General features: G+C 36.7%; 2 protein-coding genes across 2 annotated transcripts; both read right to left on the reverse strand.

Annotated features, from left to right (window-relative positions):
• Positions 1–48,607: 48,607 nt before the first annotated feature.
• On the reverse strand, positions 48,608–49,102 carry LOC141689198 (uncharacterized). Its single transcript, XM_074493407.1, has one exon. The coding sequence runs from the start codon at positions 49,100–49,102 to the stop codon at positions 48,608–48,610; it is 495 nt and encodes a 164-aa protein (XP_074349508.1).
• A 10,177-nt stretch (positions 49,103–59,279) lies between these two features.
• On the reverse strand, positions 59,280–60,506 carry LOC141689207 (wall-associated receptor kinase 5-like). Its single transcript, XM_074493418.1, has one exon. It carries the CDS (start codon positions 60,381–60,383, stop codon positions 59,280–59,282), a length of 1,104 nt encoding a protein of 367 aa, XP_074349519.1. The 5' UTR covers positions 60,384–60,506.
• Between the last annotated feature and the right edge of the window lie 442 nt (positions 60,507–60,948).

The following is a 60,948-nucleotide window of genomic DNA, read 5'->3' on the forward strand; positions in this document are numbered from 1 at the left end:
CTTCTTCAGTACCAATCTTCTTGCAGTAACATTGAACCCAAAGTTCTTCTTAAAAGATGAGTAAACCTTAATCAGTACAGCTTGGCTTTCTTGAAGGATCCTGTGAAGTGGCCACTGAATCTCCTTTCCTCCCTTGTACTTGAACACTAACCTTTCAGGTAGGTTTCTGTATTGATCAATTCCTCTCACTTCATCTAGTTCATCTAGATAGAGGTTTAGATCATAAAACTCCTTGATGTCACACAAGTACATATAATCTCCTTTGTTGACTTTAGATTGAGCTTGGACTAGAGATTTGGATTTGAGAGGTGACAACTTCACTTTCTTGACTGCTCTTGACTTTGTTCTCTTTGGCTTGTTAAGGATTGGCAGATTGAAGTCAGGAATTGGTATGTTCTCCCATTCTATTAGCTCATCCTTAGGCACAATAGGTTCACCATGAATGTTCCTGTAAGGATCCACCACCTTGATATCTTCAAATACCACAAAGGGTTTTGATGTTTGAGTTGTAGTTGGAGTGGACTCCTTGGGAAACTGATTCTCCAATTCCTTATCAACAATGTCCATTTTCCCTTTGGTTCTTTTAGCCAATTCCTTGATTCTTGGAGACTTCTTCTGTTGTTCAACTTGCTTCTTTGGATCTTGAGATTCAATGATTTCAGATGGCTGAGCAGGAATTTGTTGTGATGAATTTACAGCATGTAGCTTGGCCAAGATAGCAATTTGCTCTTTCTTTTGTTTAGCCTTTTTAGCATCTAGAGCAGCTTGCTTCTTTTCCTGCTTTAATCTAGCCTTTTCTGCTCTCTTTGCTTGAGCAAATTGAGGATGTTCAGCCACCACACAAATTTCTTTCCCATTCCTGAAAATTTTAGCAATTCTCTTTTTGGAAGCTGAATCAGCTGGATCTTTGTAGAAAGCAATTGACCTTGACAGAAGCTTCTTTTCATCAGGCTTGGGTGTCTCATACACAGTATCCAAAGGGTTCTTCAATGATAATTTTGGATAGTTCACCCTTGGTTTCAGAATTATTTCAGCCTTTGGAGATTTGATGGAGGATGACTGTCCCCTTTCCAGATAGTTCATGCTCATCTCATCCACAAAAATTTGCTTGACTTGAGAGTGATGGATGGCTGACTTTACTAGCTCCTTGACTAGTCCAAACTTCTTTTGTATATCCTCATCAATCTTCTCCCAGTTGATTGGCTTCAACTGCTTCATTTCAGCTACTCTTATATTGGTTGCTGCTGCATTTATCAGATCTATAATATTTGTAACTGGTGGCTTTGAGATAGTAATTGAAGGCACAATTACTTTAATGATTTGAATTTGAAGCTTTTCCCCTCACTTGGTCCTTTCTCCCCCTTTTTGTTATCATCAAGTTGAGCAGAGGAGGGGGTTTGAGCAGCCACCAGTTTTTAAAGTAAATCTGTATGTTGCGCTTGATGAAGATGAATGGCTGTTAAAGATGCTTCCATGGCTGACATTCTTGTATCCAAAGCATCTATCTTGGTTGCAAGATCAGAATTTTTTCTTAATTGTCTCTTGATGTCAAGCATTGTGGTTTCTGGAAGCTTAGAATCCATCTTGTCTGAAATGGCTTTCTTCATCTCCTCAATATCACCCTTGATGGTGTTTACATCCCTAGCATGTTGGAAGCCTTGAATTTGTTAAAGTTGCAGAGAGGCTAGATGTGCCCGAAGGAGCTTCTTGGTGCTGGCATTTGAAGTGGTTTGAAGAGCAGTATTTGTTTGATTGATTAGTTGGATCAGGGTTGTCTTGAAGTAGTGCTCATCATAATGCTTTGAAAATGCCCATGATAGCATACCTGATCTTGAACTGGAACCTACTTCTCCCCCTATGTCCATTGCTTCATCTTCACTATCCCCACTTTCATCACCAAAGAAATCACTGAGCCACCAGTCTCATAATCCACATCACCAGTTGTAGAGGGCAAAGCTGTGATGGCATACTTAGCTCTTAGCATAGACTGTGTGGTATGCACCAGATTGAACATCCTTTTTGCATTGTCATTGCCCTGTTCAGCTATAAGTTTATAAGCTGGAACAGGGTGAGTAAATGCCTCAGCATCAAGGGAGGTGGAATCTATAACAGCTTTAGGTTGCTGAGATAGTCCCTCCCTGTCTGCATCCTGGACATTCATTGACTCACTAGCAATGACATCCATCCTTATAGCTCCAGTACCTGCATTTCTCTCGTTTTCTCTCTTTTGTTATATCAGGGTCTTACCCTGGCTCCCCACCCTCACACCCTCACCTTCACCATCTAAGGTGGGACTCCTCTCACTTTTTTTTGCCAATCCTGAAGAAATGGATTGCATAATTCACTCATTTCCTCTCCTTTTTCCTGGGAACAACCCAGACTCTCACTCAAAACATTCTTCTCTTTCAATCTTAATAGTGACTCTACAACCACTAATTCTTCTGCACTTGAAATAAATGAAGTTTAAAGCTGTGCAGAGATACTCGATGGATGAGTGATATCCATCGGGTGAGTGATTTTGCTATCCGACAGATAACTGTTGTTAAGCTTATCCGTCGGGATACAATCACTACTCGACGGATGAGCAATATCCATCGAGAGAGTAGAAATGAATGAACTAGGAATGGAAACTATTGTGGACTCTGTGCTGATTGAAGATATTTTGGGCACAGATGATTCAACAGTTCCTGAAAGAATGGGCAAGTGAGCCAACAAATCATCTAAAAGATGATGCTCACTTGCACTAGATTTTGGCTTCCCCAACAAAGTTAAAGAAGGGGAATCAGGAATTGATGTGTTTATCATATCCACATCCAGTGAGTTTGTGGGTGAGTTTGGTGTTTGAGGTGCTTCTATTACTAGAGATTTTGGCTGTGACTCCACATTTATTGGAGTCACATCAAACTGAATTTGTGAAGGTGCAGTGACTGTGTCTTTAGCACCAGTTTGCACAGTGTGTGTACCCTGTGCATCCCCAAGGGTTTTAGATTTCTTCTTTCTGGCATAAGTTTGGGGTGAGCTTGTTTCCCTAACCCTCTTGGCCTGCGCTCTTGGTTGAGAGCTTTGTTCAATAACTACATCATTTTGGGAGGGTGCAGCTAGAAATGAGCTTTTATCCTTTTTAAGCACTGCAGTTTGTTGGGAAACTGCAGTGTGGCTAGGTTGGGAACAACTCAACTTTCCATCCTTATCCTTAGGGTTTCTTTTATATTCACCCTTTCCCTCACCTGTCTTACCCACCCGCACACTCCCCTATTTGGTTTTGGTGGATTTTGCAACTGGCATCTTTTGAGAGATACCAGAGAGGGCTTTCTTTGATTTAGATTTTGAAATATTTGCAGGTTTGGTAGCATGGGTAAGCAACTATTGGGTCATTGACATAGTTGTCATAGCTACACTGGAACTCAAAGAAATTTGTGAGGTTGGAATAGTGGTATGAATAAATGAACTTACCTCACTTACCTGAGGTGCTTCCATTACAGGGAAATAGAACAGTGGCGCCTCCTTGTGATGATTAGCCTTGTTCAAATATGCAATGAGCCTTCTCTCTTGAACCCAACAATCTAATTTGTTGTTAGGGTTCTCAAGCACAATACCCTCAGAGAGATGGTTAGCTAACATCATAAAGAATCTAGCATAATACACATTCTTACCTCTCTTATTTAACTCTCCTAGTTTGAAACCCAACTCAAACAAAACAAGGTCACTGAAATTATAGAACTTATCTATAACTAGCATGTAGAGCATGTTAAGCATGGAGATATTGACTGAATCAAAAGTACTGACTTTACCTAAAAATACCTTTATCACTACATCTACATAAAACTCCATTCCTTCCTAAGACCCAATCTCCTAATGTCACTTAACTTAGAAGTAGAAAAAGCATAGTTCATGGAATTTAGCATATTGATTATATCAGTGTCAGTGTGTGGTGAGGTCACAGTGTTATCAGGAATCTTGAAATATGCTTTTATAATATCACTATTAATACAGAATTCTTTACCTTTAATGGTTAGAGTGATGGTCTTATCTGTTGAGTTGTATGTAGCAGTGGTCCACATCTCTTCAACAACTTCATAAAAGATTGTGGGAGATTCCAGCATGGCATAGATAAGCTTGCAATTCTTCACAAAGTCCATCATCTTGTGATAGTCACCAGATTGTTGAATACCCTTGTTTACTAGTGCAGTGAAATTGTTCTTCTCATAAATAAACCCAGTTTGAGACAATCTTGACAACGGGCGCCATTGTTAGAGAATGAGAGCTTGAAGAGAAAGAGTAAGTGCTTTGAAAGAGAAAGAAATTTGAGCAGTTAATTTGAGAATGGTAAAAGAAAAGCAATTGAAATGAAATAAGCTTTTATACTATCTCAAAAATAACTGCTAAAAATAATAAAGTAAAATAAAGTAACCAATGATAATTGCCTAAAATAGCCGTTTAAAAAATAAACTGTAAAAATTCCACCCATTATCCGTCGTGTTATGCTTACAAACTGTAAGTATACTCGATGGATAATGTTTAGGGAATTAACGGCTAAGATTAAGACAATTCGACGGATGAGGATAAACTGTTATCCGTCGAGTCATAAAATATTCCAGAAAATTAAATTGATTTTTATTAGCAAATAGTATACCAACGGATGATCAACCTCGATAGATAAGGATCATCCGTCGAGATGTAAATTTTGACTTAGCCAAAACTTCATCCAAGACTTGAAAAATCAATTAAATTTCTGGCTGCATTTCAACTTGCAAAAATATCTCATATAGATTTAAGAGTAATTAAGCATACCTAACTCACTTACCAACCTTGAAAAGGTGGATTCATCCAGTGGCTTGGTAAAAATATCTGCAAGCTGCTTCTCACTTGGAATAAAATGTAGTTCCACAGTACCATTCATTACATGTTCCCTTATGAAGTGGTACTTGATGTCTATGTGCTTTGTCCTTGAATGTTGTAATGGATTTTCAGTGATGGCAATTGCACTTGTGTTATCAAAGAAAATAGGAATCCTCTCAACTTGCAAACCATAGCCTAGCAATTGATTTTTCATCCATAAAATCTGTGCACAACAACTGCCAGCAGCAATATATTCAGCTTCAGCTGTAGAAGTAGAAACTGAATTTTGCTTTTTACTGAACCAGGACACAAGCTTGTTTCCTAGAAATTGACAGGTTCCTGTTGTACTTTTTCTATCAATTCTACAACCTGCATAATCTGCATCTGAATAACCAGTTAGATCAAAACCAGAATCTCTAGGGTACCAAATGCCGAGTTTTGGTGTTCCCTTGAGATATCTGAAAATTCTCTTAATAGCTATTAAGTGAGATTCTCTAGGATCAGCCTGAAATCTAGCACATAAACATGTAGCAAACATTATACCTGGCCTACTAGCTGTTAAGTAAAGAAGTGATCCAACCATGCCCCTGTAACTTGAAATATCCACAGACTTTTCAGTAGTGTTTAATTCAAGCTTAGTTGCAGTAGCCATGAGAGTTTTTGCAGATGTGCAATCCATTAGATCAAACTTCTTTAAAAGATCAAAAATATATTTAGTTTGAGTAATGAATATTCCATCACTAACTTGCTTAACTTGCAAGCCAAGAAAGTAAGTTAGTTCTCCCATCATACTCATTTCATACTTACTTTGCATCAATTTGGCAAACTTTTTGCAAAGTTTTTCATCTGTAGAGCCAAAAATAATATCATCTACATAAATTTGAAAAAGTATGCTAGAGCCATTAACATTTCTAAAGAATAAAGTTTTATCTACAGTACCTCATGTGAAATGATTTTCCAAAAGAAACTTGATAAAGTGTCATACCAGGCTCTAGGTGCTTGCTTCAATCCATAAAGTGCTTTCAAAAGATAATAGACTTCTGGAAATTTGGATCTTCAAAACCAGGAGGTTGATTGACATAGACTTCCTCCTCCAAATCTCCATTTAGAAAGGCACTTTTGACATCTATTTGATAGACCTTGAAATTGGCATGGGCTGCATAGGCTAAGAAGATTCTGATGGCTTCAAGTCTTGTAACAGGAGCAAATGTTTCATCAAAATCTATTCCTTCTTGTTGATAATAGCCCTTAGCAACCAATCTAGCTTTGTTCCTGACTACAATGCCATTTTCATCCATCTTGTTTCTGAATACCCATTTGGTGTCTATTGGGTTCTTTCCTTTAGGCTTGGGCACCAGCTTCCATACATTATTCCTTTCAAATTGATTTAACTCCTCTTGCATAGCTAAAATCCAATCAGGATCCAACAAAGCTTCTTCTACCTTCTTTGGTTCTTCCTTGGAAAGAAAGCTGTTGTATAGACATTCTTCTTGAGTTGCTCTCCTGGTTTGAACTCTAGAAGAAACATCACCAATTATGAGCTCAAAGGGGTGATCTTTTGTCTATTTTCTTTGTTGAGGTAGATTAGCTCAAGAATGAAGAGGCCTCATTGTTGTCTTGATGTGTGATTGAGTTTTGATTGTTAGAAACTCCCCCTGAGTTTGTTGATCTTTGATTTGAGAAAGGGGAACTTTCTATAGGTGATCTATCCTGACTTCCTGCTCCTTTTGATAACCCGACTGATGGTGAATTTTGAGTACCGACGGATGAAGCTGGTTGTCTCCCGACGGATAACGCAGATTGCCTCCCGACGGATGAAGCATTATGCAACTCGATAGATGTTGAGTTTTGTGCTTCATTGGTAGTAGATTTTTCTGCATTATCCTTTGATACTGTTTCTTGATCACTATCATCATCACTGTCATCACTAAACATCTCCATATTGTCGAATTTGAGGCTCTCATGGTAATCTCTATCTTGAAGTCTTTCAATATTTTTATCATCAAACAAAATATGTATTGATTCCACAACAATGTTGGTTCTTAGATTGTAGACTCTATATGCTTTACCAACAGCATATCCAACAAAAATTGCTTCATCTGCTTTAGCATCAAACTTCCCATTTTGATCAGTTTGATTTCTCAGAATATAACATTTGCAGCCAAAGACATGAAGAAAATTTAGAGTTGGCTTCTTGTTCTTGAATAATTGATAGGGAGTCATGCATCTTGCTTGATTAACCAGGAAAATATTCTGAGTGTAGCATGCAATATTTACAGCTTCAGCCCAGAAATATGTTGGCAATTTAGATTCTTCAAGCATTGTCCTTGCAGCTTTAATAAGTGATCTGTTCTTCCTTTCCACTACTTCATTCTGTTGTGGAGTTCTTGTTGCTGAAAAATCATACAAAATCCCATTTTCCTCACAAAATGCTCTCATGACAGAATTCTTGAACTCAGTTCCATTGTCACTCCTGGTTCTTCTAACTTAGAAATCAGGATGATTATTGACCTGCCTTATGTGATTGATGATGATTTCACTAGCCCCATCTTTAGACTTTAGGAAATATGTCCAAGAGAACTTTGAGAAATCATCTACAATTACTAGGAAAAATCTTTTCCTTGATATGGATAACACATTGACTGGTCCAAACAAATCCATATGTAGCAGTTGCAAAGGTTCTTCAATTATTGAATCAAGTTTCTTCCTGAATGATGCTTTAATCTGCTTCCCTTTTTGACAGGCATCACACAATCCATCCTTAGAAAACTCCACTAGAGGAATGCCTCTAACCAGTTCTTTCTTTACTAGCTCATTCATGGTCTTGAAGTTTAAATGGGATAGTTTCTTGTGCCATAGCCAACTTTCATCCTGACTTGCTTTACTGAGAAGACAAGTAACAGATTCTGCAATAGATGAGTTGAAATCAGCTAGGTACACATTTCCTTTTCTCACACCAGTGAGAACCACTTTGTTGCTTCTTTTGTTAGTCACAACACAGGCTTCTGAGTTGAAGGTTACTGAGTTGCCTTTATCACAAAGCTGGATGATACTCAACAAGTTGTGTTTGAGACTATCCACTAAGGCAACTTCCTCAATGATGACATTGTCCTTTGAAATCAAGCCATATCCCACAGTATAACCCTTACTGTCATCTCCAAAAGTAATACTTGGGCCAGCTCTCTCCTTGAACTCTGTGAGCAGGGTAGAATCACCAGTCATGTGTCTTGAACAACCACTATCCAAGTACCAAAGATTCTTTCTGTTTCCCTGCACACATCAAAATCAAATCAAGTTGATTTTGGTACCCAAGTTTCCTTGGGTCCTGCCTTGTTAGCTTTCTTTTTCTGTTTCTTAGGCTTTATCTCATTTGACTTGGGGATATCAGATTCATCCTTGGTCATTTGAGTTGGGCCTTTGAAACCATTCATTGTAACAGAATTATCATGCATATTATAATCAACAGGGAACGACATGCTAATAGTGAACATGTTATTCCATTAAGGCATGCTAAATGGCATTTGTGGCACACTAAATGCAACATAATAATGATTAGGTGCAAATGGCATATTAGCAAACTGTGCATTCATATTCTGTATAGACATAACATTCATAGGCATGGGTGGCATGGCATTCATGTTGGGAAAGTGAGGTGGCACAGACATGGGAGTAGGCATGGCAGATTTGCAATTAACAAACAAATGATTTACACTACCACACTTGACACAGATTTTTCTAGGAGCATATTTATCAGGTGTGTAGTTATTGTGTTTGTTAATCCCTACTTTACCATTTCTATTATTTTTCTTTTTAGCCTTTATTTTCACCTCAATCTTTTCAAGTCTGTCACTTAACTGTTTGACAGTCATGTGACCAACATTAGCCTTTTTCCCTTTCTTAACTTGACTCGATTCTCCTGGAACAAAGTTCTTGGAAACAGATCCATACTTTTCATTCAACTTAACAAGTTTGGCTTTACTGATAGGCTTGCTTACAGCCGACAGATGAGGATTTTCATTAGTCGGCGGATAACCCTTTTTGTTATCCGACGGATGACCCTCATCATCCGTCGAGTCTACATCTGTTAGCACTCCATCTACCAAATTTGGTTCTAATTTCTCCTTGTTCTTTTTCCAGGCTGCATCACAGAAGGACTCAATTCCTTGAATCTTGGTGATTTGAGCATGGACATCCCTAGATGTTTTTCATGCCTTAATCACCTCCTATTCACGCTCGAGCAGCTTCTTCAAAATTTCTTATTTCTTCAAGGACTCAGTTAATTCCTCCTTGGCAATCTTACACTCAATTCTTAATTTTTCAAAATCAATGAACTGAGACTCTAGCACATTATTTCTCTCACTCAAAAACAAATTGTTTTCTTTAATTTTAGCATTTTCTTTAGTAAGAGACTTAAGTGTAACACGCAAATGATATAACTCTGTAGACATATCATTTATAGCATCATTACACTCAGCTATAGATAAATGTGCAAGGTTTGTAATAATTACCTGATTACTTGAAGAACTTGTTTCTGTTTAATCAGACTTCTTTATTAGGGCTAGATTGACATAGCTGACATCTTCATCTTCATCCAGACCATCTGCTGCCCAGTTGTTTTTTGTGTAATGAAAGCCCTTTCCTTTTGTTTGAGCAGCTCAAAGTATTTTTGCTTATAATCCACAGGCTCAAACTTTTTCTTAATGGAATCTGACTTTCTACACTCACTGGCAAAGTGCCCTGCCAAGCCACATTTGAAACATTTGAATTTTGATTTATCCACCATGTTTCTATTTGGCTTGGCTGCTCCAAAGTTCTTTTTGAACTTGAGCTTGGCAAATCTTCTGGAAAGAAATGCTAAATGTTCATCAATGTCTTCCATGTCATCTTGGCTCAAAGTTCCTTGCCCTTGCTTTCACAAACCATTGAAGTTGACTCAACAACTTCCATCTTCATCTCCTTCTCTTTCTCTAACTCAGCAACTAGTGCAATGGACCCTCCTTTCTTCTTTCCTCTCTCCATCCTCTCATCTTGCTCTATTTCAAGCTCATAAGTTTTCAGGATGCCATATAGTCTCTCCAAAGTAAAGTCCTTATAATCTTGTGAGTTTCTCAATGAGACTGTCATTGGTTTCCATTCCTTTGGAAGAGATCTAAGGAATTTCATATTGGAGTCTTTTGTCTGATAGACCCTTCCATGCAACTTTAGAGCATTTAGCAGTTTTTGAAACCTACTAAAAATGTCAGTGAGAGACTCACTTTCTTCATTATGAAAATGCTCATATTACTAAATCAGTAGCTGCATCTTGTTTTCTCTAACTTGCTCAGTGCCATCACAGATGATCTGCATTGTATCCCAAACATCCTTGGCAGTTTTGCAGTTGATAATGTTGTCAAACATATCACCATCAACTCCATTAAACATGATATTCATGGTCTTTTTATCCTTCCTGACTTGTTTAATATCAGGATCAGATCATTCATGCCTTGGCTTGGGGACAGATGGCTCATTTCCAGTTGCAGCTCTCATTGGAACATGAGGGCCTCTTTTTATGCAGTCCACATAGGCCTCATCTTGAGAAAGTAAATGAAGATGCATCTTTACCTTCCAATGATGGTAATTATCTTTATCCAGAAAAGGAATCTTGACTCCAACATCCTTCTTGTTCATCTTGTTGTATTGTTTTGATCTTTAAACTCTTTGTTCCTCAAGAGCTTGCTCTGATACCAATTATTAGTCCCTTAACAATGTAACAAGAATTACACAAGGGGGGTTGAATGGAATTCTTGAAAATTTTTCTTGAATAAAAATGTTCTAACTCAAATATATATATATATATGTGTGTGAATTGATTAGCAGAATGCGGAATAGTCACTTGAAATGAATCAAAACACAAGTAATTAAAAATAAGAGTCTTAAAAAACTTTCTGGTGGATTTGAATGATTCCACCAGAGATATATAATATATATCGAGAGAACTCTGTGTGCAAAAAGCTCACAGCTGCTTACAAAATGATAACAACTAAGGATGAGAGAAATGCTAAGAATACAGCTTACAAATGTTTCTCTCTTGGTTGCTTAGTTCCTTAGTTACTATTCTATTGCTGCTTCTTGGTTTATATATCACCAAGATTACAAAGTAATAAGACAGGATAATAAAATAAAAACTATCAAGTCTAATACAATGCTACTTCATTACTCTATTCCAGCATCTTTGAATATCTTTATAATAGCATGGAAATGGCAATGCTTCTTTGTTCTCAAAAACCCAGTTGAATAGGCTACCACATTCCATTTGCATACACTCGATGTATGTGACTGTCTTGTCACTGTCAACAGGTATTTGAATTCTTTATCCGTCGGGTTTATGATCATCCGTCGAGTTAATGATCATCCGTCGGGTTGTTGATCATCCGTTGAATTCATTATTGTTTATCCGTCGGGTAGCAATCAAGAACTTGACTTCATTTCATTTATGCAGTTTTACAAGACATCATCTATGTACAATTAATCAACCTATTCTGCATATCTAGTTAAATTCAACATGCCTTAAGTACTACTACAGATTCTAAACAATGTGTATGCAGAAATGTGCTACAAACTTATTATTACATAAACTACTCACTCGATGGATAATAAGTCATCATCCGTCGGGACCAAAAATGACTTATCCGTCGGGACTATAATCCTTATCCGTCGAGTGCTACATTTTCACTAAGTAAATTTTACCAAGGTGTTTTGTTCATGAAATCATCAAGTACACAACATATACACAACACTTTCCTTGAACTCATTGAGCAGGGTAGAATCTCTAGTCATGTGCCTTGAGCAACCACTATCTAGATACTAAAGATTCTTTTTGTTTCTCTGCACACATCAAAATCAAATCAAGTTGATTTTGGTACCCAAGTTTCCTTGGGTCCAGCCTTGTTAGCCTTTTTCTTTGGTTTCTTAGGTTTGACCTCATTTGACTTAGGTATTTCAGATTCATCCTTAGTCATTTGAGTTGGCCCTTTGAAACTGTTCATTGAAGCAGAATTATCATGCACATTTTGGTTTACATGAAAAGGCATCTTGTTTGCAAATATGTTATTCCAGTAAGGTATGCTAAATGGCATTTGAGGCATACTAAATGCAGCATAATAAGGATTAGGTGCAAATGGCATATTAGTAAACTGTGCATTCATATTATGTGCAGGCAAAACATTCATAGGCATTGCAGACATGGCAGTCATGTTGGGAAAAGAATAAGGTGCAGACGTGGGAGTAGGCATAGCATGTTTGTAATTAACACTACCACACTTAACACAGATTTTTCTTGGAGCATATTTTTCAATTGTGCAGTTGTTATGTTTGTTAATCCCTACCTTCCCATTTCTATTGTTTTTCCTTTTTGATTCTGTTATAACCTTAGTCTTTTCTAATCTGTCATTCAATTGCTTGATAGACAGATGCCCAACATTAACTCTCTTTTTTTCGTCATTTGACTTGATTCTCCTGGAACAAAGTGTTTAGAAACTGATCCATATTTATCATTCAACTTAGCTAGCTTAGCTTTGCTAACTGGCTTACTGACATTCGACGGATGTGGCTCTTTGTCTTTCGACGGATAATTCTTCTGATTATTCGACGGATAATTTCCATCATCCGTCGAGTCCACATATGTTGAAAGTCCTTCAACCAAGTTGGAATCAAGCTTCTCTTTATTCTTTTTCCAGGATGCATCACAAAAAGACTCTATACCTTGAACTTTAGTGATTTGAGCATGGACATCTCTAGATGATTTCCATGCCTTAATCACTTCTTGTTCTCGTTCAAGTTGCTTTCTTTAAATCTCCTCTTTCTTTAAGGATTCTGTTAGTTCATCCTTAGCAACCTTGCATTCTAATTTCAATTTTTCAAACTCAATGAATTGAGTCTCTAGCACATTATTCCTCTCACTTAAAAACACATTGTTCTCCTTAATTTCACTATTTACTTTGGTGAGAGACTTAAGAGTAACACACAGGTGATATAGTTCAGTAGACATGTCATTTATTGTATCATTACACTCATCTTTAGATGAATGTGCTAGGTTAGTTGTGTTTACCTGATTGCTTGATGAACTGGTCTCTGTTTCATCTGATTTGGCCTTAGGGCTAGGTTGACATAGCTTGTTTTTTCATCTTCATCCAATTCATCTGCAGGCCAGTCATTCTCCCGTGTGATGAAAGCCCTTTTCCTTTTATTTGAGCAGCTCAAAATATTTTTTCTTGTAATCAACAGGCTCAAACTTCTTTTTACCAGAATCAGACTTTCTACATTCACTGGAAAAATGACGTGCCAAGCCACATTTGAAACACTTGAATTTAGACTTATCAACCATGTTTTCGTTTGGCTTAGCTGCTCCAAAATTCTTCTTGAATTTGAGCTTGGAAAATCTCCTGGATAAGAATGCTAGATGCTCATCTATATCATTCATGTCATCTTGGCTCAACTTTTCTTTATTTTCAGCTACAAGCCCTTTACCCTTGCTTTCACAGACATTTGAGTTTGATGTAGATTCAACAGCTTCAACCTTCATCTCATTTTCCTTCTCTTGCTCAAAAACAAGTGCAATGGATCCTTCTTTCTTCCTTCCTTTCTCTATTCTTTAATCTTTCTCTATTTTAAGCTCATAGGTTTTCAGGATACCATACAGTCTCTCCAAGGTGAACTCCTTGTAATCTTGAGAATTTCTTAATGAGACTGTCATTGGCTTCCATTCCTTGGGAAGAGATCTAAGGAACTTGAGGTTTGAGTCTTTGGTTTGGTAGACCCTTCCATGAAACTTGAGAGCATTCAATAGTTTTTGAAATCTACTGAAAATGTCAGTGAGTGATTCACTTTCTTCATAGTGAAAATGCTCATATTGCTGAATCAGGAGTTGCATCTTGTTCTCCCTGACTTGCTTAGTACCATCACAAATAATTTAAATTGTGTCCCAAACCTCTTTAGCTGTTTTACAGTTTATCATGTTGTCAAACATATCACCAACAACACCATTAAACAATATGTTCATGGCCTTCTTATCTTTGCTGACTTGTTCAATGTCTGGATCAGACCATTCATGCCTAGGCTTTGGAACTGATGGTTCATTCCCTGTAGCAGCTCTCATAGGGACATGAGGACATCTTTCAATGCAGTCCACGTAAGCTTCATCTTGAGAGAGAAGATGTAGGTGCATCTTCACCTTCCACTGGTGATAGTTGTCTTTGTCCAGAAATGGAATCTTTACTCCAACATCCTTTTTGTTCATCTTGTTGATTGTTGTGATCTTTACACTCTTTGTACTTCAAGAGCTTGCTCTGATACCAATTGTTATTCCCAAACAATGCAACAAGAATTACAGAAGGGGGGTTGAATGTAATTCTGGATCCTTTTTCAAACTTTAAGACTGTTCTTACTTAATATATATAACAGTGTTTGATTTTACAAGAAGTGCGGAATGAAACTTGAATGAAATCAAAACACAAATTAATAAAACACAAAGCTTTAAAACTTTTTGGTGGATTTGAACTTATCCACCAGATATATATATTAGTATGAGAACTTTGTGATACTTGAATAGCACACAACTGCTTACAAGTGAACTAACAAACTTACAGAGAAATTCTCAACAGATACAGCTTTTTCTATCTCTCTGAAAAATAATACTTACTCAATTCTAACTTCTACTTGCTACACTTGGTTTATATATTACCAAGTTACATGACAGTAAGACAAGATAATAAGACAAACTATATCTAGTCTAACTCCATGCTGTTTCACTACTCTATTCCAGCATCTTTGAATATCTTCATAATTGCATGGAAATGGTAATGCTTCTTTGTTTTCTAAAACCTGTAATTAGGCTGCCACATTCCATTTGCAAACACCCGACGCATGCAAAAGTTATCAGTTCCGGTACGTAGACCAAATAATACAATGCAAGCAAAAGTTCCTAGATTCATGGAGATATAGAACAGCATATAAGTTATCGTGACTGTGTTGTCACTGTCAACTGCTTTTTTTGAATTATGATCATCCGCCAGGACTATGTTAATCATTCATCGGGAGCCTTGTTGATTATCCGTCGGTAGTCTTTGTAGATCATCGGTTGGAAGCCTTTCTGTCACTTGACTCCATTTCACTTATACAGAATTACAAGACATCTCATATTTACAATTAGCCAACCTATTCTGTATATCAATCTAGTAGTCAACATGACTTAGAGAATCCTACATAATCTACTAGACTAAAACATTGTTGTTTGCAGAAATGTGTTGCAATACTTATTGTTAGATAAGCTACACCCTCGATGGATGTTCAGTTGTAATCCATCAGGACTAAAAAGATCATCCGTCGGGACTATAATTAAACATCCATCGAGAGCTACAAAAACACTAAGTTAAATCTACTAAGGTGTTTTATTTAACTTATCATCAAGTTCACAATATATTCCTAACACTCATCTTCACTTTCTTCTCTGTCATTTAAAATAAAAGCACTTGAACCATCAACAACATGTCCATGATGTGCTTTCAATGACTTTCTTTACAGCATCTCAAGTTCATAGGTTTTCAAGATTTCATACAAAACTTCCAAAGTCATTCTGCTTAAATCTCTTCCTTCTCTTATGGCTGATATATTTTGTTCAAGATGGTCATGAAGAGCTAGCAAAAACTTTAGGTTAACCTCCTCAGCTTCATAATATTTATCATGTAGCTGCAAATCATTTATTAGTTTGTTGAACCTTTCAAAAACTTCGGTAATTCCTTCTTTTGGTTTAGCCATAAACCCTTCATACTGAGAAACCAGAATCCTCATTTGGTTTGACCTAAATTCCTCTCTTCCTTCACATAATATCTCTATTTTCTCCCAGATTTATTTGGTTGTGTCATAGTTGACAATGTTATTGTACATTACATTGTCAATTGACTCTATCAAGATCAGCTGCAAGCCACTATCTAGAGATAGTTTTTCTTTCTCAGGCTCAGTGTATTCTTAAGGATCTTTAGGAGCATAATGTGTTGGAATGACCATGTCTCCATCTGTAGATTCCTCAACTCTTACCATGGGAGTGAAAGGCCCATTCTTAAGGATCTCAATGTATAATGGATTGGCCATCCTTATGAACATCACCATTTTCTTTTTCCATAATATGTAGTTAGATCTGTCAAAGGTAGGGATTTTAATATTGCTCAATTTCTGTGTATTCATTCTTCCAAGATCTTTAATATGTTTGCTTTCAGATTTTGCTCTGATACCACTTGTTGGGTAATGAATATAACACAGGGGGGTGAATGTGTTTTAAACAATTTTAATGGCTTTTTAAACTTTTTAGAATGGTGAACAAAGTAATCTGTATTGTAGAGATAATATGCTTTAATGGAATAATTAAAACATGCGCGCGAACACACTTATCTTTCAAAACTCACTTAATTTTAAATTAAAATCAAGCTAGCGTTTGCTACAAATTTTTGGGTTCTTAGTATGTTAAGAACTCAGCTTCTCTCTTGAGAGTTACAAGAAATTTCAGATCTATTTGTTACAACTAAAACAAAGCATCCAGTGTTTACTTTATAGAATAGTAAACACTGGTTTTTACACAGCATGCAATAGCATGTACTAAACCCTACTTTTGAACTAAATCTTTCTATTTCTGGATTAATGTATCTTTGCAAATTGTGCATATCCTGTGAATTTATTTTTTCATTTAATATTGGCCTTTGATCTTGTACTCTCCAAGCTGCTTTTGTAGACTTTTCAAATCAGTGATTGATTTGTTTGTTGATTGATAATCTTGGATATTAAACTGATCTGCATTCTGTACTTGAGTTTTACATCGAGATCTCCAGTTAGTCATATAGAGAACTCGACAACTCGATAAGTATAATGACTTATCGAGATCTCCAATTACTCTATAGTTGTTTGACTTATCGAGGTCTTTGAGTTCTCTATAAGAGAATTCGGCATATCGAGATCTCTAATCTTCATGTCTTCATTTTGCCCTCGAGTTTTCTAGTGAAGAAATGACTTATCGATATCTATGAGTTCTCTAGTGATATTTTGACTTGTCGATATTTCTGAGTTCTCTAGTGATATTTTGACTTGTCGATATCTCTGAGTTCTCTAGTGGAGAAATGACTTGTCGATATCTTCAATCTTCATGTCTTCAATTTGGCTTGTCGATATCTCTGAGACTTCTCTATAAGCTTTCCTTGACTTCTCGATAAGTCATTTTGGAGTTCTCGAATGACTTCTCTATAAAACATAATCTGTGAATTGTAGATTTCTTGACTTGGAATATTTTTCCTAAAACAGATTTATTCAACTCCAAGCTTCTTCACACTTTCTCTAAGGCATGATCTTCATGAACTTCTTCCAAAGTTTATTCTTAGGCTTGAAACTCTTTATAGAAAAATACTCAAGTCTAATGTAATTAAACTTTTACAGACTTAAGTGATACAATACAAAATGCAAACTTAGATTATCATACAACATACTTAGGATTGTCAATTTAACTTAGTCTTGTTATAGTACAGGCATGTCTTGCACAACACTTTGGCTTATTATGTGTATTTAATTGTATTATGATTTTCTTGTGTTTGTTAATATGTTATTGAGCGCTTTATACAATTAAAGGAGCATCTAACTTCTAACTAAATCTTTAAGAGTTATAATAAATCGGGAGAGGAGTTATAATTCTAGTACATGATATGACAGACACAATTTAAGTATTAGATCAGGAGATTGATATGAGAATTATGAAAATTTAAACCCTTAGCTTTTAATAGTCTATAATTGTATTTTGTATGGTCATGGGAGTGGCGTTCAAGGGATAGTTTTAGACACTATAATCTACGTTGGGAGAGGATTTTATAAACATTAGGAGGATTGTTTTTAGCTAATAAGAGACACAAATTAGACATTCATGATAGCCATTAAAAAACCCTGATTCTTGGATTATTTTCTCGCATATGTATTATATAATTTTTAATTATTTATTAGTTTAACTAGTTGATAATCACACCACAAATTTTTCTTCACACTTCGTAACTATAAGAAATAAAAGACTTGAGATTGGTGTTGATATTAGTCCTTTCCAGCGAACGAAACTCTTACAAATACACAACAACAAATTGGTGCCACTGCCGGGGAAGGCAGCAATATCGATTTTGAGTTAATTATTTCTTATAATTTGGATTTTATCTTTGTACATAGTTTTTTTCCTTCTTTTGTATTTTTTTTGTCCAGGTTTCTTGAAGGTAGACAATATACAGTTTTGAGTTTGGTAGACAACATGTATAACAATTTTGGATGGGATAACGCTCAAGATTTCATCAGCAATCAAGAACGATATCAAGATTTCAATTTTTTTCAGGATTTTAATGCGTATTAGGTGTACTCATTCGATTGTTATAACTCATATTATGCTCCTTACCCTTCTAACACATATTTTTCATAATCTTTTGAAAATCTATACAATGATGATTCATACTTATACAATGGTGTTTATGAGAGTTTGTGTGACAACCTCAACCCCGGGGTCAGGAGTTGACATCACTAAACACAACAAACAGAAATATAAACTACGAGATTATTATTATTATTATATACTAACACGACCCCAAACCAAGGTCCGATCTAGGTTCAAGTATGATTCAAGATACACATTATTACAAACCATTTATTCAAAAAGTATGACACACTAAACTTATTCAGCAACTCATCAGACCATATATGGTCTGATACTAACTACCTCTGAGGAGCCGGGTCCTGAAGGGGATGAGATATGGTTCTGCTAAGGTCTGACTGGTCTTCTAGGCATCTGCGATATATATATATATATATATATATATATATATATATAATAGGTTGCAAAGGTGAGCATAATCGCTCAGCAGTACCAACATATGAATATCAAGATAAAAATGGTTAAGTAAACAGTTATGGGAACAAAACTATAAATCAACATAAACTCCATAATCTGTAAATCATTTCGACAACAGTAAATAAAGAAACTGGATATCACTGACTAGCATGCTTTTAACAAAACAAACGTAGTTGTGTGTTGTGTAAGTACCATAGTCCAATTTTAGCATGCTATTCAAATTATTTAATCAACTGTTTCATTCACTTATTCCCTTACGGGAATCACAAAGCCAAATCATATACGTAACGGATATGTGAAAACAGATGATCAGACTAACAACACCAGATGGCTCCAACTGCCATCCTATAAACCTGTTCCGGAACTCAGAGACTAGCTAGGTCTCTGACCTGCTGGACCAATCGGTTATGTAATGCGCACAACCGATTTAGCCTCTTACGCAACCTCAATAGTCCAATCTAGCCCCTATGTATCCATTATCTGATCGTTTTATCCAGTTTTCAAAACACTTGTACCTATCTCATTTCAAAACCATTCATTTTAACAGCACACGTAAAAACTGGTTCACAAATCATTTTCATTCGAGATAGGTACCTTTCGAAATTACTTTCCTCAAAATAGGTTTAAAACAGTGATTTATAACTACAGGGGATATGTAACTTAAAACGTTTTTGTTCCTTTACGAGAATAAAACCACAGTCTATTCATACGTACTGAACCATAAAGGAATGGTCAGCGTACTTGCCTTGCAATGCTTTACAAAACCCTAGGTAGCTTTCACGCTGACTTTCATCCTTGCGAAACTCGATTGGGATCTACGGTAACAAAATAACCTAATTAGTTACACCGATATGCTTGATATCCTCGAATCCTAATAACCCAATCTGATAACCCGAATCGTATAACGATAATTCACACAATCACGTAATCTGTATTCACATAAGAGTAAAATGTTTTGTATTATAAAGTACGTTTCTCGTATTCAAAATAAATTTTAAGAAAATTTTGACAGCAACGTTTTTATTTATAAGCCTACCCGTCGATCATAATCATTTTACGAATCATTTTGATAGCACGACGTTCATAACAACAAGTCATTTCATTTTGAAAATTAGTTTTACGAATCATTTTATTTATTTTATAAAATTAGGACTCAGAATCAATTCATCACCGTCCACCGTCCGCTCGTAAAAATTCATCGCGGACGGCGGCAAAATTTTGCGGGTACCGGATTAAATTTTTGGGTTTTCAATGCGAAACTTCGCCGATTATCTATTAACAATTTCCCGCACAAATACAATAATCCATATCATGAAATTACTCAAGTAAAATCCTGCAGATTTTTTAAAAAAAAATTATTATACTATTCCAATTCACAATTTGCAAAAATAGGACAGGAACGAAACAAAAGCCACACAGCCTCAACACCCGCGGACGCACCGCCCACACACAGGCACGACCAACACACACGCACGCACACACAGAGACGCACACAACACACACACAATCGAGCACACACAATCAAACACGTAACCATATGAATATATATAAATCAATAGCCCAAGATTGAGCTAGCCAAGTTCGAAGTTAAGCGGCGGCTCACCGGAAAGTATGCCGGAAAATGAAGACGGCGGTGACCGGAGACACCAGGGAAGAAGAAGAGGAGAAGAAGAACACGAACCGAGGAGAAAAGGAGAGAAATAGAGAGGAATTTGACAGAGAAATAGAGAGAGATTATGAGAGAACGAGAGATGAGAGATGAGAGAGGAGAGTGAGACTGTGATGTGTTTGTGTGTGTTAATCAACTACCACGAAGCCCCCAACCAAGATACGTGGCAAAAAAATAATAACCTGGTTACTTACACGCATTTCTGACTCGAATAAAGTAAATTCTGACTCATTTTTATTAATTAAATACACCGAGGTGCACATAAAAATTCAGCAAAAAATCACAAATATAGTACCAAAATTCTCGGAATATTCGACAGTTAATAAAATGAAAGTTTGAAGATTTTTAAGCCATTTTGGAACGTGATTCTGTACCCGCATTTAACGATTAAACGAAACAACGCGCGGGTGAATTTAACTCCAAAAGTTTCAAAAAAAATTTTAAAATTTTCATAATATTATAAACTTCATAAAATATGAAATTTGTAATTTTTGAAGAATCCGGGAATTAAATACCGCTTTTACAATTAAATGCAATCAGAAAATTATTTAAAGATAAATAATTAATGAAATATTGATTTCTCAATTTTATAAAATCCTAAAAATCATTGTTGAAATTATAAAATCATAAAAATAATTTTAGAGACAATCCAAATTTTTATGATAATAAAATTGTAATAAAATCACTTTTAAAAGCGAAATAAAATAATATAACTCAATAATTAATTACACAATTCAACCCTATACACCAATAAATCACACATTAATAATAAAAATGATAGACCGCTGTCAAAACCAATACACGCATTTTATTTAATTAACTATTCAATAATTACACCTCTAAAATAATATAAAATATAAGAGTCGTTATATCCTTCCCCCTTAAAAAGATTTTGTCCCCAGAATTTGACTTAACTAAACAAATGAGGATATTTATCAAGCATGTATGACTCTAACTCCCAAGTAGACTATTCTACTCGAGGATTTCTCCAAAGTACTTTCAATATGGGGATTGACTTATTCCTAAGGACTCACTCTTTACGATCTAAAATTTGGATTGGTTGTTCCACATAGGACAAATCTGGCTAAAGCTCAATTGGTTCATATTCTATAACTTGATTCGAATCAGGAATATAAGGATTCAACATAGATACGTGGAACACATTATTGATATGCTGCAACCGCGGAGGCAACGCTATATCATAAGCTACTTTCCCAATTTTCTTCAAAACTTCAAATGGTCCTATAAATCTGGGGCTAAGCTTTCCTTTCTGACCAAATCGCACTAATCCTTTCCAGGGTGATACTTTTAGCAATACCAGTGACCCTACTTCGAAATTTATAACTTTTCAATGCAACTCTACATTCTTTCTCTGTCTATCCTGGGCTGCATCGTTAGTCTGTTGAACCAGCTCGGGACCTAACACTTTCTTCTCTCCTACTTCATCCCAGTACAATGATGATCTACACTTACGTCCATACAAAGCTTCGTAGGGCGACATTCCAATACCAGTATGATAGTTGATGTAGTACGAGAACTCAATCAAAGGTAAGTGTTCGTCCCAATTTCCCTTAAAATCCAAGGCACAAACTCTTAACATGTATTCTATGGTCTGGATTTTTCTCTCACTTTGACCGTCTATCTGAGGATGATAGGCGATAGTCATATTTAGCTTGGTTCCTAAACATTCTTAAAACTTGGTCCAGAATCTTGAATTGAATCTCGGGTCTCGATCTGACACAATGGACACAAGAACTCCATGCTTGGTCACTATTTCATCCAAATACAACTTAACTAGCTTTTCCAGAGAATACCTTTCGTTGATTGGGAGGAAATATGGTGACTTTGTCAATCTGTCAATGATTACCCAAATAGCGTCGTGATTAACTCTCGTCTTTGGCAATCCCACCATAAAATCCATTGCAATCTCTTCCCACTTCCACTGGGGAATCTCCAAAGGTTGTAACAATCCGCTTGGCCGTTGATGTTCCGCTTTTACCATCTGGCACACGTGATATTTACTAACCCAATTTGCAATATCTTTCTTCATTCCTGGCCACCGGAAGTTTTCCTTCAAATCTTGGTACATCTTAGTGCTACCAGGGTGGATAGAAAACCGAGAGTTGTGCGCTTCGTGTAACACTTCATTCTTCAGTTCCATCACATTAGGAATCCAAATTCTGGAAGAGAATCTAAATAAACCTTGGTTATCTTTTTGGCTACACAATTCTTCTCCTGTCAGAGTATCTAATTCTTGTTCCATCACTCCCTTTTGACATCTTTTCATCTTTTCCATCAATGCTGGCTGGAAGGTAATCTCGTACAGTTGCTCCTTACTTTCTCGTGGTACTCGAACTTCAATTTCCATCTTTTCCAAGTCTCGTTCTAGCTCTTCTGCAATCTGAACCATATTCAGTTTCTTTTTTCTGCTCAAGGCATCAGCCACCACATTGGCCATTCCTGGGTGATAGTTAATGGAACAGTCGTAATCCTTGAATAACTCTAGCCATCTTCTCTATCTCATGTTCAAATCCTTATGAGTGAATATATACTTTAAGCTCTTGTGATCTATGTAAATATCACACTTTTTTCCATACAAATAATGTATCCACAATTTCAATGCAAATACTATAGCTGCCAATTCAAGATCATGGACTGGATACTTATGTTCGTGAGGCTTTAGTTGTATGGAAGTATAGGCGATGACTTTATTATATTGCATCAATATACAACCTAAACCTTTCAAAGAAGCGTCGCTATAAATCACAAAGTTTCCCGTCTCATCTGGCAATGCTAGTACCGAAGCTGATACTAATCTTTTCTTCAGTTCCTGGAAGCTTTCTTCGTACTTTTCTGTCCAAATGAATTTATCTTTCTTCCTAGTTAGTTTGGTTAATGGAGATGCGATCTTAGAGAAATACTTTACAAATCTTCGGTAATATCCTGCTAGCCCAAGAAAACTTCTTTCTTCACTTGGAGTCTTTGGTTGCTCCCACTTGGATACGGCTTCAATCTTTACAGGGTCTACCTTGATACCTTCCTTGCTTACCATGTGTCCAAGAAACTGTACCTCTGTCAACCAAAGCTCACACTTGGAAAACTTCGCATACAGTTGTTTCTCTCTTAACCTTTGAAGGGAAATCCTTAGATGCGTTGTGTGATCTTCTGGAGTCTTTGAATATATGAGGATGTCATCAATAAATACAGTAACAAACTTATCTAAGTACTCCTTATACACCCGGTTAATTAAATCCATAAAAGTCGCTGGTGCATTGGTCAATTCAAATGATATCACTAAGAACTCATAATGGTCATGCCTTGTTCTAAATGCAGTCTTGGGGATATCTTCAAGCTTTATCTTCAATTGGTGGTAGCCAGATCTTAAGTCAATCTTTGAAAAATAACATGCTCCCTTAAGCTGATCAAACAAATCGTCAATCCTCGGAAAAGGATATTTATTCTTTATTTTCACCTTGTTCAGCTCCCTATAGTCAATGCATAACCTTATACTTCCATCCTTCTTCTTTATGAATAGTACTGGAGCACCCCACGGAGAAACGCTTGGTCGGATGACTCCTTTATCCAACAGTTCCTGAAGTTGCTTGGCCAATTCCTTCATTTCCGCTGGAGCCATTCGATATGGAGCTTTGGAAACTGGTTCGGCTCCTGGTATCAAACCAATGGAGAACTCTATTTCTCGATCAGGTGGTAATCCTGGCAATTCTTTTGGAAAGACGTCGGGATACTCTCTTACTATAGGGATCTCATCCAAAGTAGGGGTCTCTTTCTTAGTGTCCACTAAAGGAATTTACGGATGAGCGGAAGCGTGATATAACAATTATTCTGTAAAAACCATGTATCGCACATATAGAAAAACGTATAAATCAGAAAAATGGAGGAATCATAACCATACCTTGAAAATTAAAGCTTTATAATATGATCGCTAGCAGTTGCTCCTCAGTGTGTGAAGCACTCTACCGGTATCCACCAAAAATAATCCTCTTCAATGAAGCTTTTTATAAAACCAATCTTTTATAAAAATAGAGTTTTTGGGGGGGAGAGAGAGAGGAAGAAGATGGAGGCTAGCTCTTCTTAGGGTTTTCACAAAACCAAGTGTGTGATTAGAATGAGCCATCTCATTCGATTTATAGGGCTCTCCTAGGGTTTTATAATATATCATTATATATATATTAGCCCCACATTTTATCTTTATAAAATGCTTTAATAATAATTAAAACTATTTTAATCATTATTTCTTTTTCTAAACTATTTAGAAAATAATTCTCTCTCTCATTATTTCATCAAAGAAAATATTCTTTTATGGTGTGACCCTGTAGGTTCAATATTATGCCGGTAGTAAAAATAAATAATAATAAACTTTTATTAATTATTTACATGAATATTAAAATTTACTAAATATAATTAACTGATTAATTATATTTATTCTACATCGTGAGTGATGCTTCTCAACATATCGCGACTATCCGGATAATATGAATTCACTGCTTAGAATACCAAGAACCTGTCAGTGACTAGTTACCGTACAATGAATTCCTTCTACCCTTACAATATTCCGATTAAATACAAGGCATGGATCTCGTGTCAGGCCTATCAAATTTAATCATATGATTTTTTATTCATAATACAAAGTTCATATCAATGCAAATTAGAAACTCCTTTCTAATTTCATACACTCTGACCAGAGATTCCAGAACTCGCATACTAAGAATAACATTGGATATTCTCTTCCTATACTGGAAGGGGTAGATCCTCTATTGACATTAACTATCTCTATACACAAATTCCTATGCCCAGAATAGACCTAATGGATGTCCTTGAGACTAAGGACTAAACCAAAGCACAGTTCATTATATACAAGATAACTTTAACGATCTCAAGTCTAAGGACACTTGTACAATTATCACTCAGTATATAACTATTGACACGTGAGTAATCTTCATTAGTTGTTCAACTTATCGAGTCATGTTTAGTAAACTTATTCCCTAATAAGCACCTACAAACTAGCTATAGTGTCACCACACAAATGCCTATGAGAACAGACATCCTCCTGAAGGGAGCTAGCATAGTATGTACCAATCTTTGCGGATCCACTAACATCCGATTAGTTATCCTATGATCAGGAACTGTTTAAGTCTAGAATTATCATCTTCTAGATCTCACTATTATAATCTCATTATAATTCTAGAAGCTTTACTCTAAACTATGGAGCATCTTATTTAAAACACTTTAAATAGATAGCCCATAATAAAACCAAAACAAGTCTTTTATTAATATCAATGAAATCAAATAGGAATATAAGAAAGTTCTTCCTAACTCATCATACATGATTGGATTTAGGACAAACACTTTCAATCTCCCACTTGAACTAAAGCCAATCACCTTGGTATCTAATACCCATCTTCTCTTTATGACGATCAAATTGAATCTGAGACAATGACTTTGTGAGTGGGTCTGATACGTTGTTATGTGTGTCAACTCTCTCAATCTTGACATCTCCTCTTTCAATGATTTCCCTAATCAAATGAAAGCGTCACAAAACATGTTTGGAATTTTTATGAGACCTAGGTTCCTTGGCTTGTGTTATTGCTGCGTTATTATCACAATACAACACAATAGGCTCCTCAATGTTAGGAACAACTCCCAACTCAGAAACAAATTTCCTCATCCAAACGGCTTCTTTTGCAGGCTCACTTGCAGCTATATATTCTGCTTCTACTGTGGAGTCAGCCGTTGTAGACTGTTTGGAACTCTTCCAACTAATCGCACCACCATTCAGAGTAAACACGTACCCTGATATGGATTTGATATCATCACTTTCTGATTGAAAACTAGAGTCAGTATAACCCTCTATTTTCAACTCATATCCACCACCAAAAACAAGAAAAATATTCTTAGTCCTTCGCAAGTACTTAAGGATGTTCTTCACTGCTTTCCAGTGGTCTTCACCTGGATTGGACTGATATCTGCTCGTCACACTAATTGAATAAGCAACATCAGGCCTAGTACATAACATCACGTACATGATAGATCATATTGCTAAAGTGTAATAACCCCAAAAATTTTGAACTTTTTGTAACCCTTATGAATAGTGATTTTGTTGATTATGCTGAATAAGAAAACTTTTCATGCCTCACTTTGTAGAGGTTCTTTTATTGTTATTCTGAGATCTTATTAGTACTCTATATGGTATATAAGTGTATGTAAAGATCGTCAGAATCCAAATTCGAACACTTTGATTTTTCCCGAAAATCCACTAGATACCGAAAGAATTGAGTATAAGGTAACAGGATAAAAAGGATTTAAATTCAAGAATTATTAGAGGGGATCATAAAAGGAATATAATGTATTGAGAAAGGTTAAGGGAACCCAAGTAATAAGATCCCGGGTATGATCCCTCAAACGATAAACGAGAACGAAAGTTAAGCGAACCGTATAACAGATCAGCGATCATTAGCCAAGTAATTAGGAGTTAATCAAAGAGGTTAATGATGATGATGTCATCACACCAACAAGAAGAAGACAAGTGTGGGAAGATGACATAAGTGGATGACATGAGCATGACCAAATGGGAAGGATTTGTTGGTTGATTATAAGCCACACAATTTTTACCATGGTAACAATTTAATTAAACAAACAAAAGGAAGCAACCAAGCAAACACATTCCTTTCTCCCCCCCATTTCCTTGCTCACGGTTTTTTGAAGAAAAACAAGAAGAAAAATTTCCAAACCCAAGCTCCACTCAATCATAATTCAAGAGGTTTGTTTCCTTGAATTCTATATTTCATAACTAAGAAGAGCAAGTAGTTTGAGTGCTTGAATCCAAGGTTTGCTAGCTCAAATAAATCATTTTAGTTTAGGGTGAATAGTAACTTTCAAGAACAAATTTTTTGATTCTTGATTTTATTTGTAAGGTCAAGGTAGCTTAAGCATAGATCAAGGCTTCCATGGGCATTCCAAGGATCTTTCATGGATTAAAAGCTTCAAGAAAGGTATACAACTTCAAACCCTAGTTTTACTTTGAATATTTAGGAGGGGTTTTAATTAATATAGTTCATGAGAAGCATGATGCTTGTGTGTTTAAAGTTTGGTTGGGTTTGTAGTGATTGGATTTTAATTGAGGTGTTGATGATTGTTAATGGAGGAGTAGTAGTTTAAATGTTTAAGCATGAATTGAACCTTGTTTATTTTAGTAGTTTGGTTGAATTTGAAGATAGTATGATATTGGATTAAATTGAGATTCTTGGGCTTATTATGACTGAAATCAGTAGCATTGATGTGTATCTTGAATTGTTGTTGATTGGCAGTTGGATTGATATGATTTGGAATGGTAAAATTTGGGAAATCGCGTAAACATAGCCGTCGTAATGCCCGATTTACCTTAGACTGTTTTGTTCTTAACTTCAGGACCCGTGAACTCACTGTTAGATTCTGACCATTGTAATGGTTAGATAGTTCATGTTACGATCCTCATTTTGATATGTGGTTCTCTTGAATCCGATGTACGGTTTAGGAGAAACGACCGTTTTAAGTAACGGCGTTTCGCGAACGAACCATTACCCCTCGCCTTACTTTAAATCCTTGGTTAAGGCCCTTAAATGACTAATTGGAGTATGAAATAATTATTTAAAGTGGATTAGGCAGTTGTTATGGTACTCGCGAAAGAATCGCCTTAAAATTCTTAATGGTTAATTTATTAAAAATGGTGGAGCCGAGGGTACTCGAATGACTTATGTGATTCGTTAAGCGTAGATGTGACCATAAGTGAACGTTAGGGTTCAATTGGTTAAAGTCTAGTTTCTTAAGCGACCGGGGTTTAATTTCGACTTATGTTGTTGTTCATAGGTTATCGGACCCACTCTAAGCTTAAGTCTATCCGGGAACACTCAGGCAAGTTTTCTACCCGTTATACTGTTGTTGTGATGTAAATATATGTATATGCATTATCTTGTGATAAGTGCCTGATTGTTATTAGCAAATTTTGTGATATATTGGAGCATGCTGATATGGTATATATGCATGCCTGTTTCGTAATCTTGATATCTAATTGTTGATTCAATTGCTTATAAGTTGCATAATACCTATGCTAGAGATAAGCAGTAGTTGCGTATACCCTTAGTATAGGGGACCCAAAGGTGAACATTTTTCTAAACCGGGAGTCGATGTTCCCGAGTATAATATATATATATATATATATATATATATGAATAGTTTTCAAAACCATTAATCGAATAAGGTTTATTTGATAACTTTATTTTAATTAATGAATATTATTTTGAATATTCATTCGAGGACTTATGACTCCGCTTATTTTATTAAATAATATTCTTTATTTTATTAAAGAATAATGTTTCGATAATCAAACTTATTTTTTATTATTTAAATAAAGATCGTATATCTTTGGTTATTTATTATTCATTTCAAATATAAGTTTTAAAACTTCTACTTCAATTATTTTTATAAGGATTATCCTTTTGGGAATATTATTTAAATAATAATATTCAGATATTTTCTAATATATCGGGACTGATTTATTTCATTAAATCAGCATTACTCCAAACATTCTTAAAAAAAATTGAGTCTTCAAAATGATTTTTAAAAGTTAGAGCGGATCCCAAAACTCAATTCTATATTTAAGATCTTTATTTCGAAGGGAATTTAAATACTCGCTCAAAACCTGAGGGATCCGGCTCAGTGGTGTATTTTACATTCGCAACGAGGTTGCTGTTATGAGAAAACATCTTGATTACTTGCCCATCATTCGGGAAGTAAGTTCATCTATTTGAGTCAGCATAAGCAACATGGGCTCAGCGGGCGTCCATGAAAGTGTAAGTGGCTCTGTGGGAGTCCATCAAATGCGTAAGTGGCTGAGTGGCAGTCCAGCATAAGGTCCTATTGCGGCCAGGGTGATGACCAGTGGGGAATTCGTCCATCTACTAGTAGAAAAGGTTACTTATTGGTATATTTGCCTGATCAGCAAGATATCAGGTTTATGCCAAGGTTTTCTCCTTTCCAAATTCATTGGATATTACAACTCTGTTTATAATTTTCATAACAGAGGTTTTCAAGGAGTGTATGAAATGTATATATATATATAGGTATATATATATCGGGACTTAATGAAGTATCTCGTAACTTCATTATTTATAACGATATTTCAAAGATTGAATCTATTCAAATCTTATCTTATAGTCTCATCTATGTGATGAACTTTTGAAACGGATTATACCTTGAACAGTGGTAGTTCAAGTAGTATTCGGAAATGATATAAGTATATTGGAGTATCTCGTAACTTCACCTTTTCAACTTATATCTAGTAAATGATTATCTTATGCATGACAAAGATTTTCAGAAAAAAATGTTGAGACAAGGTTAGATATATGAGATCACCTTGCAACGATATTTTTATACAGTTATAAACTGGAACTCTGTGTATATTATGCATGGCAGAGGATTTCAAAGATTTTGAAAAGTATATATAATTATATACTGAATATTTTGCGACTTGGTCGCGTTAAGATATCAAACTTGGTTCATTTCTTCTTGACCAAGACTTTCATGAGTACTATGAGAATGCTCATATATTGTTAATTTTTATACATATTATTTCGGTGGACTTGTTGCTCACCCTTGCTTTCTTATTTCTTCACACAACAACAGATAGACAAGATGAACATGATCAAGCTCCCAATTCGCGAGCGGATAGGAAACGTTCCGTAGTTTCCTGTAGGCGTTGATGCCGTTGTAGCTGAGGTAGGATCTACCAATAGGCTAGGCTTCAACTTTTGATGTACCAGACTTATGTATATTTATGAATTGTAATAATGGCAAGGAATATGTAAATTATTCAGAAACCCTTTTTAGGGTGAAATGGTTTATAATTGTGGAATAAAATGACTTGTGTTATTTTTGGTATTCATCTCTGAGACTATAACTTGTGGTGTGTGTGTATATTGTGGGGTCACAGTACGCAGTAGTTGGTTGACTGTTAAGATTAAGTATTGATAAGGGAAATGGAACTCGTGACAACCCGAATCCCCGACCCCGGATTTGGGGGTGTTACATAAAGCATAAGGAATCTTACTCATACGCTCTCTTTCCTCAGGTGTCTTAGGAGACATCTTTTCGGAAAGGGATACTATATGGCTCATCGGTATGAGACCTCTTTTGTAGTTTTCCATGCTAAACCTTTTAAGCACTTTCTGGATATATGTACCCTGGGTAAGACCTATCATTCTTCTAGATCTATCTCTATAGATCTTCATACCGAGAATGTAGGATGCTTCTCCCAGGTCCTTCATAGTGAAGTTCTTCGATAGCCACACTTTGACAGATTGCAGCATCGGTATATCATTTCCTATAAGAAGTATATCATCCACATACAATACAAAATATGTTACCGCGCTCCCACTAACCTTCTTGTAGACACATGGTTCATCTATGTTTTTGATAAAACCAAACTCTTTGATTGTCTCATCAAAACGGATGTTCCATCTACGAGAAGCTTGCTTTAAACCATATATGGTTCGCAGCAGCTTACACACTAGGTGTTCATTTCCCTTAGAAAGAAAACCCTCTGGCTGTGTCATATACACTTCCTCTTCAAGTTTCCCATTGAGGAAGGCCGTTTTCACGTCCATTTCCAGATCTCATAGTCGTAGTAAGCAGCAATCGAAAGCAAAATCCGAATTAATTTTAACAGGGGTACAGGCAAAAAAGTTTCATCAAAGACAATCCCTTGCCTTTGTCTGAATCCTTTTGCCACGAGCCTGGCCTTATAGGTCTCCACCTGGCCATCTGCTCCAATCTTTCTTATGTATACCCATTTGCACTCAATAGGCTTCATACCCTCAGGTGCTTCAAACAAAGTCCATACTTGGTTGGTATACATAAATTCCATTTCAGATTTCATTGCACTTTGTCATTTCTCTGAGTCAACACTACTCATAGCCTCATTATAGATCATAGGGTCATCATCAACAATGATTGACAACTCATTGTCATTATCAATTACAAGGCCATAATACATCTCAGGTTGGCGAGACACTCTCCCTGACCTACGAATGGGTTGTTCCACAGAAGGTTGTTCAGTCTAAACAGGTGTTTCCACTTGAACCGTAGTAGTTTGTGCTTCTTGAACTTCATCAAGTTCAATTTTGCTCTCACTGTTTTCTTCAAGGATAAACTGCTTTTCCAAGAAGGTAGCATGTCTGGAGACAAACATCCTATGATCGGTGTAAAAGTAATACCCTAAAGTCTCTTTAGGATATCCCATAAAACTACATTTTACGGATCGAGATTCCAGCTTATCAGGGTCAACTTTCTTGACATAAGCTGGACATCCCCAAATCTTAACGTGTTTAAGACTTGGTTTCCTTTCTTTCCATATCTCATATGGAGTTTGAGGAACAGATTTGGAAGGCACCTTATTCAGTAAATATGCTGAGGTTTCCAATGCATAACCTCACAGGAATATTAGAAGATCCGCATAGCTCATCATGGATCGAACCATATCTAACAAAGTTCGATTTCTCCTTTCAGATACCCCATTCAACTGTGGAGTATATTGAGGAGTCCACTGGGAGACTATACCATTTTCTTTGAGACAATCTAGAAACTCTCCATTCAAGTATTCACCACCTCGATCTGATCGAAGAGTTATAATACTATGTTTGGTTTGTTTCTCCACTTCATGCTTATATTCTTTGAACTTTTCAAAGGCTTCGGACTTGTGTTTCATCAAATACACATATCCGAATCTAGATCGATCATCTATGAAAGTAATGAAGTATGAAAATCCACCCATGGCTTGCATAGACATTGGTCCATATACATCTGTGTGTACCAATCTCAGCAAATCTGCAGCCCTCTCTCCATGTCCACTAAATGGAGATTTGGTCATTTTGCCCAATAGACAAGACTTGCATGTAGGATATGATTCAAAATCAAAGGGGTCAAGTAACCCTTTCTTATGTAATGTCTGCAGTTTATTTTCACTAATATGACCAAGTCTGCAGTACCACAAAAAAGTGAGATTTTCATCATCCCTTTTTCTTTTATTAGTATGTTCAATCTGTAGTAAATTATGCTCTACATCACATACATACAGACCATTATTTAAAATACCACTTCCATAAAGAACGTTATCTCTAAGAATTGAACATTTATTATTCTGAATAACAAATGAAAATCCAGCCAAGTCTAACATAGGAATAGAAATAATATTCCTCACAATCGAGGGAACAAAATAACAATTATTTAAAACAATAGTCTTGCCCGTAGGCATATGTAAATGAAATGATCCTATAGCTTCAGCAGCAACTATTGCTCCATTTCCCATCCGTAGAATCACCTCCTCTTCCTCAAGAGTCCTACTTCTCCTTAGTCCCTGCAACGAATTGCAAATGTGAGAACCACAGGCGATATTTAATACCCAAGTAGAAATTTGATTTAATGACATATTCACTTCAATCATGAACATACCTGAAATAGAAGCGGTAGTCTCACTACCCTTCTTCTTCTTCAATTCTGTAAGGCAAACCTTGCACTTCCTTTTCCAGTGCCCTACCTTGTTACAGTGGAAGCAAACAGCTTTGCTCTTGGGGTCTTCAGCTTTTCGTGGAACTGGCTTTTTCTCACCTACTTTCTTCTTCTTCCTTTTCTTAGGATTGGAACCTTCACCAATTAGAAGAACGGAGCTCTTCTTAGAGGGAAAATTTGATTCCGCAGTCTTTAACATGTTATGGAGTTTAGATAGGCTGACATCCAACTTATTCATTTGAAAGTTCACAACAAACTACGAAAATGAACCCGGAAGTGATTACAAGACCAAGTCTTGGCTCAGCTCCCCATCCATGGAAAAACCAAGTTGTCCAAGACGTTCAATCAAATTAATCATCTTAAGTACATGGTCATTCACAGATGATCCCTCAGACATCCTACAGCCAAACATCTCCTTCGATATCTCATATCGAGCTTTCCTCCCTGCCACATCATACAACTCTTGTAGATGCGCTAGAATATTATGAGCATCCATATGCTCATGCTGCTTCTTTAGCTCAATGTTCATGGAAGCTAGCATGATACATTGAGCAACGTTTGCATCATCTATCCATTTATGATACACAACATGTTCATCATTATGTACATCGTCATCAGGTTCAGCAGGCTTAGGTGAGTCAAGCACATATTCCAGCTTCTCAACCCTGAGAACAATTCTCAAGTTTCGAAGCCAGTCAGCAAAATTAGGACCAGTCAACTTGTGAGCATCTAGTATACTCCGGAATGATAGTGCAGAAGACATAATGAATATAGTACATCTGTAAATGATGAACACGTAACAACACTTAGCAAATATTCAATTTCATTTCAAAACACTATATAAATCGGGTCTTTATTCATAAGTGGCTCCCACTAGTTTATCTAATATATACAACCCCCTTAAGTGAAAAATTAAGCATTCATAATGCTAGTGGGAATAGGGATCCTACATTCCATCACACAACCTCGGCTGTAGCACGAAACGTCATGTGATGTTCAATAGGCAGACAACTCTTGTCAATTACATCTTATGTTATTCCCTAATAAAACTTTAGCCTCTTGAATAATTGAGTCACGGCTGTAGCACGACAGACTCAATATTCTAAGTCATGTCTAACCCAACATTTCGTACAATTGAATCAGTCTCCAACGGCCCACGGCTGCAGCACGTAACGACCTTTAGATTCTAATTCAATATACACATCTCTATGTAATAGATAAGTATTTCTTATTTCGAAATTAAAGCCCTCGGCTATAGTACAAAACGACAATGATTTAAAAACTAGAACCACTTTCTACCATGTTGGAAGGCTATGACCGACACAAGCTCGTTGTGTCATTGGCCAATTATTACTTGATATTATTTAATTTTAGAGGGATTATATTATGTTACAATCATAATCATATTATAAAGAGATTCTTCCTTTTAAATTAAATATTTCAAATCAATAATCGATAATCAGATGATTCCCAGATCGGGGGGAGCATTGTCAAGAGGCGTCACTTAATACCCCTTTCTTACAGATCGAAATCTGCTTTTGACAGAATCATCCTTTCCCTCAAAATTGAAAATTTATATTTAATTACGTATTTCATAAACACAAGAATCTCATGATTGTATCCATAATATTATTGATAAGGCAAGAAACGATTCATATTTTAGATTTTCTAGAGCACGCCTTATTTTGATTTAAGTTCACCTAAATATATCATCGCATGGTAAACATAGGCATATATCTCATATACAAAAATAAATAAACAAGTAAGCATGCAAGTAATATCATGTCACACACTGATATAATGATGTATGGATTTATTATAGCATTTAAAAGCAATTAAAATAATTAAAACATGCTTTAAAACACTTTCGGGAATATAAACAGTTCAAAACTTGTATATAACAAATATTTGACCACTCCATTAGATCCGTCTCGGAAAAACGAATCCAATGATATATTGCACGCCCAAAACGGAGTTACGAAACTCCCAAAAAATCAAATTTAATGTGGACATACGGGTTGTAACGCATTACAAGAACGCGTTACAAGGGCTGTAACGCATTCCAGAAATGAGTTACAACACTGTTGAGCCATTTACGTGTATAACGCATTCCGTAAATGCGCAACCGTGTGTAACGCATTCACGGAATGCGCGACCACCCCCCCCCCCACCCGCGCGCGCGTGCGCTACACGCACCTGGCACCTAACCGTTGCAGAATTTTTTTTTTTTTTGTTTCTTTCCATGTGATTCAGCCGTTTGTCTGCTTGTGTCAGTTTTCTGCCGTTACAACAAAAAAAGGTAACCCCCTCTTCCTTTACTCCCTCACTTAATAACTTTTATTAAAATATTATTATTTTAATTTTACTATTAATAAATTAATTAATATTTAATTAATAAATTAATAAAAAATCAAAATAATATAATTTCTTAAATCAGGCAGTAGTAGAAAATTATCAAATCAGCTAGGGGTCCTTGAGCAAATTTTAATCATATTTTTATTCACATGCATAATTATTTCATGAATTTTAATTAAAACAATTTTTAAAACACATCACAAAATTATGAAAAAAATACCTAGATGATCTACAACACTTGTAGAACCCAGATCAGTAGTCAAGATCTTATGTAAAAATTATTTCGAATTAATTCATAATTAAATCTAAATAAACTTGCAAAAATCATAATAAATCCATACATGCATAAAAAAATCTGAAATTTTTTATATGAATCTGTATATGCAGAACCTCGCTCTGATGCCAACGAAGGAATTTACGGATGAGCGGAAGCGTGATATAATAATTATTCCGTAAAAACCATGTATCGCACATATAGAAAAATGTATAAATCAGAAAAACGGAGGAATCGTAACCATACCTTGAAAATCGAAGCTTTATAATATGGTCGCTAGCAGTTGCTCCTCAGTGTGTGAAGCACTCTACCGGTATCCACCAAGAATAATCCTCTTCGATGAAGCATTTTATAAAACCAAGCTTTTATAAAAATGGAGTTTTTTGGGAGAGAGAGAGAGAGGAAAGATGGAGGCTAGCTCTTCTTAGGGTTTTCACAAAACCAAGTGTGTGATTAGAATAAGCCATCTCATTCTATTTATAGGGCTCTCCTAGGGTTTTATAATATATCATTATATATATTAGCCCCACATTTTATCTTTATAAAATGCTTTAATAATAATTAAAACTATTTTAATCATTATTTCTTTTTCTAAACTATTTAAAAAATAATTCTCTCTCATTATTTCATCAAAGAAAATATTCTTTTATGGTGTGACCCTGTAGGTTCAATATTATGCCGGTAGTAGAAATAAATAATAATAAACTTTTATTAATTATTTACATAAATACAAAAATTCACTAAATATAATTAACTGATTAATTATATTTATTCTACATCATGAGTGATGCTTCTCAATATATCGCGACTATCCGAATAATATGAATTCACTACTTAGAATACCAAGAACCTGTCAGAGACTAGTTACCGTACAATGAATTCCTTCTACCCTTAAAATATCCTGATTAAATATAAGGGATGTATCTCGTGTCAGGCCTATCAAATTTAATCATATGATTTCTTATTCATAATGCAAAGCTCATATCAATGCAAATTAGAAACTCCTTTCTAATTTTATACACTCTGGCCAGAGATTCCATAACTCGCATACTAAGAATAACGTAGGATATTCTCTTTCTATACTGGAAGGGGTAGATCCTCTATTGATGTTAACTATCTCTATACACAAATCCCTATGCCCAGAATAGACCTAATGGATGTCCTTGAGACTAAGGACTAAACCAAAGCACATTTCATTATATACAAGATAACTTTAACGATCTCAACTCTAAGGACACTTGTACAACTATCACTCAGTGAATAACTATTGAACGTGAGTAATCTCCATTAGTTGTTCAACTTATCGAGTAATGTTCAGTGAACTTATTCCCTAATAAGCACCTACATACTAGTTATAGTATCACCACACAAATGCCTATGAGAACAAACATCCTCTTGAAGGGAGCAAGCATAGTATGTACCAATCTTTGCGGATCCACTAACATCCGATTAGTTATCCTATAATCAGGAACTATTTAAGTCTAGAGTTATCATCTTCTAGATCTCACTATTATAATCTCATTATAATTCTAGAAGCTTTACTCTAAACTATGGAGCATCTTATTTAAAACACTTTAAATAGATAAAGCCCATAATAAAACCAAAACAAGTCTTTTATTAATATCAATGAAATCAAATAGGAATACAAGAAAGTTCTTCCTAACTCATCATACATGATTGGATTTAGGACAAACACTTTCATCCACCACATTAGCCAAATACGCTTCACATCCTTGCCGCAACAATTTCCTTGCTTGCAGTACTGAAAGAAACTTTTTATCCTGCTTCTGTCTTTGGTAGCTTATCCTTACATTATCTGTGGTATACATAACAACTCTCTTTTTCTTGCAGTTAATTTTTACCTTATATAGAGACAACCAATCCATGCCTAAACTAACGTCAAATTCTCCTAACTCAAAAGATATTAGGTCGGCAGGGAAAGTATGTCCTGAAATCTCTATGGAGCACTTAAGACAAAATTGAATTATAGGCACTTTATCCTTATTAGCCACCTCTATAGTCAAAGGTTCATCTAAGTCTTCCAATATTAATTGCATTTTATTCACACAGTTCATGGATATAAAAGATTTGGACACTCCCGAATCAAATAAAACGTTAACAGGTACGGAATTAAGAGAAAGCGTACCTGCAACTACATCGGAATCCTGAGCCGGAGATTTCTTACTCATCTTAAAAGTTCTAGCTCTTGCGGTACTTGTTGTTGGCCCTTGGGACACACTTCTTCCTATACTGCCCTGAGTAACTGATCTACAATTCCTAGCAATATGCCCCACTTTGCCGCAACTGAAACAGGTTACTCCTTGGTTCTCGGAATTACACTCAGTGAAATAATGACCCTTCTATCTACACTTGAAATAGTTGACTTCTCTTTGCACTTACCACTATGCTTCTTTCCGCATGTCTTACAGTCGATCACTGGCTTGTTGAACTTTATCGGAGTAGAACTAACTGAGGTAGTACTGGGTCTAGCTTGCGAGAAATTCTGTCTCCTGAACTTCCTATCTTTATTTTTTCCTAACCGGCGCTGAAACTTCTGGCTTACTCCTTCTTGTTCTGACCTTACAGGTTGTAATATATAATAGATGATGTCAAAGATTACTGGAACTAACAATGTCATTAGCTTCTCTGATCATAGTATGAAGCAAATCAAATGGACATCTGATCTGAGTAAAAGATTAATGAACAGTTATTTTCAGTAATCAGTTAAGCTTGGGGTCAACCCTAAGTAAGTTGTATTGTTATCTAAATTTGTATTTTGTACTTGTAACACTTAAAGTCTGTAAAAATGCAAAGGAGCCGACTGGAGTCTTTTTCCTAAAACAGTATCAAGCCTAAGGATTCTATCTGGAAGAAAATCAAGAAGATCATGCTTTAGAAGAATTTTGAAAAAGCTTGGAGTTGGATAAATCTGTTTGGAGAAAAATATTCTAAGTCAAGATCTCTACAAGTCACAAATTTAATGTTATAGAGAAGTCATTCGAGAACCCCAGAGAGTACCGACGGATAAGCAATATCTACTCGATGGATGAGCAATATCTACTCGACGGATGAGCAATGTCTAATCGATGGATGAGCAATATCTACTCGACGGATGAGCAATATCTACTCGACGGATGAGCAATATTTACTCGATGGATGAGCTGTATATCTACTCGACGGATGAGCAATATACATCGGGAGTGGAGAAGTCAGGAAAGCTACTCGAGAACTCAAGAAGATATTGTCAAGCCAATTTAAAGAAATGAATATTGGAGATATAGACAAGTCATTCCTTCACTAGAAAACTCAGAGTTATCGATAAGTCAAAGTGAAGATATGAAGACTAGAGATCTCGACAAGCTGAAGACCTCTATAAGTCAAACTCAATATGGAGTGCTAGAGATCTCGATAAGCCTATGTACTTATCGTGATGTCAAGTGTTCTATTAATTCAAACTGGAGATCTCAAAGTACGGAATTGCAGATCAGTTCAATATCTAATATAAACAATCTACAAATAATCCAACAGCTGGATTGACAAGTCTATAAAAAGCAGCTTGAAGAGTGTGCAAGATCAATGGCAAAGATTAACTAACAGAGGAAGATTAAAGTAAACACGGGATGCTAAAGATATGCTAAGCCAGAAATGGAAGATTTGCTTTTCTATAAATAGAAATGACAAGTGATAGTTTAGAAAAGCTAATAGCATGTTTATTATCCACTGTGTAAACCAACAGTTAACTGAGTTATAAAGTTAACACTGGTCCTCTAGTTAGAAGTAACAATTTAGATCAAATCTTTTGTATTACTCTCAAGAAGAAGCTGAGCTCTTTAACATCAAAGAGCTTAGAAAATTTGTAGCAAAACAGTCTTAATTTTTAATATAAAAATTAAGTGAGTTTTGATGATTTGTGTTCTTTATTTTCTGCAAGTTTAAATTCTGCATGAACACTTTTCTATACAAGATTTAATTTACTTTGTTCAACCATTAACTTTCAAGAAAAGCCTAAAATCAGAAAAAAACATTCACCCCCCCTGTGCATGATTCATTACCTAACACAGGTCCACCTTCAAACTTTCTTTTCTTCTCACCCTTCTCCTTAGCAGCTAACCTCTGGTCACTTTTTATTACCAAGGCAGCCTGAACTACCGAAGTATACGTCTTAAGTTGTAAGGCTACAACTCCACTCCTGATCTCTGGCTTCAATCCTTGTTAAAACCGTTTCGCTCGCTGAGCTTCCGAACTCATATACTCTGGTGCTATACAAACCAACTCTGTGAAATTGGATTCATACCCTATGACGCTTCTGTCTCCTTACTTCAATTCTAAAAACTCCATCTTCATTTGACTCTGGAGATAATCCGGAAAATATTTTTCCAAGAACAATTCTGTAAATCGGGTCCATGGAATAGGACAGTCTCCTTCTAATGCTCGGGTAGACTCCCACCAATAGTTTGAATCATTTTTCAGAAAATAACTAGCAGAATATGTCTTTAAATCTTCACTCACCTTGGTGAGTGCAAAAGCCTTCTCCGTTTCCTTCAACCAGATCCTGGAAGCAACAGGATCCACTTCACCTTTAAATTCTGGGGGTTTCACAGCCTAAAAAGACTTAAAACTAACAGCTTGGGTCGTCCCCCTCATCTCATGATGTTGTTGGATTTGCAGCTGCTGCTGTTGGATTTGCTGCTGTTGTTGTTGTATGAGCTGTTCTTGTTATTGTTGTTGTTGCTGAAATTGTTGTTGCTGCTACTGGAATTGCTGTTGCTGTTGGGCCAGCTGGGTAGATTGCTGACGTAATAAATCTATCAATTCACTCATGGAGGGATCCCCAGTAGATCCATTGTTGGGTTGAAAATTCTTTTTTAGTGGCATTCTCCTGAAACATAGCAGTCATATATGAGAAAATGGATTGCTCCAAACAGTTTATACATATGTACCAAGAGAGTGTTGCTACTAAGACAATATCCTCATCCCCAGTTAATTGGATCCATCCTGAGTGAATGATTATATTCTAGAAGTAGCAGCAACAGAAATAACAATAATAGTAACAACAATAATAAAAATGCACAAGTGTATATGAAAACTGAACAACATAATAAAGCAGCTACTATATAACAACCAATAGAAATCCAACAGATACAACTGATATCCAACTAGAAACCATCCAAATACATAACAAAATTGGCTGTCGTAGCAGCTTCCGCATACTACAAACTATAACAACATAATGTACATATATAAAAGAAATAATTACAGAACTCCTGCAAACCAACTCTGAGCTCTGTCTATCACTGTTGCCCCTCTGCTCTAACCACTGCCACTACCGCTGCCACCAATAGAGCCTAACTCGAACACCAACCAGTTAACCAGGTCCTGGTATTGAATGGCTCTGAACTCTGAGCTAATAAAAGGGTCAATAGACCTAGCTCTCTCAATAGCAATCTTTGTCAAAGATCTCACTCGGGCTTGAACATCAGGTTAAGGGGCAGGAATGCCCTGATAAGGTCCAACTGGTATCTGGTCAAAATGCGCGGCCATCTCCGGGCTCTGCTCTCTAATGAAAGACATGTTCATCGCTCGGTGAACATGATAGGGAATCGGGGAGGAAGTACCTGTAGGAGCAGATGGAGGAACCGGAGGTCTCGAGGAAGAAGAACTGGGACCACAACCTGGTGAAAAGTCCCTAACAGCAGATACTGACCTCTGCTCCCAACGGGGACGGGCACTAGGTCCAGGGATATCACTCGGTACAAATGGAGGAACTGGTGGGGGAGGAGGCAAAGGAGTCTCCTCAGCTACAACGTCTATGGTCCTCTCTGAATCTGAACTGTCTGAGTTTGACCTATTCTCCCGGGATGGAGAACTGGAGATCACTATAGGCCACTGCCAACCAGATAAATATACAGGATGACGCAACAAGGTTAAGGCAGTTCTATCAAAACATCAATAGATGCCAGGGTAATGCCATCGAAACCCTTGACTGCCTCTAAGGTTTGCTCCTCTAATGAGTTGCTAACTCACATCTTAAGACACAACTTCTATACCTTTTTGACTGAATCCCTAACCTGAATCAGGGACTTGAACCTGTAGCTCTGATACCAACTGTGAGGGCCTCAACCCCAGGGTCAGGAGTTGACGTCACTAAACACAACAAACAGAAATATAAACTACGAGATTATTATTATTATATACTAACTCGACCCCAAACTAGGATCCGATCCAGGTTTAAGTATGATTCAAGATACACATTATTAGAAATCATTTATTAAAAAAGTCTGACACACTAAACTTATTCAGCAACTCATCAGACCGCACATGGTCTGATACTAACTACCTCTGAGGAGATGGGTCCTGAAGGGGCTGCGACACGGTTCTGCCAAGGTCTTACTGGTCTTCTAGGCATCTGCGATATATATATAACAGGTTGCAAAGGTGAGTATAATCGCTCAGCAGTACCAACATATGAATAAAAATGGCAAAGTAAATAGTTATAGGAACAGAACTATGAATCAACATAAACTCCATAATCTGTAAATCATTTCGACAACAGTAAATAAAGAAACTGGATATCACTGACTATCATGCTTTTAACAAAACAAACGTAGTTGTGTGCTGTGTAAGTACCAGAGTCCAATTTTAGTATGTTATTCACATTATTTAATCAACCATATCATTCACTTATTCCCTTACGGGAATCACAAAGCCAAATCAGATACCTAACGGATATGTGAAGACAGATGATCAGGCTATCAACACCAGACGGCTCCAACTTCCATCTTATAAACCTGTTTCAGAACTCAGAGACTAGCTAGGTCTCTGATCTACTGGACTTATCGGTTATGTAATGCGCACAATCGAGTTAGCCTCTTACGCAACCTCAATAGGCCACTCTGGCCCCTATGTATCCCATATCTGATCGTTTTATCCAGTTTTCAAAACACTTGTACCTACCTCATTTCAAAACCATTCATTTTAACAACACACGTAAAACTGGTTCAAAAATCATTTTCATTCGAGATATGTACCTTTCGAAGTTACTTTTCTGCAAAACAGGTTTAAAACAGTGATTTATAACTACAGGGGATACGTAACTTAAAACATTTATGTTCCTTTACGAGAATAAAACAACAGTATATTCATACGTACTGAACCAGAAAAGAATGGTCAGGGTACTTGCCTTGCAACGCTTTACAAAACCCTAGGTATCTTTCACGCTGACTTTAATCCTTGCGAAACTCGACCGGTATCTAGAGTAACAGAATAACCTAATTAGTTACACTGACATGCTTGATATCCTCGAATCCTAATAACTCAATCCGATAACCCGACTCGTATAACAATTATTCACACAATCACGTCATTTGTGTTCACATAAGGGTAAAACGTTTTGTATTATAAAGTATGTTTCTCGTATTCAAAATAATTTTTTAGAAAATTTTGACAGCAACTTTTCTGTTTATAAGCCTACCCGTTGATCATAATCGACGTCCAAATTTACAACAATCCACAATACCAATCCCAGCACGATGTTCATAACAACAAGTCATTTCATTTTGAAAAGTAGTTTTACGAATCATTTTATTTATTTTATAAAATAAGGACTCAGAATCAATTCATCACCGTCCACCGTCCGCTCGTAAAAATTCATCGCAGACGGTGGCAAAATTTTACAGGTACCCGATTAAATTTTCGGGTTTCTAACGCGAAACTTTGCCGATTATCTATTAACAATTTCCCGCACAAATACAATAATCCATATCACGAATTTACTCAAGTAAAATCCTGCAGATTTTTTTTAAAATTATTATACTATTCCAATTCACAATCTGCAAAAATAGGACAGGAACGAAACAAAAGCCACCCAACCTCAACACGCGCGGACGCGCCGCCCACATACAGACACGACCAACACACACGCACACACACACAGAGACGCACACAACACACACACAATCGAGCACACACATAGCCATATGAATTTATATAAATCAATGGCCCAAGATTGAACCAGCCAAGCTCGAAGTTAAGCGGAGGCTCACCGAAAAGTATGTCGGAAAATAAAGACAGCGGTGACCGGAGATACCAGGGAAGAAGAAGAGGAGAAGAAGAACGTGAACCGAGGAGAAAAAGAGAGAAACATAGAGGAATTCAAGAGAGAGAGAGAGATCAGGAGAGAACGAGAGATGAGAGAGGAGAGTGAGACTGTGATGTGTTTGTGTGTGTTAATCAACTTCCACCAAGCCCCCAACCAAGATACGTGGAAAAAAAATAATAACCCGGTTACTTACACCCGTTTCTGACTCGAATAAAGTAAATTCCCACTCATTTTTATTAATTAAATGTACCGAGGTGCACATAAAAATTCAGCAAAAAATCACAAATATAGTACCAAAATTCTCGGAATATTGGAGAGTTAATAAAATGAAAGTTTGAAGATTTTTAAGCCATTTTTGAAACAAGATTTTGTATTTGCATTTAACGATTAAACGAAACAACGCGCGGGTGAATTTAACTCCAAAAATTTCAGAAATAATTTTTAAAATTTTCAGAATATCATAAACTTCATAAAATATGAGTTTCGTAATTTTTGAAGAATCCTAGAATTAAATACTTATTATACAATTAAATGCAATCATAAAATCATTTAAAGATAAAAAATAATGAAATATTGATTTCTCAATTTTATAAAATCATAAAAATAATTATTGAAATTATAAAATCATAAAAATAATTTTGGAGACAATCCAAATATTTATGAAAATAAAATTGCAATAAAATCACTTTTAAATGTGAAACAAAACAATATAACTCAATAATTAATTGCACAATTCAACCCTATACACCAATAAATCACACATAAATAATAAAAATGACACACCGTTGTCAAAACCAGTACACACATTTTATTTAATTAACTATTCAACAATTACACCTTTAAAATAATACAAAATATACGAATCGTTATAGTTTGAGTCATTCTAATCCTTCTTTACTTTCTTCGAGACTTCATAAATACTTTGATGACCCAAATTTTGAGATTCCTAATAAAAGTGATATTCCATGTGAACCAGAATCAATAGGTCGGTACGTGGAGAATGCTAAAAGGAATAATTTTATTATGGAAGTTCAACTTATGAGGCATGATGGTTGTTTTCAAGTTCCTCCTTGTGTCAATTTTTCCAACGATCCATGATTCTCTCCCTCTCTCTCTCTCATAATAATAAACTAATAATAATAGTAAGTATTTTTTAATTGTGTCTAGGAATATACAAGAGTTTTCAAAATTGAATGGGATCCTAAAGTCAAAATTCATAGTTAGACTTTTCCCTGCTGTTATTGGTTTGAGCTGATCCAAATAGATTTTAAAGTCTAGACCATTCTCTAAAGAATCTAGTTATCTTCGTGTGAGCCATTAAATCTCCCAAATCTGATGAGCGGAACTCAAAATACGGTACTAACAATAAATCTTGCGTAAACAACCCAAATAATCCAATTTTTTTCTAATTTAACTCTGATCCTTTTCAATTTAGAATTTTTTGCCTCCTACAACACAATATTAAAAACTAATTAATAAATATTCAATTAAAAGCAAAACATAATCAGCATGAGAACAAAAATCATCTATAATATAAATAAATACTCCCTCTTTTTTTTAATATATGACGTTTGACTTTCCGCCCCACTTGTTTAGGAGATTTGACCGTATAGGTTAAAATAATTTTTTTCGGATTTTTTTTTGTGAATACAAGTTTTGATCTCATAATTTATTCAAAATTTTTGTTTTTAAAAATATCTAGTTATATAGTCAACCCTCCCAAATATGTATGTTAAAAAGTTAAACGTCATATATATTAAGAAAACAAAGGGAGTACATATTATATCACAGGACATTTGTTAATAATCCAGTGATATTGATATACATTTTTTTTTGCCAAGAATGAAACTGATTTCATTAATCAAATCAAATCGTCCATCAAAACTTTGATGAACTCCGGATGGTTGTCACTCACCCGCCATATACAATCAGCTATCGAATGAGTAACCCTCGCTAAGAAATCGGCCACACGATTCGCAAATCATTTTACAAAAACCACACTAACATGTCTATCTTTAAGGTTCTCGATTATAAGCTTACATTCTTTTATAATCCTACCAAAATATGAAAGCATTAAATCGGAACTCCTCAATGCTTGTACCATCAGAAGACAGTCAGTTTCTATAGTCACCTCCTGCCAGCTAGATTCTTTAGTCCAACTGAGAGCTTCACGAACACTTACCGCTTCAGCATTTTCTGAAGAGACACGTCCCATGTACTTGCGAGATCTGGCAGCTAATACTTCTCCCTTATCATTTCTAACCACAAAAGTATAACTATGGCTACCTGACTCATCAAAAGTTGCAGCATCAAAATTTACCTTAGCCGTATTTTCTTTTGGTAGTTCCCATTGCTCTCAACCATCTTCATTGGTTATAAGACCCATAAAGTTGTCGAAGGTTCTATCTTGAGCTTTCTTCCATTGGTTAAGGACCGTTCTTGAGACACCACTATATCTATGACCTGTAGCCCTTTTTGCTTCCATACCAGATCGTTCCTCCCCCTCCATATAGACCAACACAGCATTGCTGCTTCCTGCCTCTTGTTTGTTGTCCATGTATCGAAAACTGTTATCATCCATTCAAGAAAAGATTCATGGTCCTGCATATCAGTTCCCACATATGTCTGTGACTGGTGCCAACATTCTTTAGCAAATGTACACGTTAGTAAAGCATGAACAATGGTTTCTGGGCACAGTTGACAGTGAGGGCACACATTATCTATGTTAACATGCTTCATCTGCAATTGAGATTTAGTGGGAAGGCAACCCGTAGCTGCACGCCATATCATATTCTTGACCTTTGGGGGAATCTTCAAATTCCAGAGCCTCTTCCAACACCTACTATTATCCAGATTAAATGACTGGTTTTTTTGAAGTTGAAGCCACACATATACAGATTTTACTGTGTAAACTCCCAGCCTCTCTTTGTTCCACAAGCAGCCATCCTTATCCGTGCTATTCAGAGGAATAGAAAGGATTAAACTGGCATCTCTATCCTCGAATATATCTGAAATTAATTCCTCATCCCACTTGTGTTCTCCTATTTCAAAAAGTGAGTTGACTGTAGCACCATGTAAAGTTTCGGAGTTAGTAGTAACAAATGCATTAGTCGGGTGTGGTAACCATGGATCTGCCAGCACACTAATTGTGGTACCATCTCCTACTAATCTTATAGCACCTGCCTTAAGAACATTTTGAGCCTCCATTATACTCCTCCATACAAAACTTGGGCTTCCACCTAGTTTCGCACCTAGATAATTACCAGTTGGGTAATATCTTGCTTTAAAAACCTTTGAAACCAGACTCTCAGTATTAATTAAGAGTCTCCAAGCTTGTTTGCCCAGAAGTGCAATATTAAAATCGTATAGATTCCGAAAACCCATTCCACCTGCAATTTTTGGTTGGCACATTCTCTCCCAAGACATCCAATGGCTGTTTTTATCCTTTTTCGCAGATCGCCACCAATATTTGCATAAGACTCTTTCCATATCCCTACATAAGTCCACTAGTAACAAAAAAATTTGCATTGCATAGGAAGGAATAGTTTGTGCCACAGATTTCAAAAGGATCTCCTTACCCCCTCTCGATACACACTTGTTGTCCCAGTTATTCACCCTTTTGTGATGTTATCTTTCAGGTATCCCAACATAACACTTTTGTTTCTTCCAACTGAAATTGGGAGACCTAGATAGTGACTTCCATCCTCTGCTTCGTTAAAGTGCAGGACCCTACATATGTCTTGTTTTGCTGCATTAGAAACATTTCGACTGAAAAAACACTTGATTTATGAGTGTTTATTTTCTGTCCTGATGCTCTTTCGAAAACATTTAACATTCTAACCACCGAAGATGCTACTCCTAAATTCGCTTTGCAGAAGATGTAAGAATCGTCTTCAAAGAGCATATGAGAAATGGTTGGAGCCCCTCTAGCCATCTTTATACCACCCAACAATCGGCATGCTTCATATCTCCTCAAGATCGTAGAGAAACCTTTTGTGCAAATCAAAAACAGATAGGAAGAAAGAGGGTCTCCTTGACGGAGTCCTCTACTTGGTACAATATCACCAAACTCTTTCCCTGAGTTGCAAATTTTGTATTTAACAGATGTAACACAAGTCATTAATCTATTAACTACTATTTCATTGAAACCCAAATTTTCTAAAATGGCACGAAGATAACCCCATTCCACCCTATTATAGGCTTTGCTCATGTCTAACTTGAGCGCCATCCATCCTTGTTTCCCTGCTGTTTTCCTCCTCATTTAGTGCATCACTTCATGTGCTACCATTACATTGTCAGTAATTAACCTGCCTGGTATGAAGGCACTCTGGTTCTCGGAAATAATCAAGCCAATAACTTCCTTTAATCTGTTAGCGAGAACTTTTGAGATGACTTTGTATATTACATTGCATAAATTGATGGGACGAAGATCTTGCATTATAACTGGGTTCAATTGTTTAGGCATAAGGATTATATTCGTGTCTGTCATCCTCTCCTCAAACATGCCTATGTCTAGAAAATGTTAAACCACTCTCGTAATATCGTTACCCAAAATATGCCAATGTTTTTGGTAGAACCCAGGACTCATCCCGTCCGGACCGGATGACTTGTCTGGATGCATGTGGAAAAGTGCTTTTTAACTTCCTAAGAGGTAACAGGTTGTAAGAAACTATCATTGTGATCACCTGTTATAGGACTATGATACTCGACCACGCCTCTCCATTCCGTATCAGATGCTTCAAATAAATCATTGAAATATATGATCATGAGTTCTTGAAGACCGGAGTCCCAATCAATATTATTCCTGATTTCATCATTCAAAGAACTGATACGATTAGCTTTCCTTCTTGCTTTTGTACTTGCATGAAAAAAATTGCTATTTGAGTCTCCTTCCCGCAACCACAGTTGCTTTGATCTCTGCTTCTAGAACACCTCTTGTTGAGTCAAGACTTCTGTCAGCTTTTTATTTTTGTCCTGAAACTGCTTAACTGATAATTCATCCCTTCGACCTCTCACCATTTTAATGATTTTCTTACTTTGGTCTATCCTTTTTTTGAAGCTACCAGTGATTTCTTGTCCCCAACTCGCCAATGATTTAGAGCATTCCTTAAGCTTACTGCCAAGCGTGATTGAAGAACTACTGGCCCACGTCTCTTCTACTATTTTTCCACACATTGGTTCATGCAACCATGCATTCTCAAATCTGAACTTTCTTAGGCCTGCATTAATCTTTTCTACTACTGGCTCAAGAAGAATTGGACAATGGTCAGATGTTGACACCTCCATGTTTGTTAGTTTAGCATCTTGAAAACTCATTAACCATTCTTGGGATACCAAAGCTCTATCCAGTCGAATCTCCGTCCATTTGTTTGTACCCCGTCCCCATTCCCATGTGAACTGGTAGCCACTTAACTCCATATCAGTTAGCCTGCAATCTTCTAGGACTTTTTGAAAACCTTGTATCAGCCATGTAGGATAGGGACGCCCCCCCTTTTGTCACTCTGACTCTGAACATTATTCATATCTCCTATGAGACACCATGGTAAGTTATTATCCCTTGATAGGTTTCTGATCAAGTCCCAAGTTGATCGTCTAAATTCTCTTCGAAGTTCACCATAAATACCTGTTAAACGGTAATTAGTGCATTCTTGGACATTCCCTATAACATCAATGTGGTTCATACTATAAGATTCTACAACAACTTCATCCTTATTTCTCCAAAGCATTGCCAGCCCTCCTCCCTGACCTTGACAATCCACCGAAAGCATACCCTCGAAACCAAGTGCTGATCTAACTCGCTCTGCTCCATCTTTTCTACATAAAGTTTCACTTAAGAAAATGATATTAGGTTTTTTTTGGACCACAATATCTCTGAGGAATTGAATAACCCATGGAGGTCCAAGACCATGGCAATTCCAGCCCAAAACATTCATAATACTAGGCGAGCCCGATCCCCGGTACCCGCCACATATACGTTTTTTGGTCCGTCAACTTTTTCTTGGTCCATATCCTCATAATCCTCCTCTTCGGAGCCCATATATATTTATGTGCTTGGGCTTGTGGTTTGATCAGGGTCCGTTCTTCTTTTTTTATTTTCTAAAATTTTCACTCCCCTTCTTCCCGCCCTTGCATCCACCTTATCATCACTATTTGAAATTTGAGTAGCGTTTGTTACGCCTCCCACAGGTCCTTTTTGATCTTTCACCGTCTATAGCTTTGTGGCATCCTTGTAACTACTATTATCAATCTCCAATTTTTTTGTTGCTTTCATTGATCCTTCCCATGATTTTACGGGATCATGTTTCTGGGACTCTTCACCGTCTGTAGCTGTCACCGGAAATTCCCCATCCCCGTTTCGGAGCCATTTTGAACCTATCAACTTTGTCTGTCTTCTCATAGGAGCTTTCATCCATATGCCATACGGTTTCACTATCTCATTTTCTGGCTTCTCAAAGATTAAACTACAGTACTTTTCTGAATGTCCCACTATCCCAAATATGAAGCAGAATATAGGTACATTTTCATATTTAAATGTGATCCATCCCCATTCATTGCCATATTTTCGCATCTTCATCCTTCGTTTCAAAAGTTTTGCCAGATCCAGTGTACCTCGAATTCTGAAATATTCTCTCCATATTCCTTTAAAGTTCGACTGACATGATGATACAAACCTTCCCAGTTGATTTCCCACTTCTGTGATGATTTTTTCTGTCATAAATCCTGGCTGTAAATCATATATTTGCACCCACAGATCTATACTGTTCAGTGGAACACACCTTGGATTCACTCATTCCTGCATCTGTGATATTATGAGCACTTTTCTATTAAACATCCAAGGGCTACCATCGATAACCCTCTTAATATCAATTTCATGGTAAAATTTAAATAAGAAAAGGTTAACATCAAGTTCCTTAATATAGACACCTCTTCCTGGATGCCACAAAGCTGCAAGTGTCTGTTGCATTGCCTGAAAATCCAGCGATCCTTCAGTCAAAAACCTACCCACAAGACATAGTTTGGCATTGCATGTATACTGTTGCTGCTCTGTACTTTCTTCCTCCTCAAAAAATAATTCTTCTTCCTCATCATCCTCCAAGACTATATTATTCATTACGTGGTTCAGACTCTCCATAATCACTCTATGAAACTTTTACGAGATGATGCTAAATACTTGAAAATGACAGAACAAGAACGACAAAACTGCTAACTTTCAACACATGTCAAAAAACAAGACAAAAATGTTTTTCTATTTTAAGTCATATGTAATCTATCAATTTTATTAATATGAAGTACAGTTCTTTTCATATATAAAACACTCAAACAGCTCTCACATTCAGTTTTGACACTTGATATACATTTAGTTCATAGAAAACGTAATAATTTGTTTTCTTTCAACATTTATTTATCAATCAATCTTTCATCACTTAGAATTCTTGCATCACTTACAATTATTATGACAAGCTTGCGCACTTTAGACACTATCATATCTTTGGACGTAAAATCCTTTATTCTATTTGTTTATTTGCATCTATTCCTATGTGGAATACATTAATCTGGCTTTCACTTTATGTGTACAAGATAGTAGCTACAACTGAAATATTAATACATAGCTTTAAAGTATAGTATTCCATGCTCCTTTTAATTTTAAAGAATTTTTCTAGTATGTCTTAATGAGCACATGCTAAAAATTAGTGTTTGATGAGGTTTTGATTGATGGGGAACTATTAATAATGAGGGACCTCCTGTCTCAAATACTTATCAGTCCCATTTTCTTAGCATTTCCCTATCATAAATCCAATTTTAAATGTGTTACATTTTAGGCAATTATTCAATCAACATTCAGGCCATATTTTTTCATTGGAATGCTTTCATTTGACAGTTATCTTATTCATATATCAACTTCTCTGATGTGGTTTCTTCCTTCTCGTGTTTCCCCTCTTTCATCCTCTGTTCAATTCAAGTATGTGGTTTGCTTTCCTCAACTCTCCTTCAAACCATTGCTTCCAACCAAAAAGGGTGTTAAGATTTTTGACTCAGTATTCAGATGATCTAGCTACACATTGATGGAGGATATAAAACCAAATGAGAAAGAACAAAGTATCATTAAGTTGACTTAAAAGGAATGCACAATGTAGAAGACAACACCCTGGAGGCTTAGAAAACACGTAAAAGGCTAAATTACATAAAAGATTCCCCTTTAACTGCAACTTTACTTGTGAACTGGTCTGAATTTACAAGCATGTTGTTAGAAAATTAGGATTTTAGAGCTTAATTTAATTATGTTCTTGATGTTAATCCTAAAATCTAATGATTGGAAATTGTTCAATGATATTTGAACTTAAATTTTCATGTATGGTTTTAAGAATTTTCTTAATGAAATCCATATGAAATGAGAGTTGAAAGTAGCTTGGAAAAGCTTGAAAAAATTTGAGAATGTTTGTCCCACATTGAAATAAATAAAGGGGGTTGTGTGCTTTATATGGTATTACCCACATTAGTAGTATACAACTACTAAGGTGTGTGATGGTCCATTGTGTTGTTATGTGCTTCACGCGCACACACACACACACACACGCGCCCCGCCCCGCCCCGCCACGCCACGCACCGCACCGGACCGGGTCGGGTCGGGTCGAAGGGCGAATGTCTCGGCGTCTCGCGTACGCGAGGCGACCTGGGCGAGGATTTTATTTATTTGAGAATTATTTTAATTCGAATTTATTTATCGGTGACTGGATTATTGGGCTGGGTACTGAAATAGGCTAAGTCACTTTGTTAGTGGGCTTAGTCTAAATACATTGAACCTGCAAATAATCTGATTAGTAACAAGTTCTGATATCAGAATCAGAACTTAAGAACTGATGAATAAAATCAGAACTTAACAAGTTCTGATATCAGAATCAAAACTTAAGTACTGATGAATCAAATCAGAACTTAACTTAAGTTCTGATAATAATGTGGGTGTTAATGTGAAAAGCTGTTACAAATAATTTAAATTCAAAATCTGATCAGTTTTGATTTTTTCATTAATGAAGCAGTTTAATTCAGACATTAAGTGTGTTGACAGTTTCATTTTTCCTCTCCTATTAATAGAGGCTAAACTGAATGTATAAGATAACTACACACTACATTCTCTTCTCTTCTCTTCAACCTCTCTGCATTTCTCTCCCACAAGTCCTGAAGTGCTGATATTTTCCGGCGACTGAGGTGCTGGTCGAAGTGGAGCTTTTGTTGCTGCTGTTAACATAAACTCCGAGCTGTTTTATCCTGGTGGAGATATTGTGCGCATCCCAAACGCAGCAGGTAGGGTCAATATTCTCTTCAAAAGCAGCCAGGACTTCGAGCAAGGCCTGGTGACTCAGCTGTGATCATTTTCTTGGCATTTTGTATCTGTAAACCTTTATTTCAGTCACTGTTAAAAGCTATGGTTTCGGGTACATCTTTCTTTCTCTCCTCGTTATTTCAGTTACTGATTTTGTTTACCTGCATGTTTTGTTTTGTTAACTGTGGTCTTGGCCTAAACTTGCTAAATTCTTTATACACTTGCTTCTATGTTGCTATATTTGTTAGTGAGATTTACAACATTTTTGAAGAGAATATTAGTTATATAGAATTTAGCATAATGGTTAACGAAAGTGAGGTTATCGTTGGTGGTGGTAGCAGTTCGGGTGCAACTGCTGGTGCCATTGATTGGACCACCTATAGTTTCCCACAGATGTTGAACTAACCGGTTTACCGGAGAAATTCAACGGTGGCATTGGCTTTTCTCGCTGGCAGAAAAGGATGAAGTTGTGGTTGACTATAAAGGGTCTGTGGCCGGTTGTGGAATATGAGAAACCAGTAGTGGATCAAGAGAAGGCTGACACAGTTAAGGCTTTTACGAAGTGGGCTGAGAAGGATGGAGTGGCTAGGGCGGCCATTCTGGCGGCACTAACAAACACTTTGTTTGATGTCTATTCTTCTGATGCCTACTCTGCAAAACTCTTATGGGAGAAGCTGGACCAGACACATAATATTGACTCACAAGGTCTAGAAAAGTATTCTGTGGCAAGGTTCCTCGAGTTCAAGCTGGTGGACAATAAGTCCATGACTGAGCAGGTGCATGAATTCGAGATGATAGTGCATGCTTTGAAGGAGTCTGGAATGAATCTCCCGGAGAAGTTTAAGGTGATGAGTGTGATTGAAAAACTCCCGAAGTCTTGGGAAGAGTTCTCTCTCTCCCTGAAAAGACAGAAAGGAGAGATCACCTGGACCAACCTTATGCTGGACATCTCGGTGCAAGAACAACACAAGTCCAAACAGGGACATGTGATGCCAATTGAACACGGTACCTCAAAGGTAAACATAGCAACTGTAGGACAAAAGAGGAAGGCTTTTGCTAAGAAAGCTAATAGTAATAAACCTAAGAGTGACAAGGACAAGGCCAAGAAACCCAAGGCAAACAAACCACGCTGGTCTTGTGGGCAGGTTGGGCACTGGAGTAAGGACTGCCCTACGAAGAAAGCGAAGAAAACCGAGGTAGCGCAAGCAAATGTTGTGCTTGGAACCGCAAGTGGGCCTGTAGTGAACATGGTTGTTGGTGAGGCTACGGCTTCTGAAACCGACGTTGACCGGTATGTATCCTACAACCCTGTGATATTTTCTACCTATCTGTCAAATGAATGGTTGATAGATACTGGAGCTAATGTACATATTTGTGCTGATATTAGTTTATTTGTATCTTATCAACAGAGTCATAGCCTGACTGTGAAGATGGGGAATGCTAGTGTTGCTCAAGTACATGGAGTTGGAAACGTGGATCTGAAGTTCCCTTCAGGACGTATTCTATCTCTGACGAGAGTGCATCATGTTCCCAACATGCGTAGAAATATAATAAGTGGAAGCTGTTTAGTTTCTAGTGGTTTTGAAATTTCGTTCAAGTGTAATAAAGTAGTTCTTATTCACACTGGTACATTCTTTGGCAAGGGTTACTTGTCAAATGGTTTATTTGTTATTAATGCGGATCCCGTTTTGGGAAATTTGAATAATAATGTTATTCCTACTGTTAACTGTATTGAATCCTCAAATATATGGCATGCTAGACTAGGTCATTTAAACTTTGGTGCTCTTAAGAACATGATGAACTTAGAGTTGATTCCAAAATATACCATAGAAAAGAATTCTAAATGTCAAGTATGTGTGTCTGCTAAACAGATAAGGAAACCTTTTCATAACGTTGTTAGGGATTCAGACTTGTTAGATTTAGTACACACTGATATTTGTGAATTTGGTGGTGTGTTGACCAAGGACCAGTTTAGATACTTCATTACTTTTATAGATGATAGTAGTAGATACTGTTATGTTTATTTACTTAGACATAAGGATGAAGCACTTAGTAAATTCATTATATATAAAACTGAAGTAGAAAAACAAACTAGTAAGTTACTTAAAAGGTTGAGATCTGATAGAGGTGGTGAGTATACGAGTAATGCTTTTAATGAATTTTGTGCAAACAATGGTATAGTTCATGAAGTTACTCCACCATACACACCAGAGTCTAATGGGGTTGCTGAGCGAAAGAACAGAACATTTAAAGATATGATTAATAGTATGCTTATTAACTCTGGGTTGCCTAAATATATGTGGGGAGAGGCTCTAAATACGGCTTGCCATATTTTGAATAGAGTTCCTCTGAAACACATGGATAAAACACCCTTGGAGTTATGGAAAGGCAGGATGACTAGTCTTAAGTATCTTCGTGTGTGGGGGTGCCTTGCTAAGGTGCTTGTTCCTGAACACAAGAGAAAGAAACTAGGTCCAAAGACTGTTGACTGTATCTTTCTGGGCTATCTTGAAACCACTACAGCTATGAGATTTTTAGTGTTAAAATCTGACATAGATGGTATAGTGGCAAACACGATAGTTGAATTTCGAGATGCGACATTCTTTGAGGATGTCTACCCTATGAAGACTGGAATACCTGAAACGACTTCTGAGGAAGATCCTACTCACACATCAAGTTCTATTCCTGATCATGTGAAAAAGATGACAAATGTGGGGGCGGAACCTAGTAGTAGCTCTAGTCCTAAGGAACTAGAGGAACCAAGGAGAAGTAAGCGTGCAAAGATAGTCAAGGATTTTGGAGGTGATTTCATCACTTACAATATCGAGGACGAACCTTTAACTTTCCGGCAAGCTATGGATTCTTCTGAGTCAAGGCACTGGAAGGGCGCTGTCAAGAGTGAAATTGACTCTATTGTTTCTAATGGAACATGGGAGTTGGTTGATCTCCCTCCTGGGTGTTCTACTATTGGGTGCAAATGGGTCTTTAAAAGGAAGTTGAACCCTGACGGCTCAATAGATAAGTACAAAGCTAGACTGGTAGCTAAGGGTTTTAAGCAAAAGGAAGGAATTGATTATTTTGATACATACTCTCTGGTTGCAAGAATGGTAACAATCTGAATGCTTATAGCATTGGCTTCAGTCCATGGTCTTATCATCCATCAGATGGATGTAAAGACGGCTTTTCTTCATGGTGAACTTGAGGAAGAAATTTATATGGATCAGCCTGATGGATTTGTTGCATCAGGCAATGGAAGGAAAGTATGTAAGTTGATCAAGTCCATCTATGGCTTGAAACAAGCTCCCAGAGATTGGCATAAAAAGTTTGATGAAACTATATTGCCTTTCAGTTATAAGATTAATGAAAGTGATAAGTGTGTCTACACTAAAGTTAAAGGTAATGAGTGTGTTATTTTGTGCCTATATGTGGATGACATTTTATTGTTTGGAACTAATATTGAGATTATTAACGAGACTAAAGAATTCTTGAAAAGGCATTTTGAAATGAAGGATATGGGTGAGGCAAGTGTGATTCTTGGAATCAAACTGATTCAGTCCACTGAAGGAATAACCTTGACTCAATCTCATTATATAGAGAAATCTATACTTGAGAAATATGGTTATTCACAGTGTAGAATCGCTAGTACACCTTATGATTCGAAAGTTGCCCTTGTCAAGAATACTTCAGGAGTGCCTGTGTCTCAGTTAAGGTATTCTCAGATTATTGGGAGCTTGCAGTATCTTGCTAACTGCACTAGACCAGATATTTCATATTCTGTGTCTAAATTGGCTAGATATACAAGCTGTCCAAATAGAACTCATTGGGATGCTCTTGATAGAGTACTTAGATATCTAAAAGGCACAATGTACCTTAGTTTACACTACAGGAGATTTCCTGGTGTGCTTGAAGGGTACAGTGATGCAAGTTGGATAGCTAAGAAGTCTGGTTCCAATGGAGTGACTGGATACGTGTTCACCTTGGCTGGTGGAGCAATATCCTGGAAGTCAAGCAGACAGACTATAGTTACTCGGTCTACTTTTGAGGCTGAGTTGTGTGCACTTGATGCCATAGGGACGGAGGCTGAATGGTTATACGGACTTATGTCTGCAATACCTGTAGTAAGCAGACCGCTTCCTGCTATTGCTATTCACTGTGATAGTCGAACAATTATCGACAAGATTAACAGTAAAAAGCATAATTCTAAAACTAAGAGACACATCCAAGTTAGACTCAAGTCTATAAGGGGTTTAGTGACTGATATGATCATAGCTATAGAGTTCATAGGAACTCAGAATAATATAGTTGATCCTCTTACTAAAGGACTGGAACCTGCAGTGGTCCTTAAGTCAAGGTTGGGGATGGGACTGTCAACCCATCATAATTCATCAACAGTGGGAACCCAATACACATGAGAGGAGATCCCTCGAAGTGTATTCAATGGGTAATAACAAGCTGTAAGGATGAGTTGGTAGTACCTTTGCTACATAGATGATACTATAGTATCTGAGTCTATCCCCTGTAAACCTATAGGTACTGACACTGCCAGATTAGCAAGAGTGGTAAAACTCTGAATGGGATCAAGTCATTTGACGAGATAGAGGCAGTATATCTCTGGAGATGCCCAGCTAAGCGAATGTAATTGTGTGGTCGCAATTAGAGGATAGGGTTAATCCTTGAAGCATTCGACGAACAGGATCGAGACATGACCATTAATGTCTCAAAGCCGTAGATTGGCACCATAACCTTTGACTTGTCGTCGTCTATGGAATATGGTTATACTAAACGGATTAAGATTCAAGGTGAAACATTCCATCTGAGTCCGATAGCCATTGAAGTAGAGGAATTAGGAGGGTTCAAACCCGGAAGGGTACCGACTCTGAAAAACAAGTCATGATGGGAAATTGATCGCATTTCTGTATGGATTTGTGGGGGATTGTTAGAAAATTAGGATTTTAGAGCTTAATTTAATTATGTTCTTGATGTTAATCCTAAAATCTAATGATTGGAAATTGTTCAATGATATTTGAACTTAAATTTTCATGTATGGTTTTAAGAATTTTCTTAATGAAATCCATATGAAATGAGAGTTGAAAGTAGCTTGGAAAAGCTTGAAAAAATTTGAGAATATTTGTCCCACATTGAAATAAATAAAGGGGGTTGTGTGCTTTATATGGTATTACCCACATGAGTAGTATACAACTACTAAGGTGTGTGATGGTCCATTGTGTTGTTATGTGCTTCACGCGCACACACACACACGCCCGCCCCGCCACGCACCGCACCGGACCGGACCGGGTCGGGTCGAAGGGCGATTTGGGCGAATGTCTCGGCGTCTCGCGTACGCGAGGCGACCTGGGCGAGGATTTTATTTATTTGAGAATTATTTTAATTCGAATTTATTTATCGGTGACTGAATTATTGGGCTGGGTACTGAAATAGGCTAAGTCACTTTGTTAGTGGGCTTAGTCTAAATACATTGAACCTGCAAATAATCTGATCTGTAACAAGTTCTGATATCAGAATCAAAACTTAAGAACTGATGAATAAAATCAGAATTTAACAAATTCTGATATCAGAATCAAAACTTAAGTACTGATGAATCAAATCAGAACTTAACTTAAGTTCTGATAATAATGTGGGTGTTAATGTGAAAAGCTGTTACAAATAATTTAAATTCAAAATCTGATCAGTTTTGATTTTTTCATTAATGAAGCAGTTTAATTCAGACATTAAGTGTGTTGACAGTTTCATTTTTCCTCTCCTATTAATAGTGGCTAAACTGAATGTATAAGATAACTACACACTACATTCTCTTCTCTTCTCTTCAACCTCTCTGCATTTCTCTCCCACAAGTCCTGAAGTGCTGATATTTTCCGGCGACTGAGGTGCTGGTCGAAGTGGAGCTTTTGTTGCTGCTGTTAACATAAACTACGAGCTGTTTTATCCTGGTGGAGATATTGTGCGCATCCCAAACGCAGCAGGTAGGGGCAATATTCTCTTCAAGAGCAGTCAGGACTTCGAGCAAGGCCTGGTGACTCAGCTGTGATCATTTTCTTGGCATTTTGTATCTGTAAACCTTTATTTCAGTCACTGTTAAAAGCTATGGTTTCGGGTACATCTTTCTTTCTCTCCTCGTTATTTCAGTTACTGATTTTGTTTACCTGCATGTTTTGTTTTGTTAACTGTGGTCTTGGCCTAAACTTGCTAAATTCTTTATACACTTGCTTCTATGTTGCTATATTTGTTAGTGAGATTTACAACACATGTAATGCTTCATCATCTAAATTGTACTTTCCTTGTCATTTCGATACTAGTGTTATCGAATCCAATTATTGAACTATAACCAAAACTAGTGCTGCCAATGGCGTCTGAAAGCACACTCTCGTTGAGCAAGTACTCAGTCTCATTATGATCACTAGTCGAGTCTTTGTCTACCCATGGATGCTCAACCATTGTTTTTAAACCCTCTAGCTCCATTGCTACTTCCTTCATACTTGGTCTTTTGTCCCCCGTCACTTTTAAACACCTTGCTGCCAGCATAGCTACTTGCTTAATCTGCTGAATGTTCTTCTCCTCATGAACTAAATTTTTCTGAATGATACTAGGCATTCCATTGCCAGTCCTAACCGAAGATATGAAGTACGCCGCTAGACTTCTATCTTTTTCTGGTCTGTCGAAGGATATTGCAGGCTCTCCTGTGATAAGCTCTGCTAGAAGCACTCCAAAACTATAAACATCACTCTTCTCAGTTAGTTCGCTTGAATGGAAGTACTCTGGATCCATATATCCAAATGTCCCCTGCACCAATGTAGCTATTTCAGCATGATCTCGAGGCACTAGTTTTGAGGCCCCAAAATCTGCAACTTTTGCAATGAAATTTTCGTCAAGTAGTATGTTGGTGCTTTTGATATCTCGATGAATGATTGGCGGAGAAGCGGCAGAATGCAAGTAAGCAATTGCTCCTGCAATTTCTGCAGCTATTTGTAGGCACAATTCCCACGAAAGATAGGTGCCAATGTCTTTACCATGAATATGGTCGGAGAGGGTGCCATTAGTAATGAACTCATAAACTAGCAAGGGGACTTCCGTCTTCAAGCAACAACCTATCAGTTTTACTATATTGATGTGGTTGGTCCTGGAAAGTATGATCACTTCGTTGATGAACTGTGAATTCTGGCTTTGTTCGCTTAGCTTGGCCTTCTTGATAGCAACTACTATATTATTAGGTGATATCACTCCTTTGTAAACTGTTCCATATCCCCCTCGGCCAATGATTCCACTTTCATCATAGTTACTTGTGGCCATTTTGAGATCTTCTTCAGTAAACAGTCTGGTTGTTTCCGCTAACTCGTTGTCTCTGGAGAGCTCTTCTCTTAGCATAAATCCACCATTTTGTGCAAAAAACTTGTCTTTCTGTTTGATATGCTTTCTTTTTGCCAGCAACCAATATATCCAAGTACTCCCCACAACTAAAACAAACAGGCTCGTGCTCACACCTGTAATTCAAACCATAGTGAACAGTTAATACTATCAATATCTGAGCACTTTTCGCTGGCTGCTTTTTCTCGAAATATTTAAGTGGTACTTTTAGATGCATTGTTAGATTTGGTCAACGTTTCATCGTTGTTTATCCAAGTAGAAAAAAATTGGAATACACTCGTTTTCTTTTCTTTTCCATACTCTGGTTACCAATACCATCAATCTTGTTCCGCACATATGTGGTTTGTTTTCCTCAATTCTCCATTCCTCCTTGAAAATATTCCTTCCAACTAATCAGAGGGTTAAGATTTTTCTCTTTATACTCATGTCCCAAGCAAAAATAATATGTATAGCCATGGAAAATAGGAAGATGATGCTAAATAGAAGGCTATATCATTTATTATCATGGCATCTAGACGTAAGGCTGGCTGGCCCTTATGCTAACAACGTTGGGTTAAGTTTTTCA

The sequence above is a fragment of the Apium graveolens genome, chromosome 2 (assembly GCF_009905375.1).
Source record: "Apium graveolens cultivar Ventura chromosome 2, ASM990537v1, whole genome shotgun sequence".
In the NCBI taxonomy this organism is placed as follows: Eukaryota; Viridiplantae; Streptophyta; class Magnoliopsida; order Apiales; family Apiaceae; genus Apium; species Apium graveolens.

What these genes read in the sequence shown, in the direction of transcription:
- LOC141689198 (XM_074493407.1), bottom strand. Translation starts at nt 49,102, where the DNA reads ATGGAGTTAAGTGGCTACCAGTTCACATGGGAATGGGGACGGGGTACA.
- LOC141689207 (XM_074493418.1), bottom strand. Translation starts at nt 60,383, where the DNA reads ATGCTAAGAGAAGAGCTCTCCAGAGACAACGAGTTAGCGGAAACAACC.